Source organism: Nicotiana sylvestris, chromosome 5, assembly GCF_000393655.2.
Source record: "Nicotiana sylvestris chromosome 5, ASM39365v2, whole genome shotgun sequence".
NCBI classification, from domain to species: domain Eukaryota; kingdom Viridiplantae; phylum Streptophyta; class Magnoliopsida; order Solanales; family Solanaceae; genus Nicotiana; species Nicotiana sylvestris.
In genome coordinates this window covers 63,513,696-63,585,784 of record NC_091061.1, presented here as the reverse complement: position 1 = coordinate 63,585,784, position 72,089 = coordinate 63,513,696, and the positions used below count along the sequence as shown (strand labels likewise).

Genomic DNA, 72,089 nt, shown 5'->3' with positions numbered 1-72,089 from the left:
TCATGCAACTGTACCTATTGTTTTCTTAACAAAATAACAGGATAATAAGTACATCCACTATAGTAATAGAAATGATAAGTACAACAGTACATAAATGCTAAAAGACCCTAATATTCAGTGCCACAAGTACATGAGCAATCTTAAGAATATATAAAACTAATAAAATTATTGTCTGAAAGTGATAGACATAAATAATAAATAAGATAGAGGGAGACTCAGGTGCTGCAGATCGTAGCAAGGCAAGCAACTCACCACTAAGTCTCCGTAGATGATCGGCAACGCGCCCGCGTGGCCGCTAGTAATACCTCTCTCCTTACCTGCACATTAAGTGCAGAAGTGTAGCGTGAATATGGAAAACAATGCTTACCTAGTAAGTATCTAGTCTAACATCGAAGAAGTAGTGTTGAGGGTCGACTTGACACTTACTAGAGGTCAAATAATAATATAAATACATAAAGTGGACATGGTGAGTGTACAACAAGTAGCAACGAAGCAAATAAAAGTAACTACAGTAAATCCACACATGAGTTTATATTAAATCCCTGAACATATCATAACCGAACGTGAAGGCACTAACTCAATTATTACCAAACCAAATCCAATTCCGATTATTAAGCACGAAATTGCAGAGGCATACAACCCGATCCTATAAGAATAGTGGTACCAACCTGTCGAGGCGAATGACCCGATCCTATAAGAGTAGTGTTACCATACTGCCGAGGCAAACAACCCGATCCTATAAGAGTAATTTATTTCACTACCGAGATGAATGACCCAATCACATAAGAGTAGAGAAATTTACCTCACTCGTGAAAACACATGCGAGACGAGAAGACACAAATCTATAGTTTTTCAAATATTTCCCAATTTTTCTAAAGTAAGAGAATAAGTCGATATCCTTAACTAAAATCCTCAATCCGAGTTCTAATCAAGATAACCAATACATAGGATAGGCATAAAATAGCATAATTAGAAGCATGATGTGAATCTAAGTCTACCCGTACACATCATGAACATAGCTACGTACGGACTCTCGTTACCTTGTGCGTACATAGCTCCCCATAATAAGTAGCACACAACAATTAATACACCTAAGGGGATAAGTTCCCTCTTATAAAGTTAGACAAAAGACTTACCTCGATTTCAAGTCCTTAATCTGGCTCTTCAACCTCACTAGAACTTCTCAAACGACGTTAAGGACTCCCAAACTAACCAAAACTTGTATAAACTAATAAACATATGCTGAAAAGTTCATAATTTAGATATTAGAGTAATTACCCAACCCAATTTGGAAGATTCCAAAAATTCACCCCGGGCCCACATGCCTGGATTTCGGAAATTTTCAAGTATATATGTTGCCCATGACCTCACGAACTCAAATATATAATTTATTCCCAATTACATAATCAATTTTGTGGTCAAATCTTATCTTTACCAAACCCTAGGTTCTAACAAAATCTCACAAATTTTCCCTTAATTTAATGTTTTATCTACCCATAATCCGTGTATTTAACTTAAGAATAGGTGGAATTTACTTACCTTGTGATGTTGATGTGAATCCCCCATAAAAGTGCTCTCAAAATCGCTCAAGACCAAGTGAAAGTGTGGAAAATAGGCTAAGTCCCAAATTAAATGCACTCACTACCCAACGATTTCTGCATCTTCGGTCACTTAATCGCATCTGCATAACCATAGATGCGGTCAAAAATCTGCATCTGGATCCCCCATAACCTCCATCCTTCGAGCTTCTGAGGATATGGACACGCTTTTATGGGTCCACTTCTGCGGACTTCCTTCACTCCTGCGATCTCATCCAGTCGGCCCACTTTCACACCTGCAGAGCCTCCATCGCATCTGCGGACGCACAAATACGGAACAAACCTCCTACCTGCGGCTATCTAGCTCCAGCTAAAGTCCGTTTTTGCGTGCTCGCACCTGCAGCCATTTCCCTCGCAGGTGCGATTGCACCAGATCTGAAGCCACCAGCAGTTCCTAAATCCAAAACTAAGTCTGATTCCAATCCGATTCGCACCTAAGACCCCTCGGGACCCCATCCAATTACACCAACACATCCAACGACATGATACGAACTAAGTTGAGGCCTCAAACCTCGTCAAACAACATCAAAACTATGAATCGCCGGTCAAAACCCTTCATTCAACTTTCAAACATTCAAACTTCACTAAACGCATCCGAATTATGCTTAAACTACTCGTAATGACACCAAAATTTGCGTACAAGTCATCAATCATCATACGAACTTATTCCCAAGCTCAAAATACCAAACGAACCTTGATAACACCATGGACCCGCATATAATGTTGAATCTTTAATCAAATACTCAAAGTCAACCAAAAAGGCAACTTGGACCCGCATTTTGAAACATGATAAAACTCATAAATCTCGAACACCCACTCAAATACGAGTCCAAATATACAAGTTTCATCCAAAACTAACTCCAAATCGCGGATAAAATATCTATTTTTCACTTTAGAAAAGTTTTGCTAAACCCCTTAATTCTCTCTTAGATTCACCAATCAAATTCAAAATCAAAGGTAGAAGCATGAAAAAAAATGAAAACCGAGTCAAGAACACTTACCCAAATCCAAGTGATGAAAATCACCTAATCAACTGCTTCAATACGAGCTCCCAATCCTAAACTATGATAAAATAAGCTCAAAGTCCGAAATAAGAACATAAAATGTACTGCCCAGAAGTACCATTCGCGAACGCGAGCCCTACTCTGCATTCGTGAAGAACAAGCCATGGGACTGACAAAAAATGCCCTACGCGATCGCGGTCCCACCTTGCGATTGCGAAAGACAACAAACCAAAATAATGCAAACATGAGTCATCTACGTGACGCAAAAGCCAATGAGCCCCCTCCTAATCTGACTCTATGCGAACACGACCTCATACCGTGAACGTGAAGGTCTTTCTTCCAACAGCTTGTGAAAGCGAGACATACCATGCAAATTCAGAGCATAAAGCTCTAGTTCCCAAAACACACATCGCGAACACACCACCTGGATCACGAATGCGAAGACCAAATGCCCAGCTTGCAAAAATCCTTCTCCACAATCGTGTGTGATACGACCTGACCAGTCGTTTTGAGCTTTAGCATTCCATTCGGTGGTTGAGATGTTGATTAGCTTCATAATATATATTATGACTTGTGTGTATGGTTGGTTTTTGTTTTCAAGTGGTTCGGGACTGATTTAAAAGAATGACTCTCGATTTGGAAGCTTTATGTTGGAAGAGTTGATCAACATTTGACGTTTGGGTAAATGGACTCAAAATTGGGTTTTGATGGTTCTGATAGGTTTGCATCATGTTTTTGGACTTGTATGTATGTTCTAATTTGGTTTTGGAGGTTCCTAGAGGAATTCGGCATTATTTGTCAAAAGTTGGAAATTTTTAAGAACTTAAAAGTTCATACATTTGACCAAGAGTTGTCTTTGATGTTATTAGATTCCAATTGGTATTCTGTGACTTTTGGATAGGTATATATAGTTGGATTAAACTTATGTGCAAAGTTTGGAAGTAATATGAAGTATGTAAGTGCAAACACTCTTTTGTAAGAATGAAGATTTAACAACTTAAGAGAAATGCTATTCGGTTTGAGCCTCAATTCTTTATTATGATTTTCCTGTGGGTGTTTTGAGCCTTTGGATATGTAATGATATGACCGATCATTTTGAGTGTTATATCCTCGTTTCCCCCCATTTGATGCTTTAACCATTTGTATTTGTGGTTACGTGACTAGCAGGGATGGTTGGTTTGATTTTGGGTAGGTTTTGGATTGATTTGGGATACTTAGTCAGTTGGTTGGACTCTTAAGTTGTAAGAGTTGATCAGAATTTGAATTCTGCGTAGACGACTCCAAAATAATATTTTGATGGTTCCAGTAGTTTCGTATGGTGATTTAAGACTTAGGCGTAGGCAAGTACAATAGTTAGGATAAAGCCATAGGGAATAGCACGCGTCTTGGTGCCATAAACAACCTATGAAGGAGCTGGATCATGAATCTTGGCAAATTAATTTTTTTCCTACTATCCACACATTCGATAAGAACTATGTCCATGAAGGTAGCCACATGCCTTCTTTCCTACCTGGGAAGAACTATCTTGTTCAGAAATTCTAAAAGCACCTTGTGAGAGCACTTCATCTCACTTTTATACACAACTCTGGGTTCTTCTTCCAAGTCATTATTATCAAATTTCCTTGTGATAGCTAGTAAGGCGGGAAGATCATCTAGACTAGGCCATTTAAGCTTTGTGTAATCATTATACCCTACAGCATGTATACACAAAATCTCCCCAATCTTATTATCATCAAAGCTTATTTTCACCCCTTTGACCTCACTAGTGACCCTTCTATTCTTCACCTCATAATTAAAAAAAATCCACAACTTTAGCCCTAGCCAACCCGCCCTCTACCTGAAGGAACATGTCCTTTAAGCCTTGTAACTCCAATTTTCCAGCAGTAAAACAATTTCTTCTTCCTCCACATCACGAAGAAGCCTTCCCATTAAAATGGTTCTTTTTTGAAACTCCACCAGCTTATCTTTCTCCTCATCAGTCTCTTTTTCACTTTCTTCCTCCAAAACTTGAACTTTCTTGGATTTATAGCAGACTTGGTTCCTTTGGATAAGACTGAGTTATATGCCTCAGCGGCCTTTTCTTGAGACTTCTTCTGAGAAGTCTTTCTTTTCTTAGCACTGGTGTGTGTAATTCCACCTTCTTTATCTCATCCTCATCTCGAAGGACCAGGTCCATCTCCTCAATCTGAATAACTTCACTAATTTCCCTAACTTTCTTCTTTCCCTTGCCAGTAGGCTTTTTGGCACTCTCAGCTAAGGCCTTTTTCACATTGCCCTCACTTTATGTCTTCTGACTTCTTGTAGTTCTTTCTCTTGTAGGAGGAGTTGCTACAGGAATATAAGAGTTACACCCCATATTTTCATACGTGAGAGTACGCCGTAAGTCAACTGATGTAAGCTTAGAAATGAGATCACATGTAAAAAAACATAAAGTAAGTTAATCAGGTTAAGTTGGAGGTTACAAATATTTAAGATCATGAACTGTAAGTACCAAGAGTGTTGGAAGGCTTAGAAGCTAAACGAATCAAAAAAATAAGTTTCGTCTAAAGTCGACAAGCTGGGATGTTATAACATGTACTTTTGGGGTAATACTAGGGTGCTTAACATTATAAGGAGATTATGTTATGAGTTATTTTAGTCATATGATAGTCATGTGTTATGTTTTGAATTAAACGAGTTGTGTAACAAAAATTGAAAAAGGTCATCACAAGTTACATTCATAAATGTGTTGAAAATTAGGTTAAATATAGATGCAATTTTCTCCCAATATACTTGGAAGGGGATAATCTACCTACCAAATTGAAGATCTATGAGTCTATTTTCTAACTTATTAAACCATTTGTAAATATGACATCAGAGTAGAGAGATAAGTGTGCTTCCACGAGACTGCGCAGACTGCTAGGTGACAAGTAGGTGTGTCACCTACTTGCAAAAATGAGAGTCCAAAAAGGGGTTATTTCGGGTCAGCCAAAGAGCCCATTCAAGATATTATCTCCTGCAATATAACACTCAATTATATAACACAATAACCAGACCTAAAACCCTACAAACGTCCTCCCAAAAATTGCCCACAAACCCTAATTGATTTTCTCTCCTTTTCAAGTTCTAGTTGGAGGTAAAACCTAGAGTTTGAAGAACGAAGATAGGAGATGAGTTATTCAACAAATAAGATAATTTTAATGCTCTCGTTCATCCATTTTTTCTGCTGGAGATGTATGGAAAGTCGTTCTATAATTGTAAGAACTCACGGGACGGTGATTGGAAGTCGTGGGTTCGAGTTATTCACTTGTAGCGGACTATTTTGTAAGTTGTTTTGTGGGTTGTTTTGTGTGGCTGTTGAATTGTGTGTTTTACTACTATTTTCTGGAGTTTCAGAGGAGTAAAGGTATGGAGAAACACCACATAACTTCAGGGTGGAGGGCTGGTCGTTCGTCGTAACATATTCGGGTTGTTTGACACTACTACAGTGGTCGTTTTGTTTATAGAGAGATTGAGGTGTGTTGGGCTATTTTGTGGTATTTTGTGGTGGGTATAAGGTTGGAAAATAATGTATATATTTTGTTATTGTTGTGTTCTTGTGTTGTTGGTGTTATCTTGAATTTGGAGAAATATGGATTATAGGGGAGATGCTTCTTGTTTAATACAAAATAAGCTTGTTGTTCATTGTGCGATAGTTGTACCTTTTGTAACTTAATGATAGTATTATTGTTTTTGTAGATTAAGGTGAGAAAAGGCGAGTTCAACTTGGTGATTGGAAAGATTGTAATAAGGTATGTTAAGGCTAAACCTTTCCTTCATTTTGGTATGATCCCGAAACTACATGTGTTTGATAACGAGGCATAAAGAGAAGTTCTTATTCCTAAATTTATGTACATTATCCTAGTCTCATAAGCTACAATATTCTCCCTTATCGGGACTTCATATTCAGTTTAGTTTTTTCTTCTTTCAACCAAAAGAGTAGAGAGTATATATATATATACATACATATATATATATATATAGTATAGTATAGTATAGTATTTTCACCACCATCGAGCTATAATCAATGGACAGTCCCTTATTGGGCAACCTCTAATCAGATAGTAAGTTATATACCGAGCCTACTACGGCCGAGCGCCTATGAGCGAGCCCACAATGTCCAAGATACAGAGCCTAGTATGGCCGAGTGCCTACGATCGAGCCTACTACGGCAGAGCAGTTACACATACCGAGCCTTATAGGGTCGGACAACTATTTTACATACTATATTGAGAGAGTTGAGTCAGTATCAGCAGGTAAGCACATCTTCAGATTATCTTTAACTTCCAGTTACTTTTAGTTATTATATTATCAGTTCAGTTTTAGATTTCAGTTATTCAGTTGCCTTATATACTCGGTACATTATTTCATACTGATGTCCCTTCTACCAGGGACACTGTATTTCATGCATGCAGGTCCTGATAGACAGCTGGATAGTCCTTCCCAGTAGACAGAGTCAGACATCAGCTTGGTTAGTAATCTCCACTTCCTCGGGGTTACTAGATCTAGACTTTGAAGTCCATTTTATATATACAGGTTTGATGGGTAGGTCAAGGCCCTGTCCCGACCATGATACAGTTTAGCTATCGCTAGAGGCTTGTAGACGAGTGTGTATATTTTGTCTATCAGTATATGTTCATGGCGACCTCATCAGCCTACACAGTTATATATATATATATATGAGCTTTTGGGTATGTTTACCCCTCAGATGAGAGAGATAATATTTTAAAATGATTCAGAGTATGGTCTTATCGACCTAAGTTGAGGGTTACCCCTCCAGCATTCATAGTTGCAGAGTGGTATGCTCGGGCCAAATATAGCATTGGGTGCCGGCCACGCCTCCCCAAGTTTGGGGCGTGACAAACTAAATCCTAAACCCTAAACCCTATTTTCACTCCACATAACCATTGCCCTTATTTCTTCATCTAACCCAATACGAGTGGGTGAAATAGATTCAGCCACTTGTGCTTCTTCCCTTCCCCTAACATCTACCCCAACACCCTCGGTCTCTCTTTATTTTTTCTTTTTATTTTTTCCACCAACATCCCCTATTTCTACACTAGTGACAGGCCCAACCAACACAAATTGAGTTTCACGATTTTCTTGACTTTTAGATCCAAAAGTAGAAGATTGACACTAAAAGTTACATGTTCATTTTCAGATGAAGCTGGTTGTTTTCCCTTAGTCGCGGACAAGAAAGAATCTTCAGATTTTTGTCGTTCATCTACTTGACTGACTTGTAATTTTTTATTTAGTTTCTTTGCTTGTTCTCCGCTTGCTACTCTTTTGCGTTCAACCATTTTAGTGCAGCATTTCTTGGGGGTTTGGGTGGTTGAAGGTGTGGGTAATAATGGAGGTGATGAACCTTTTATCAGAGAAGAGGGTTTGTCAAAGTTCTGGGATTTTTCGTAGGTGTTGGCCATTTGAACAACTTAGGAGCTTCTATGAGAGTTTTAGGGTTTTGGGATTTTGATTTTTTGAATTTTGGAGAGAAAGAGGGTAATGGTCAGATCAATTTAAAAGGGAAAGAGTTTGAGTGTCCAATGGAAGCTTTTTGAACTTAGAGGTCTTCTCTTATGGGAGCGTCAGTTTGAAAAGATGTTGGACTCTTCCCAAAAATGTAGCAATCATGGCGCATTAGGATTTGGTTTGTGGGAACTAGTTCATTTGTAACTGCTGAGTTTAAAAGAGTTTGAGAAGAAGTGGGACACTTTTCAAGGTCATGATCCTTTAGCATTTATTTCAACTTATGTGGAGTGTAGAATACATACCTTATAAGCTTGATGAACCAGGTTCTTCACTGAAGTTCTCTTGTGTAAGATTGAATTTTTTAAGAAAATAGGGGTAATATCATTAGATATTAGTGAGACGTTTTAGAACATGGAACAAGATTATACTAATAAAATTATGAGATTAAGCAATATCTAATCTAATTATTTATAAAATTCACAAATTATCTAACCAATCATTGAGATAAAACTGGTTTCTTTTAGGTGATCTTAATTATGCTTAGTTCTAACATATTCCCTCCAAAGTGATCCTTACTCAAAGCTTTCGTAAATATTTCAGTAATTTGCTTATCAGTAGAACAAACTTCCATAGTGATCAAGCCCTTCTCAAAATTATCCCTTAGAAAAGGATGCCTGACATCGATATACTTAGTTCTTTTGTGATGAACATGGTCATTGGTCATACTGATTGCATTTGTATTGTCACAAAAGATAAGGATACAATCTACATCAATTCCAAAGTCCAGTAATTGTTACTTAATCTATAATAATTAAGCATAACATGAGGCAGCAACCATATACTCAGCTACAACGGTAGATAAGGCCATAAAGTTTTACTTTTTGGTGGCCCAAGTTACAAGACATGAGCCAAATAAATGTGCCATACCTAAAGAAGCTTTTCTATCCACAAGAAAACCTGCATAATCAGCATCATCATGTCCCATTAAATCAAAATTACTACCTTTTGGATACCATAGGCACGAATTTATTGTGCCTTTTAAGTATCTTAATATCCTTTTGACTACTTTCAAGTGAAACCCCTTTGGATTTGCCTGAAACCTGGCACAAGGTTCGACATTGAAAACAATGTCAGGTCTACTAGCAATTAGATATAGCAAATTGCCAATCATTCCCCTATATATTTTTTGATCAACAGATGAACCAGGTTCATCCAAATCCAGTCTTATAGCTGTTGCAATAGGAGTGTCAATTTCTTTGGAATTTTTCCATCTTAAACCTTTTGAGCAACTCTTTGATATACTTTTGATGATAGATCATAGTTCCATTTGAAGTTTGTTTAATTTGTAAGCCTAAAAAGAAATAAAGCTCACCTACCATACTCACTTCAAGTTCACTCTCCATTAGCTTAGCAAATTCTTTACTTATCCTATTATTTGTTTCTCCAAATATTATATCATCAACATATATTTGAACAACCAAAAGATCTTTACCTTTTTCTTTCAAGAACACGGTATCATCAATTTTACCTCTCTTATAGCATGCTCAAGTAAGAATTTGGACAATCTTTTATACTATGCTCTAGGAGCATGCTTAAGCCCATAAAGTGTCTTACCAAGTTTGTACATATGCTCAGGACATTTCTTGCTTTCAAAGCCAGGAGGTTGACAAAAATTTCTTCCTTTAAATAGCCATTGAGGAAGTCACTCTTGACATCCATCTTATGGAAAGTGAATTCCATGTAAGCAACAAAGGCTATAAGGAGTCCACTTGCTTCCAATCTTGCAACTGGAGCAAAAGTCATATTATAGTTTATACCATCCTCTTGACTATACAGTTGAACCACAAATCTTGCCTTGTTCCTTCTTTATAAAGTTTGCTTCTGAAGACCCATTTGGTACCAATTATTGTTCTATCTTTGGGTCTTGGTACCAAATACCAAACTTGAATTCTCTCAAATTGATTGAGTTCATCATGCATTGCATTTACCCAATCTACTTCCTGCAAAGACTCAAAATATATTTAGGTTCAATAAGTGAAAGAAAAGCATCAAAAGCACAAAGATTCTTTAAAAAGGGTCTATTTTTAATCCCAAATGTTGGAAATTATGTTCCCAATGAGAATATAGGGTTTCACAACCAACTAGTTTTATTTAGACTTTCATTCATTGCTTTGATCCCGAGGAACAAGTTCAGGGACATGATCCTTCGAGGTTTGAGGATCAGTTCCTCTCTGATTAGTTCCCTCTATCAGTTTGTCTTGGGTGGAAGGAAATGTTCCAGTGCAGCTTTTGGCTGGAATGTATCTTTACCATTGGAATTTTCTGTCAGCCCAATCTCTTTATCTTCTCGTTCCTGTCTCTCAAAGAGAATGTTAGATTCATCAAAAACAACATGCACACTCTCTTCTATACATATAATTATTTTGTTATATACTTTATAGGCTTTACTATGTGGTGAAATTTTACTGGTTCGTTGTTGTTGTTGTATCGGCTTTACTATGTGAAGAATATCCTAAGAATACTCCCTCATCATTTTGGGGATCAATTCCTAGGAAGTTCTTTCCATTTTTGTGGACAAAGAACTTACATCCAAATGCCCTAAGATGGGATATATTGGCTTTCTCCTTTTAAGTAACTCTTAGGTTATTTTCTCAATAAGAAGTCTAGCCAGTACCTATTTATGATGTAGCATGCAATGTTTAAAGCTTCCGCCCAAAAGTTATGATGCAACTTACTAAAATTTAACATAGTTCTTGCCATTTTCTCTAGAGTTCTATTCTTCCTTTCAACCACTCTATTTTGTTGTGGAGTTTTAGGGAAAGAAAAGTTATGATCTATACCATGATCATCATAAAATTCAGCAAATTTAGCATTTTCAAATTCAGTACCATAATCAGACCTAATGGATGCAAGTTTATTACCTAGTTCGTTTTGAGTTTTCTAACAAATGAAGTGAACATGTAAAATGCTTCATCTTTGGATGTTAATAATAGAGTCCAAGTAAATATACAGTAATCATAAGCAAGCACCATAACCTATCTATTACCACCTCTACCCATTGTCCTCATTGTGTCTACACAAATTTATATGGACCAGTTTTATCAACCTGGTAGTATTGGCCACTTTATTACTTTTGAATGGAGATTTTTACCAGCTTCCCTCTAGCACATGCCTCACAATGTTATCTTCCTTGAACTTAATATTAGGTAGCCCTATCACCAAGTCGTTTGAGGCTAGTTTGTTGAGTTTACTTAGGCTAGCACACCCAAGTCTCTTATGCCAAAAGAAGGGATCACTATCTATAACACTTAAGCAAGTGAGTTTATTTTCTGAAAGTATGGATTGATCAACCACATATATATCGTTCACTCTCTTTTTTGCAAAACTTTCCAACTCAATTTATCTCACCTTTCTTTACATTTTCAAATGATACATTACCTCTTTTAAAGACCACAAGTGAAAGAAACTGGTTCTTGTTTCCTGTCATGTACTTTGAGCAACCATTATCCATCTACCTTATTTGGCTAATATCATTCACTTGGACCTGTAAAAAGGAATTCTATGGACAAATAGATAAATTAATTTTTTCTTTGAGCAACTTGACAGCCTTTTCTTTTTAAGAACAATTTTTTTGTTCCTTAGACTTTCTCTTTCCTTTTGCTATACATTCAGTTTTATAGTGCCTAGTGTTACCTCAGTGAGTAAAAATTTTGTTCTCATGAAGTGTTAGGTACTTGTTTTTGGATCCTATTTAGGTGTAGAGTTTCGAAAGCCAAGTCCTTTTCTGTTGCTACTATGGTGCTCCTGTAGACAAGAAAGTGCATCGAAGGAGGAAAAATTCCACTTTTATATTCTATCAAGTTCGATCTTGACCTTTATTAAGTCCTCTTTCAAAACTCTTACTTTTTTTTTCTTTTTTGTATAGCTCAAATTTAACCTTCCTTAAGTCATCCTCTAATTTGAGTTATTTATCACTGTCTATTCCTTTACTTGTTCCTAACTTTAATTTTAGATTTTCAGATCTAAGTTTTAAAACAGCTATATCAAGTGCATTAACCTGGTTCTTTAAAATATTATTTTCCTTTTTCAGTTTTACAGATTTTTATTTCCAGGTTTATGCATTCTTCTTTTAAAATATTGTACTCTTTACAGCTGTTTTTTTCCAGAACTTATATTCTTAGATTCATCAATTAAAGTTAGCAGTTCTGATAGTCTATCTGTTGAAATGAATTTAATTTTATCTTTTAGGTCCAAAAAACTTATCTTAATTTCTTCATCAAATTCATCTTCAGATTCTCCAATTGCTATAAGACCTCGTTCATCATCAACATCATCAATGTCCTCATCTGAATTGTCTTTACAAGTAATAATAATTGCTTTGGATGGCCCTTGTTGTAGTTCTTCTTATCATGAACTGGTTCTTTCTTCATGTTCCTTCTTTTAAATCTCTCCTTTTTCCACTCGACTTTCCACATAGGATAATTTTTTATAATGTAGTCCTATTTACCACATTTGAAGTATCCATCAGTAACCTGTAAGTGATCTCTTATCCTCTCTTTCCACCATGAATAATATTGGCTATTGAATAGTGGTGGTCTAGTTATGGACTACCCTTCATAGTTTTCAGGTGGTGCTCTCATATTGATCTTCTTCCTAAGGTGTTAGCCTCTTCGAGGATAATATGCTCTGATACCAATTAATATTTTATACTTCAATATCACACAAGAGGGGAGAGTGATTTGTATGGTGTCCGATTTTCGCGTGCATTGGATTATCAAAGGACCTGGTTCTTTGATGAGTTCCTTAAACTACAATTGTAGATTAAATAATGTAGAAAGTAAAGAACACAAGTATTTTTCACGTGGAAAATACCTGGCTCAAAAGGTGAAAAAACCTCGACCTACATAGGATTTTCTCCAAACACTTCACTAAACTCAAAGCCAAAACAAAGTTTACAAACTCTTGCAAACTTAAAGATTAAACTCTAACCCTTGTAGCAACACGTCACGGGCTGTTGCGACTACTTCAAGTTAACTCTAACTTGAATTAGACAACTCAAGTACTTAGTACAATTTGCTTCTAAAGAAAGCTGAAAGGTACAACTCAAAAGCTCCTACTATACTTGAACAAGAACTAAAGAAAGACACATGGAACTAGTTCTTCAATCTGGTTCATGTGGTTTCAGGTTAGCACCCTTGAATCTCACAGGAATTTCTCACTATAAATGCCTTGTTATTTTGCTCTCAATTTTTGCTTTACTTTAGTGTGTATGCGATTACCTGTAAAAGAGAATAACACTGATATTTATAGAGTTAGTAGAATAAGGAGTAACTAGAAGTATGATGTTTTACTCTTCTTTGGTGGAAGAGTTCTAGTTAACTTCAATTTATAACTCTTTCCTTATCTTGGATAGAGTTCTCTTCAAGTAAGGAGTCATGCTCCTTATCAAATATACAATTTTTTCGTTTAGGAATTATCAGAAATAACCACTTATACTTACATGCATGCCTCTTGCTTGTTTCTGATTTTAACCTGCGTACAATATCCATAGATCTTGTTCATGCATGTGTTCCTTTGTCAAATCATCAAAACCTATATCGCTTAGGTTAACAAAAGGAGAAAAAAGACAAATGGAATCAAAATATGGAGAGAGAAAAATAAATATATAATTTGAAAAAAAATGAATGGAGTATGAAAAGGAGGGGAAAAAAACAAAAAAGGACGAAAAAATAATTGGTTTGATCTGGCGTAATGGGTACTAAAAATAAATGGGGCTGCATGGTATGGTCGGGTAAATAGTTTCAAATGCATAGATATTCTGTTTAAGACTCCTTTAATGATATTCAAAGATGAAACTTAGGGATCATTTGGTAGGATGCATTAGATAAAATAATGCTTGCATTAGCTTTGTGTATTAATAATATCTTGTTTGGTAGATATTTTGAACCTATGCATTAGTTATACATCCTATTTGGTATTATCCTATACATAACTAATGCATAGAAAACCATGGTATTAGCAATGCAATGGGTTTTAATGCATGTATTAGCTTAGTTAAAGACAAAATTGTCCTTCAAAATTTATGCTTGATTAAAATATGCTAGTTATTATATTAATGCAAGTTTAAAATAATTCAAATAGTGAGAAATAAAATTATATCTCTAGTAAATAAATAAATACTTAGCATATTTCCTTTTTTATAATAAATATTTAGTTCTATTTTACAATATAGGTAGACAAATCAAATAATTTTTTAAAATTTTTTCATATAAAAATATTTCTCAACATATGTTTCTTTTAAAAAGTTTGAGTAATGGACTAGTTTTAAGGATATTTTTGTAAACAAGCAATTCTTTTAGAAATTGTGCAATGCTTTAATACATCAAACCAAACAATAGATAAGAAATATGTCAGCATAACTAATATCAGCATAACTAATGCAAGCATAACTAATACCAGCATTACCAATACATTATATTCAGCATTATTCTTATGCATCCTAACAAACGACCCCTTATGGGTCATTTGGCTCGAGAAAAGATATGCAGGAATAATAATGCAAAAATTTATTTTTTGTTAAATGCTTTTAAGAATTTTCCCTTTTTAATGTGTGATGGCATTTATGTCATTTTATTATCTTAATCCATGTAATAGAATAAATTGTTACACAGGCAAAAGATGTGGATTACGTGTGATGGATTCTTCAACAATACTTTTATGTCATACTTGATTCTTCTCAACAGCCTTTGACAGTGTTACTAAGCAAGTGTAAAAATCCAAACTCTCGTATAAAGTTTTTGACAGATTAAATGAGGTGCGTATAAGAGATAACCACCAAATGACCTAAATGACACCTATACTCACTTTATCATATCGGTCCCTAAACTTTACTTGTTTTCATCTAGACAATTTAACTTGATCAAAACTTATTATTTAAACCCCTCTGACTATTGATCAAGCACATGTGGCAAAATAATGGTTGAGCTGGATAAAGTGAATGTAATTCACGCGGATAATGAGCGTGAGTTTGAGCATTTTGAACCAAAATTAATTAAAATAAGAAGAAAAAATCAGTCAAATAAGTAAAAAAAAAAAAAAAAAAGGAAACGGGTCGATCCAAATAACTGAAGCAACGGGTGGATCTGTTCTTCCCCATGCCCACCTTTCTCTTTCTCCTTATTTTGATTTAATACCCAAGCATATTTTCCCCTCCGACCAAGAAGTTGCAGGATATTCTTTCTCAATATTCACTAGTTGGGCCCTGATAATTTGGAGAATTTGAAGAAGCTAGCAGAGCAGTTCCACAAGCAAGCACCTATTGCTGCCCCAGCTACCGGGGCGCCTGAAGGTGTTGCTGCAGATGATGAGGTGCCGGAACTCGTGGCTGGCCAAACCTTTGAAGCAGCCGATGCAGAGGAGGGTCACACTTCCTAAAATTTTAATTGAATTTTGTATCAACCCCTTCTCCATCTCAACGTTTTGAGATCCGTTTAATTTAGATGAGTGTTCTATTTGATTTTGATTGTGACAACTAAAAAATTCATCAAAATGGTTTTTGTAGTAAACCCCCACCCCCACCCCCACCCCCCTTTTCAGTTCCCCGTGTAAGCTTCTTCTTCTTCTCCCTACTGCGCCCCCCCCCCCCTACAATACCCTATTCTGTAACGGCTCACTACAATACCCTATCATGGCTACGGAACTGTCGCCGATAACCTCCGCCGCCGACCCAAGTCGCCGCCTTCATCAGGGACCAAACCTAAGCGAATAAGTGTAAAATGAGGGGAAAATTTGGGTGGGGGTTAATAATCATTTCCCATTTTAATTATTTTCCGGTGTGGCCATAATAAATGATCTGTAGCCTATGTGGTTTAATTTCTTGACATGGCATTCTATGTGTAGGAGATTGTATTACACGCATTAATAGTGTCGTGTCATAAGCGTTTATTATACATAAAATATAAGTGTTCAATTAACAAATTGTTAAATTTGGAAACCGGCATAATAAAAGTAGGACAAGCATAGATGACATTTACACCATTCAGCCCTAGCAATATTTAAGACTCCAGTTCAGTGAGGTCCAATAAGGCAATATTAACAAACCAGATACGAAAAGAAAGGAAGAAAATAATTATAATAACAAAATGGCAACTTGGCACGGACCTTTGTTACCAATTAACGATGAATCTGTGTTGGCATCTTTAACGTATCCAATGGCATTATGCACCCTTGGAACTTTTTGGGTATGCTGACACTCGACTTACATTTCTATGTCAATACAGTCATCACTCAAAGAAAAAAGAGGACTAATATAGTGACCACATGAAAGACATTTAATTTCTGAAGTCACCAACCCCATTGTAGTGCAAGGGCTTTCTTTTCCTTTTTTTTATTGTAAATATAATTCTATGGGCTCATGTGCAATACTTTTATAAACTTTATGCTATCACATTTTAGAAAGTGGGTGTCATTTAAAGAAAATGGTTATGAAAAACATGTTAGAACTATGAACTTTCTTGAGAAGTTATATGCACGCCCGATAATATTACTTGAAAATGCATGTAAATAACTTTTCCAGATACGCAGCTATTTTATTCACAGCTCAAAAACGTCACTACCTACAATAAACATATTAGGAAACTGAAATAGAAATTTAGAGCTCAAGTAGTACAACTATTAATTCAGGCGTCACGTCCTTAGTTGTTAACTAAGTACACGTGCGGCACTTGACAACTCGCTCACGATCTTGCACAAATTACTCACGTTCTTGCTATGCCAAGTCAGCCTTACTACATTTAGGACCGCTAAGAGAATGGTGGAAAGAACACAAGAGAATTGTTCAAGGAAGCTTTGTATTAGAGAGAACTTGAATTGTTTGCTTGATGAATTACAAATGAATGACCCCCTTTATATACTAGTCTCCTAGGGGCTAGTGTGTAAATATTAATTATTACACAAGTCCTTGATATTTACAAGATAAGGGCTTTTTCTAGAATTCTCTACAAGCCTAGAAGATTCCAAGGACTTTCCTAGCAAATCCATAAGGATCTAGGTTCTTCCTAAGGAAATGTCCATACCTCTCTAGAATCTTCTCACAAATGCTAGCCTTATTCTTATGTAAGCTTCCACATGACATTAATATATGCCAAATGGCGCCTATGTGGCATGATGACATGGCGGGTCATCACACTCTCCCCCACCCAATATTGCGACGACCGCGGCGCAATGCTGCTGCATAAACTCTCGGATCTTATCTTTGAATTGCCACAAGTCTTCATATCGTTCCCACGTGGCCTCCTCCGGTGATTGCCCTTTCCAATGGACGAGGAACATAGCAGTGGCTTTTTGCCCTTGTTTTCGCTTGGCCTGGTAATCTATGATAGCCTCAATCTCCCGATCATGCGAGGCGGTGATAGTCATTGGCGTCCGACTTGATTGGCCCCTACTCGGATCATCCTTATCTTCATGATATGGTTTAAGCATGCTGGCATGGAAGACAGGGTAGATCTTAAGATACGATGGCATGTCAAGCTTGTATGAGATCTTGCCTACCTTGGCGATGATCTTAAATGGCCCCTCATACTTGCGAATCAAATTCTGATGCATGCCCCGTAGTGCCTTGAACTGTCTTGGGTTAAACTTCACCATGACCATGTCCCCAACTCCATAGTATGTGGGACGCCGCTTACGGTCCGCAAACTTCTTCATCTTCTTAGCTGCCTTATCCAAGTAGGACTTAGCAATGTCGAGCTCCTCCTCCCATCCTTTAGCCATATGATAAGCTCCCAAACTCTTTCCCTCGAATGCGGCTGGTAATGAATGTGGAGTTTGTGGTTGTTGGCCTGTTGCTAGCTCAAATGGTGTCCGCCCAGTGGACTCACTCCGCTGCAAGTTATAAGAGAATTGGGCGATGTCTAGGAGCTTTGCCCAATCTTTCTGATGTGCGCTTACATAATGCCTCAAGTAGCATTCTAGTAAGGCATTGACTCGTTCCGTTTGTCCATCCGTCTGTGGGTGGAAGCTAGTACAAAAGTGCAGTTCCGTGCCAAGTATGTCGAACAACTCTCTCCAAAAGTTCCCAGTGAAGCGGGGGTCTCGATCACTGATGATATGCCTTGGTAAGCCCCAATACTTTACCACGTTCTTAAAGAATAGCTTGGCGGTTTCCTTAGCTGTGCAACCCGGTGAGGCGGGCATGAAGGTGGCATATTTGGAAAATCTATCCACGACCACCATAATAGTACCATAACTATCAGACTTCGGTAGGCAAGTGATAAAGTCCATAGTCACGCTCTCACATGGACGCTCTGCAACTGGTAGTGGCTCCAAAAGTCCTCCGGGTTGTTGTTGTTCAATCTTGTCCTATTGACAGACAAGACAAGTCTGCACATAGCACTCTATGTCATTTTGCATACGTGGCCAATAGTAGACTGACTCAACCAAGGCCCTAGTGCGACGTTGACTTGGATGACCAGCCCACATTGTGTCATGACTCTCCCTTATGATCCGTCGTCTAATGTCTCCAAACTTAGGAAAGTAGACCCGCCGACCTGTGGTAAGTAGTAGGCCGTCTTCTATCCAAAACCGTCTCGTCTTGACTTTGTTAGCTAACTCGATAAGTTGTCTGGCTGCTGGATCATGCTGCATGCCTTCTTTTATAGCCTCCCGAATGTCCCATCTCGCTGAAGTGATTGCAGCAAGCTCGGCTTTTCGGCTTAAGGCATCGGCTACAGCATTACCTTTTCCCGGCTTATACTCCAGCGCATAATCAAACTCGGCTAAGAAATCCTGCCACCTAGCCTGCTTTGGTGTGAGCTTCTTCTGTGTTTGAAAGTAGCTAGTAGCCACATTATCAGTCTTGACCACGAACCTCGACCCGGGCAGATAATGTCTCCATGTACGAAGGCAATGCACAATGGCAGTCATTTCCTTCTCTTGTACCGTGTAACGCCGCTCCGTCTCATTTAACTTGCGGCTCTCAAATGCTATGGGATGCTTATCCTGCATCAGGACACCTCCAATGGCAAAGTCTGAGGCATCTGTGTGCACCTCAAAAGTCTTGGCAAAGTCAGGTAACGCCAAGACTGGCTCCTCTGTTACAGCTGTCTTAAGGCCTTCAAATGCCTTTTGACAATGCTCCGTCCAAACCCATGGCTTGTTCTTTTTTAGCAACTCAGTCAATGGTGCGGCCTTTGCTGAGTATCCACTGATGAACCGGCGATAGTAGTTAACAAGGCCAAGGAAGGATCTCAACTCAGTTACCTTTATGGGTGCCTCCCACTCCTGGATAGCACGTACCTTAGCATCGTCCATGCGTAGCTCACCATTGCTAATGACATGGCCCAAGAAGTGCACCTTTGATTGCGCGAACTCACATTTCTCCCTCTTGATGTATAGCTCGTTCTCTCGCAAGACTTGGAAAACCTTCCTTAAGTGCTCCATGTGCTCCCCCAAGGTGTTGTTGTAGATGACTATGTCGTCTAGGTAGACTACCATGAATTGATCAAGGTAGGGATGGAAGATCTTGTTCATAAGGGTGCAAAATGTAGCCGGTGCATTGGTTAAGCCGAAGGGCATCACCAACCACTCAAAGGCTCCATATCTCGTCACACATGCTGTCTTTGGCTCATCCCCTTCGGCAATGTGAACCTGGTAGTAGCCCTTTCGAAGATCCACCTTGGTAAAGTACTTGGCTTGCCAAGTCTATCGAACAAGTCAGCAATGAGCGGGATTGGGTACTTATTCTTCGCGGTGACCTTATTAAGTGCTCGGTAGTCTATGCACAAACGCAACGATCCATCCTTCTTCTTCTGGAACAATACTGGTGCGTCGAAAGGTGCCTTTGATGGGCGAATGTGACCAGCATCCAACAACTCTTTCAATTGTTTCTTGAGCTCCTCCAGCTCGGGCGGTGCCATACGATATGGGGAAAATGCGGGTGGTTTAGCCCCTGGCTCCAACTCAATCTTGTGATCCACCTCTAGCCTAGGCGGCAAGTGCTTAGGAAACTTCTCGGGCATGACATCCTTGTTCTCCTCAAGCAACTTCTCTATGCAAGGCGACACTGTCTCTTGAAAATTCTTGTCTTCCTCTAGACTTGCAATGGTTGCCACGAATGTGGGCTCCCCCTTCTTGATCCCCTTGACAACCTGCATAGCTGAGAGTTGTGCTTGGATCTATCCGTGTGGCATAGTCATTGTAGGTACCATGCAAGCTCCTTCTCGCTCCATAACCAAAAGACGTTGGAGGTAGGGGTTGATTAAAGTATGACAATGTCTAAAGAACTCTTGCCTCAGTATGATGTCAAATATATCCATAGCGGTTACGGTAAAGTTTGTCATACCTTTCTAAGTTCCCAATTTGACACCAACTCCATTAGCTACCCCATGAGCATTCTGTATCTCGGCATTCACGGTCTTGACGCGAGAGTTGGTTGGAGCAAGCTTCAATTTCAGTCTCTTTGCGGCAGCCTCAGTCACGAAATTATGAGTTGCTCCTATGTCCACCATTGCACGAGCGGGCTTGTTGTTGATGGTGAGATCCACGTACTGATTGCCATTCTTGGTAGGTTGGATAGCTTGCTTCGTGACAGCACCACATAATCCGATCATACCCAACTGTGCGGTTCCCGGACTCTCTCCTTGTGGCTGCTCCTTCCGCTCACGTACCATGGCACTGAGGCTCTTGAGGTCAGGACAATTCCTTAAGCCATGTGGCCCTCCACATATATAGCATCCCTTCTTCTGGACCTGTGCCTTCTTCTCGGCGTAGCCCTGGAGGCCACTCGACTTTTTGAAATCTTGAGTCTTGGAGTATTGTTGTTGTATCTCCTTGCCTTTGCCACGGTATCCCCCACCTTTGACATTGTTAACCTTTGACTCCTTTCCATTACCTTTGTCATGCTTGTCATGCCTGAAGTCCATCAATGATTCAGCCTCCACTATGGCTTGGTCTATATCAGTGACTTGTCGGCATTGCAACTCCTGCTTAGCCCAATTTTGCAACCCGTCCATGAAGTGGAACAACAAGTCATCATTGGTCAGGTTGGGGATTTGAAGCATAAGGGTAGTGAACTCCTTGACATGGTTACGTATGCTCCCTGTTTGCTTCAATTCCCTAAGCTTGCGCCTTGCCTCGTACAAGACATTGTTTGGAAAGAACTGTCGCTTGAACTCTGCTTTGAACTGATCCCATGTGCTAATAGTACCTAGACCTTTATCCATGTTGTCCATCTTCCTTCTCCACCATAGCATGGCAGTATCTGAGAGGTACAATACCGTAGTATTGATCTTGGCCTCGTCGTCCCTCACTTTGCCGTGCTTGAAGTAGTTCTCCAAGTGCCAAAGGAAGTTTTCCACTTCTTGTGCATCACGAACACCTTTGAACACCGGGGGTTTAGGAGCCTCGATTTTGGCCTCCCTCGTCACCACAACATTGCTGGCTACCTCGGTCATTCCAGCATTGACATGCTCCTCGAGTGACTCTATCTTTGCCTTCATAGCATCGATAGTACTCAAAGCCTCTATGAGTCTGCACTCTAAGGCAGTGATGGTTTGTCTTAGTTCCATCTCAGTCTGTGTACGTCCCTCCAAGTCATTTCGGATACTCTCAATCTCTTCAAGAGTGTGCCCCTCAAGAACATTAAGGGTGCCTTCCACCTTCCCCAAGCGTTGGCCAAATACCTCCACGGCATCCATCCCCACGTTCATCTTCATCACCCACTCTTTACCGAGCGAGACGTCCTCTGGAAGGACCTCCACTTCATCCTCGCTCGCCTCAGTGGCAGATGGTTCTTGGGATGTAAGCCCTTCGTTTAAGACAACCTCAGGTGGCACCTCCTGGCTCTTGTTGGTGGCATTCCTCTTTTTTCTACGGCCGCTCTTGCCAGCAGCATCCTGGATGACGTTGGCTTGGGTGTTAGCAACGTTAATTTCTCTGTCGTTCTCCATTCCCTTAGTTGAAACCTTCGCTCTGATACCACGTTGTCACGTCCTTAGTTGTTAACTAAGTACACGTGCGGCACTTGACAACTCGCTCACGATCTTGCACAAATTACTCACGTTCTTGCTATGCCAAGTCAGCCTTACTACCTTTAGGACCGCTAAGAGAATGGTAGAAAGAACACAAGAGAATTGTTCAAGGAAGCTTTGTATTAGAGAGAACTCGAATTGTTTGCTTGATGAATTACAAATGAATGACCCCCTTTATATACTAGTCTCCTAGGGGCTAGTGTGTAAATATTAATTATTACACAAGTCCTTGATATTTACAAGATAAGGGCTTTTTCTAGAATTCTCTACAAGCCTAGAAGATTCCAAGGACTTTCCTAGCAAATCCATAAGGATCTAGGTTTTTCCTAAGGAAATGTCCATACTTCTCTACAATCTTCTCATAAATGCTAGCCTTATTCTTATGTAAGCTTCCACATGACATTAATATATGTCAAATGGCGCCTATGTGGCATGATGACATGGCGGGTCATCACACTTGGAACTTTTTGGGTATGCTGACACTCGACTTACATTTCTATGTCAATACAGTCATCACTCAAAGAAAAAAGAGGACTAATATAGTGACCACATGAAAGACATTTAATTTCTGAAGTCACCAACCCCATTGTAGTGCAAGGGCTTTCTTTTCCTTTTTTTTTTTATTGTAAATATAATTCTATGGGCTCATGTGCAATGCTTTTATAAACTTTATGCTATCACATTTTAGAAAGTGGGTGTCATTTAAAGAAAATGGTTATGAAAAACATGTTAGTGTTATGAAATAAAAACAATTTAGTAAAGCATGAACAAGAAATAAAAGCAACTTGGTAAAACATGAACAAGAATAGAGATAGAGAGAAGGAAGAGATTTTCTTCTTCAATTGTGTGTATTTTCCTATCTATTACAAGACCTTTATATAGGCATGAAAAGTGAAGAAAATATGTCATGGAATATGTCAATGAACATAGAAAATATGTCATTGAATATGTCATTAACCATTTGAGAGAAAAATCATGGAGGAAGAGTAGACATCCACCATATTTTGATTTTTATCATAACACTCCCCCTTGGATGTCCATAAATAATGTGCCTCGTTAAAACCTTATTAGGAAAAAACCCTATGGGAAAAAAATCCTAATGAAGGAAAAAGAGTACACATATTTAGAAATACGTCTTTTGGTTGCCTCGTTAAAAACTTTGCAAGGAAAACCCAATGGGACAAAACCTTGTAAGGGAAAAAGAGTACAACACATATTAACTCCCCCTGATGAGATCATCAGTTCACATCGTTGAGCCTTCGTATCCTAATCTTGTACACTAGTTTCTTGAAGGTTGACGTCGGTAGATATTTGATGAACAAATCAGTCATATTATCACTTGAACGGATCCGTTGCACATTAATATCACCATTCTTTTGAAGATCATGTGTGAACAATAATTTAGGTGAAATGTGCTTTGTCCTAACTCCTTTATGAATCCTCCCTTTAATTGGGTTATGCATGTTGTATTTTCTTCATACAAAACTGTGGGTAGTTTATCACACTTCAAACCACATTTGTCTCGAATAAGATGTATAGTAGACCTCAACCATACACATTCTCGACTTGCTTCATGAATAGCAATTATCTCAGCATGATTAGAAGAAGTAGCCACGATTGATTGCTTAGTCGATCGCCAAGATATGACAGTGCCACACATGTAAACACATAACATGTTTGAGATCAAGTCTTGTGTGTGTCAGATAATTACTCCACATCGACATAACCAACAAGATCGGTATTGCAATCATTGCCATAAAATAAGCTCACATCGGTAATCTCCATTAGATAAAGCAATATGTGCTTGATTTTATTCCAATTTCTCCTTGAGCGGAGCTATATCTTGTTAAGACATTAACTGAAAAAGTTATGTCATGCCTTGTAGTGTTAGCAAGATATATTAGCGCACCAATTGCATTAAAATATGGTACTTTAGGACCAAGAAACTCTTCATTATTTTCATGAGGTCGGAGTGAATCTTTATTTATATCGAGTAATCTCACAACCATCCGGGTACTTAATGGATGTGCTTTATCCACATAGAAGCTCTTTAAAATCTTTTTAGTGTATGTTGATTGAAGGACAAAATTCTATCTTTCATATATTCAATTTGTAGACCAAGACAAAATTTTGTCTTTCCAAGATCTTTCATTTCCAGATTCTTTCTTTAAATAGTCTACTGCTTTAGGAAGCTCTCCGGGAGTTCTAATGATATTTGAATCATCAACATACATGGCGATTAAATTCAAATCCATATCCTTTTATAAGGACACAAGGACAAATTGAATTATTCTTATACCCTTCTTTCAATAAGTACTCTCTCGGGCGATTATACCACATGCGCCCTGATTTTTTCAATCCGTATAAGTATTTTTGAAGCTTTATTTAATAAATTTCTTGGAAACCTTAATATGCTCCAAGACAATTTAAATCTTTCAATGATATCCACTATACACATATCAAGTTTTTCATATATTGCCAGATTAAAACCTGAAGTGACTATATCCACTATAAGAGAACATGTCTCCATATAATTAATGTGAGGATATTTACTAATTTTCTTGTGCCACAAGTCGTCTTTATGTCTATCGACTTGAACCTTTCGCACAAGAACACATTTATACCTCAATTGACTTTATACTTTTAGATGTTGGACTATCCGTCCAACTTCACATTTTTCAAGTGAAGTAAATTTCATTGCATATTTTTTATTTGGCCAATCTTTTATCCGTCCAAATTTCATGACAGATTTGATCTCAAGATCCTCGTCAATATTAATCATATTGAGCGCTACATTATATTAACAATATCGTCGACAATCATTTTATGTCGGTTTCATTATTACCCAATAAAGACATAACTTATTGAGATCTCTTTATTTCATTATTTTCAGGTACCTGAGCCTCTCCCATGAGGTCTTATGAAGTGTTATGTCGTGGTGCTCTTCTAGGGCACTTGCCTCCTTATTATGACCATTTTGAATATTTGCCCCTCTCCTTCTTCAAGGAGTTTTATCTTTGGAACCGATTGGTCTGTTACACTTCATGCGTGCCATAGACTCTGTCCCTCATGGACTTTATTCTATTTGGAGCATTAGCAGCTGAACTATGACATTTAGCTTTGGGTCAGCAAATACGTCTGACAATAATTTGTAAATGAATTATCACTTGAACTTCAAGTTTATATTTTCTTGTAGGAGGATCTATATGTATTCATAATAATTCATTTCATGTATCACTTTCTCAGCTGCCCATTTTCTCCCCCTAATGTTGGAATCACCAACACATTTCCCAACCATCTTTGGGAACTCATCTTTGTGCATTTTGGTGGCATAATTAAATCATATAACACATCCATATTTCTATATAGAAATTATTTGGTTCCTGACCCTGAACCGATTGTGATAGGGAAATTTTTTTTATAACTTGGCTAGATGCGTACAAGTGCTGCTGTATATTAAATAATAAATCTCATACCAAATTTCGTTTTTGGGAGTTTTGTTCTCATAACCAATGATTTAGCTATAATTGGAGGCATACAATTTCTGCTAAACCAACTTGGATTTAAACCAGTATTATTAAGATAAATCATCATAATTTATATTCTGGAATTGTGCTCTAATAATTTGAGCAAGCAATCTTGCAAAAACCAAACTGCAAGTTGATAACAAATGCACATGTGACCATAAAATAGATGCATCTATTAAAATCATATTATAGTAAACAGTCCACATGGCAGGTGACTGGGCCCATATATATATATATATATCACCTTTTATTCCTTCCAGAAATCAAAGGATTCAATCCCAACCTTTAACTGGTATATCATGAGAATAAGCAGCACAAGAGAATTCTTGAAGAATCTTCTATTCTTCAATATGTGTCAATGTAATTCTTAATTAATTTTTCGCATCATAATTGAACCGATATGGTCAACCGGTCATGCCAATTAATATTTATTTTAGTAAATCTCTAGTTTACTTGTGGCATATGATTCCAGCATCATGCTTATATTTGTGTAGTACAAATAGAAAGAAGATCGGGTAACCTTTCATATTTACCCGGTATGATTATAGAAATATGAAGATATTCAATCTTCCTTTCATTTATAGTCTCAATATGCCAATCACTTTGACTTATATATTTGAAACTCAAAAAGTTTCTTTTGAGACTTTACAATATCAATGTCATGAATAAGTTTATTCATCGGGGTAGTAACAAATTAGTTTTTCCGGAGTTCTTAACAACTTTTGTACTACAAAATCTTTTATCATACCATTCATATGGTAAATATTTCATTCACGGAGAAAATTATATCATAATAAATTATCATGGTCAAAATCATCATAAGCAAAATCATTTCTTGCTTTAATTTTGCCTTTAATAACTTTTATAAGGCATGACAAAATAATATTTGGCATATCACATGTACGCGACCAATGACATATTTATGTAACCACACAATAATATTTATTCTCTTTATTTTACTCAAACCCCCCTTAGAGGTGAGTTGTGTGGTATTCATATAATCATGAATTGCATGTCTTTATTCATTGTTTTTATCACATATTGCCACATTCAACTTTAGGAATAGGTTTGCATTCTCAATGCTTATCATAAGTCACATTCTCTTCAAGGAATGGATCATAATCAGCGACGTGTTTTATTATTTTCATACCAATTTGATGGTAAGCATTGCTTTCACATTTTGAAGGACTATTTTGAGAACCCTTATTGTTCTCCTTTTATAATCATAGTGATGATTATTATTATTTTGATATTTGGAACGCTCACGTTCATTGTTTAACCACTTGTCTTCATTGAAACTTATTATGCATTGTTATCACATTCACTTCAAGAATGGAGCAAATCAAGTGGGACAATTTTCATGCCTTTTCATGAAAAATATATTATTTTTCTTTAGTCATCATTATATCATCAATATGGTACATTGGGACTCAAACCCAATGTCTTACCAATATAAAGGCATGTTAGATCATAATAAATTGGGACTCAAACCCAACTCTTATCATTATGGAGCATCAGGACTTGATCCCGATGTCTATTCCTCAATTAATGGCATAATAGGCTAAACAATATTGAGATTCATTCTCAAGCCTTAATTTCAATCACATGCCAAAAAAAGTTATACACAACTAATTTGCAACTTAGCAAATCAAATTTGCTTTCTTAAATAAGTGTACAAATCTCAAATCAGCGTAAAGCTTTATTAATTATTTGTAGCATCTATATGAAATACAACCGTTTGTAGTCAGAATATTTCTTCTAAATTCTATTAGAGTTTAAAAGGATCATAAAATCATTGTCATAATATTTATTGAGTCTCTCTCAAAAATATTGTTGTTTTCAGGGTATATCCTACCTATTGGATTTGATTTAACGCCATGACTTTCCTTCACTCAATTCAACCAAGCAATTAGTGAATAAATTTATCAAAAGTACATCATATAGGTAACAACACACATATAATACTAATACATAAATTTAGTATTTATATTACCTGAAAAGCGACATTATAGGTAACAACTTACCAGTTGTAGCTTGTGCATCATTCATATAAAATACTTAAAAATGGTATGTCAGTAGCAAGCATCAAGTAAGTCATGGATACTCAAAAATACCTCTTCTAGTAGTCATACTAATCATTGTTTGCTTTCAAATGATACGACCATAAATTATGAAGTATACTTTCTCAATAGCCGGTTTGTTTTTCAAATTTCAAAGAAGTAATTAATCAACCTAAATAAAGATGTGAAGTATTTTTTGTTTTCTTCAAGGTGATTTATGCTTTTAATCAGTATGACCATTTTTTTTGTACTATATGCAAGTGTAAAAATCCAAAAGGAAAAAAAATATTCATCCAAGTAAAAGAAAATGTTAAAAGCGGCAGGACAAATTGAAGATAGTTAACATACAAATATGCATAAGACAATTTATATTAAATATCCTTGGTTACCATGACATGCATCATATCAACAATTAACTGCTACTATGATTTTCACATATAGAACTTTGAAAATTTTATTCCATTCATGCGATATAAAAGATGTAATATTAATATGTGCTTATGTAATATAGGTGTAGTACGAAGTTGTGTGCATATGAGATTTAAGAGGAATGACAAGTATAAGATAATCATACCTTCTTACATTTCATTACTTACCATATGTAGTTTCTCTTTACATTTAACCATATGATGATATGTATAGCTTCTAATTGTAATCTTTCCGGATGTAGGAAAATTTTTGTAGATATATATGCAATTGGTTAGAGACTCGTGCTGATAACGTGTTATGAAATAAAAATAATTTAGTAAAGCATGAACAAGAAATAAAAGCAACTTAGTAAAACATGAACAAGAATAGAGATAGAGAGAAGGAAGAGATTTTCTTCTTCAATTGTGTGTATTTTCCTATCTATTACAAGACCTTTATATATGCATGAAAAGTGAAGAAAATATGTCATGGAATATGTCAATGAACATAGAAAATATGTCATTGAATATGTCATTAACCATTTGAGAGAAAAATTATGGAGGAAGAGTAGACATCCACCATATTTTGATTTTTATCATAACAGTTAGAACTATAAACTTTCTTGAGAAGTTATATGCACGCCCGATAATATTACTTGAAAATGCATGTAAATAACTTTTCCAGATACGCAGCTATTTTATTCACAGCTCAAAAACATCACTACCTACAATAAACATATTAGGAAACTGAAATAGAAATTTAGAGCTCAAGTAGTACAACTATTAATCCAGGCCATACTAGCTACACTATTATTAGTTATGTTCTTTTTTCTCTATCTTGTCATTTCTTTGGCTCCTTCTTCGAACCATGTTACTGCCAACATGTGACTCTGAGCGCACAGCGTCACACGCATGTTCTTTACTACTCGATAGATATTGGCGAAAATTCCCATAACCATAGATTGATCAATCATTTAATAAGTAATGGCGTCTCAACTTCAAATTAGTCTTCCGCTTCAATTTTGACGACACACTCTATTTGTTAGCCTATTTCAAAAAGAATAATATATTTCTATAATTATAAATAATTTAAATTTAAACTTTTTATTTTACGTGTTTTACCCTTCATGATAAGCTTTTATAACCACACAAATGTCATGGCTCCACAAATTTTTTATCTCTTAACCTTTTAAGTCCACAAGTTTCAAAAATCTCCCTCTTTTCTCTTAAATTTCATGTCGAATTAAACTAGCTCGTGTAAATTGAAACGGAGGAAATATATATGAGTCATCCTACATGCATTTTGCTTTATTGGAGCTTATTTAATTTTAATACTAAATTAGTTCGTCTGCTAAAGGAAATTAGAGGTGTTTTAGATCTTATATATATTCAACCTTATACTAACAAATAAATTTCTAATTAGACCGAAACAAATCTTGGCATTATATTGGTAATGCATATGGAGTATCTATTTCTGTTGCGCAGGGGTGTACAAAGAAAACTGATAAACCGCATCAAATTGATAATCCGAATCAAATCGGAAAAAAAAAAAATCGATGTGGTTTGGTTTGGTATTGGAAAATAAAATCCGGCCATAATTGGTTTGGTTTGGTTTTAACTAAAGAAAGTCAAACCGAAACCAAACCAACCTGATAGCACTTTTACATAATTTTTAAAAATATTTTATACATATAAATATTTATTGTAATGTAGCTTATAAGTATTTCTTGAACTTTTTCATAGCTTTATCTTTTAACATATTATTTCAAGTTTAGACTCAACATTCTTGAATGGTAAATAAATTTTAAAGCCCGTAAATGTAGTAACTCAAGCAAAGTCAAATCAATATTAATGCTAACAAAATAAATTCAATTCAATACTAGGAATAACGATAGTGTTGGATAATTATTTTAGTTTTACATTAGTTTATAATAAAAATGCACAATTTATTTTGTCTTTTTCTTTAGTACTTAGTTATATAATTAATACTAGTACTTATTAGCTATACTTATTTTAGCATGATCTATATAGTATTTTTAGATTATGTTAATTTTCATTCTGGCTTATTAATTAGCAATATTTGTTTTATGTAATTTTATTATTTTATATTTATTATTGATTATTTTATTATAATGCTATGACTTATCTCATATTATTGTGTTAGTTTCTTGAAAAATACATTATATAGTTTACTACTAGGACTTAAGACATATTTGGAGCACAAGTTACATATTTTATGCTATGAAGATTTTACCGTGAAAAAATCCGAAAAATCCGACTTTGTTGGTTTGGTTTGGTTTATAATTTAAAATTCCGACATCATTGGTTTGGTTTGATAATTGAAAAATCCGAACCAACTCGATCTATGTACACAATGTTGCGTCTCCTTCTTTGTCAAATTTTCAGTTTCTAAAATAAATAAAAATTTATAGGTCTTTGGAGATAACTTCTCTCCATTTAATTTTTTCTCTAACTCATGATCCTTTTCAGAAGTTTTAATCATCATATTATCCCGAATACCAGCAGTTACATTTAGAAGTCTGAACATGGTTAATAGTCTTAGGCGACTGTTTCTTAATTTAATCACCTTATTTATTAATGTACTTGCACTCTATGTCAGAGTTAATCATTCCTAATCTTGTTAAATTTTGTATGATTGTGCCATTGTGAATGTGCTCAGCCTTAGAGGCCAATACTACATTCCAATGTCCTAAATTATATCGGTGTAGTACATAGTTCAATTTCTATGACATCTTTGTCCAAATAGTCGGTCAGACGTACTGTTTACTTTTTTTAATCGATATGCATAAATTATATAGTAATTATATATAAATTTATATAAATTATACATGTATTATTATATATCCACCAGTTATATTTAATTTAAGTGATTTGATGAGCGACTATTTAGATTAATTCTTCATTACAATATTTGTTCAGAAAGATGTGTCACACATAATTTCATAATTTGTAGTACTATTTTTGCACCTACGTACATAACTTGCATTTGTTTTATCACCTGCATAAATTGTATTTTATTGTTTTATATGAAACTCATTCCGTGGAAATATTAAGCATTAAAGACCCCACATTGCATAGTTCTAATTGATACTCCTAGTCCAGTACTTAATCAGTCATTCAACTATACGAAATTAAATAATACAGTCACGTTTTTTTGGTAACAGAAAAGTCACTTAATTATGCATAAACATTCAGAAGGTCACTCAACGAGATTTCGTAAACTTTTCGGCAGCCAAATACCTATTATACCTGCTAAATCATCAAGTTTTATTATTTATCACTTTTTTAATGTTATGATATTATTTTCTCTTTTTAATCTATATTATGACCTTACATATAGAAGAAATAAATCTTATTTATAAAGTAAAAGACAAAAATTATTTTCAAGCATTTATAATATTGGAATAAAAAAAATTAAGCATATATAATATATGTTATAAAATAGACCTATGTTTTAAATAATTATTTTCTTGCATGCATGAAATATATATTTTAAAAGCTTTGGTTTCATTAATTCTCACTTTTGTAAATAAATTTTGAGCTTTTGCTGTTTTTTTTTTTTGGAAATAGGGATAGATTCATTCATAAAAGGTTAGGGAGGCATTACATCGCTGTTAGTAATAGCAGGGATAATGCTGTTAGTAATAGCAGGGATAATGCTAAAGTTCCCAAGTACTGCTAGTATATTACATATAGAGCTTGATACTAGTCTAGTAGTTAAAACTTTATTTTTGTCATCTTGGATTGCCTTCTTTGTTGCGTCCGGAGGTGAGTGTAAAATAGTAGTTGTAGAGCTTAGGTGATGCTTGGAACCCCATTTACACAACAAGTGTGCCACTTTGTTGCCTTCGCGAAAACTATGCCGGATCACTGGATTCCCCAGTTTCTTCAACAAGTACCTGCCTGGAGTGCTTGCTCAATTATTTTATTATTCCGACCTTATGTATGCTTAAAAATTATTTTCACTTTATAAATAAAATTTATTTATAAAAATTATTGATACAAACGAATTATTTTAATTAAATTTCTTAGTTTGCTCAATTATTTTATTATTCTGACCTTATGTATGCTTAAAAATTATTTTCACTTTATAAATAAAATTTATTTCTTTTATAGGTAAGTTCATTATAGATTAAAAAGAGGAAAAGAATATTATAATATTATAATATAAAAAAAATTTAAAAAAAGAAGAAGATAAAGATTGATAGTTTAGAGGGTAAAATAAGTATTTGATCACTAAAAATTTGAAATTATGGTTGAATGATATTCTTATTGCTATAGACATGATTAAATGATTTTTTTGTTATAACTAAAAAATATGGCTTTATTAAATAATTTTGAATAATTAAGGGACCAATTTTAGTGATGAACTCTCGATGCTCCTATATCGGTGTAGATTAGGATTCTACTTTTACAAGTACTTTCATTTTGTTTAGAGAAGAACACGTACCGGCCCTCACCAAAGAGCAAACCAAAGAGTTGTCCTATTAGGAAATAAAACATGGATAAGTTACCTCCTGTAGCAAAGGATGATATCTTATTTATTTTAAATAAATATCTTTTAAAAAAATTATATTTTATAGCTACCTTTTGATTTTTTATAGCCAAATATCTATTTATGGTCGCCTCCTACCCTTAAGCCATAAAATAAGTTTATATTATTTTTCTCTCTATACTCAAATTTCTCTTATCCCCTCAAATTTCTCGTATCCCCTACCCCATATCTATTCTCCCTCTCTCTCTCTCATCTTCCACCTTCATCTTACTTTTACAGAGCATCTCAAAGATATTTTTTTATATTAATGTTTGTACAGTTTCGACAAAACAAGAAGGGCTACAATTTGTATACTTGAAAATCTTCTCTAAATAATTCTGAATTGAGATATTTGGCCTTGTGAGGCCATGAAAAAACTGAGATCTTTTGGGGTTGAAATCTGCCATTAATATCGTTAGCTTCAGCCATACTTTGGAGTAAAGAAGATAAGTAATCTATTAGTTTTGCCATCAGGCTTTGATTTTGAGTGATTTCTAGCTCTGCCATTGTTGTATTGGTACAAGAAAGAAAGGAAAAAGAGGAGAGAAAAGGGATGTGTTGCTTAGGAAAATCGTTGGTGGTGAGGACGATGTGGTAGATAAGAAGAAAGTGAAAATTGAGGTTTCTATTCCGAGGGAATTGTTATTTCCATTCGCTGAGACGACATTAGGATTGTTCCTGAACAAAGATGACGGAGTTTGGGGCTGAGCAACTTGAATTTTTTGTTAACATATTTCAATGTATCTCGCTGTATTTTCATGTATTTCATTGTATTCATTGTCTTTTTTTTCATTGTATTTCAAGGTCTCTCGCTGTATTCCATGTATTTCATTGTATTCACTGTCTCGTTGTATCCCATGAATGTATTCATATATATTTTTATTAATATAATTTATGTATTCAGATGTATATATGTATTCAAATTGCTCCGTTTTTGTTGTATTTATCGGTTGGGAAAAATATTCAGCATATTTTTTCTGAAGATTGTTATGTTTTTGGGGTGTTTTTCGGTTGAGAATCTTTTTTATAACTGGAAATACAAATTTTGTGTGTTATAATTGAGTTTGTTGAGTTATATTAAGAGTCTATTATATTAATTGATTCACTTTCCGTTTAAAAACAGATGAATAGACAATGAATTGTGCTATTTACGTTACTGTATTCACAAATACATATCGTGAATACAGTCAAATACAATAAATCTGTCTAGCTATAATCCCTGTTTTACGCCATGAATACAATCGAATACAGTCGAATACAAAAATCTGTCTAGCTGTAATCCTCTATTTCACACCTAGAAATGTTATTGTATTCATGAATACACTAACTTAAATACATCGAATACACTCTAAAAACCCTGAAAACATAGCTATAAAAAATAATATAATAAATAATAGCTACAACTAGCTAATAACCGCTAAAACATAATGGTTTCTAAAAGTTTCTCATAAAACATCGACCTCAATGAAACTGTTTTTTCCTTTTCTGAAATCCTTCTCGCGAATCCAAACAAAGCAATAATTAACAACCTCTCTTTTCCACCACACAACAAAATCTGTACAATCCACATGGGTTTCAATAAAAATCTTTGGAAGAAAATTAAGCATAAACTTCAAGGGTCTCAACAATTTTATTCATTTTAAGTCGCCAAGAATTAAAACAATTATTGGTAAAGAGATTATACGTAAGAACAATAATCCAGGATTAACGAATAATATATGTAAAATAATAATTGTCATAAACATCCGTGTAGTTCTATATCAATATTTCGAGCTTCACACTTTCTCTACTACAATTTCCACCATCTCAAATGAATCTTGAGCAGAAATATAGAGAAAAAGTTAAAGAGACCAAAATATTCAAGGGTATTTGTGTCCCAAAAGTACACCTCTCTCACTTCCCAACTCCTCTGTTCAACATTTCCTTGTACCTAATAATAGAATCAAGCCTCTGTAACTTCAACTGCTGCCTAAACATGTTAATAAAATCATCAGCTTTTTCATCAACTGCTTCGTCTTCTCCAAACGACGCTGTTTCCCTCGTCGTCGCCGGTCGCCGCCAATCCACCTGGTCCGCCTCTTCCTCCTTCTCCGCCACCGCCATCTTCTCACTTGCCGACTTCATCATCGTCCTCGTCGGAATCTTAACCGGCGTTTCAACGCACGTGGCAGACTTAGTCCTTGTCACGTGACTCTCAATCTGCGGTTCAATATTATCAACCTTTTGAACTTCTTCTTCATATGGGTCGGCGTGTTGGGCCACAGAAGGAATTGGACCGGGCTTTTCCAACCGGGAGAAAGACAAGTTGATGGAGCGGACCCGTTGTAATAAAGATGGACTACGGTCGAGTTGTGGTGAGTTAACGGAAAAGTCATGAGTGACGGAGGAAAATGGGTCAGGGAAAGAGAAGTTAAAGGACCTGACTCGTTGTAACAAAGATGGACTTCGAGTGAGTTGGGGTATTGAGTTTTCTGTACTTTGTTGGTGTTGTTTCTTAGTATCAGTTTTGCGACTTGAAGTGATGAAAATAGTTCCAATCATGAGGTTCAGAAAGCAGAAGAGAACTGCGGGAGTGAACCAGCTAGCTACAGATTCAATCATGGTGTTTTTATTTTTTATATGTTGGACTTGGAGAAGAACTGCTGAAGGGAAGAAGAAAGAAGATGAAAAACTAAAGAATGAGGAGTTATGGTTGGAGATGCGAGGAAGTTTCTATTTATAGAGTGTTAAGGCTAGTCGGTAGAAATTAAGGCTATTTATAGAGTTTCTATTTTGACCAATATTGTTCCTTGTCTTTGCGTAGGTCTATTTTGGTCCCTCAAAATATAATTTTAAGCATATTTAATTCCTTAAGTATGCAAAAGTGGAGCACCTTTAGTCCACTGGCACAATATATTAAAAAACTAACGGTGTTACCCAACTCTGATTCATGAATCAAATCTTCTGCCCAGAAGCAAAACACTTCCTCTCCTTTTACTGGATAACGCAAATTATCACTTTAATTCCTCATTTTTAGATAATGTCTTCTAAAATTTTGACCTTGAAAATATCTCCTTCTGTGCCAATGTTCAATGAGAAAATGACACTGTATAACCGCTGAAAATAATATATATATATATATATATATATATATATACATTTTTAAAATTTTAGTCGATTTTTCCCAAAAGAAAAGTTAAAATTTGAAAAAAAAACATAGCTGCTAGGATCATTTCTAAGCATATTATTGAAGCAAACGAATAACCGGGTTGTATTATCACTTTTAACCCATGTCAAAAATTATTTACATCTGATAGAGGAAAAAGTATTTAAAATTTGTATGATTTTTGTATATTAACATACAAAAAATGTGTGTGTATGTGTGTGTGTATATATATATGGATATTTTTTTAAAACGACTATACAATGTTATTTTCTCATTGAAAACTGGCACAGAAGGAGATATTTTCAAGGTCAAAATTTTAGAAGACATTTTCTAAAACTGAGGAATTAAAGTGACGATTTACGTTATCCAATAAAAGGAGAGAAAACGTTTTGCTTCAGAGCAAAAGATTCGTTTCACGAATCAGAGTTGGGTAATACCGTTAGTTTTTTAATACACTATGTCAATGAGACTAAAGGTGCTCTACTTTAGCATACTTAATGGACTAAATATGCTCAGGATTATATTTTAGTGACCAAAATAGACCTACTCTCAAAGATAAGGGACAATATTAACCAAAAACTCGTAAAAATGGCAACAAAGTCAAGTTGATTCTCTTTTTTATAATCCACCGTTGTTCCCTCCTGTATGAAATATTAGTGTATTTTTCAGATTTTATTTACTTTCAAATATCTTATTTTTTTAAAATAAGTGTCATTTATTACGTTCTTCAAATCTACGGGACATTTGTATCTATACCCGTTTTTTGTGTCACATTTTAACTTGTGCCTGCTTTGCAAAAAAAATTGCAAGCGTACCCGTTTTTTCGCATAACTTCAGCACACGGGGCTGAAGTAGCAAATGCAATCACGCAAAACTTCAGCATTCTAGTAGCCGGACCTGAAGTTCAGCTCTAGAGCTGAAGTTTTTGTGTTGTAACTGGAAACTTCAGCTCTAGAGCTGAAGTTTTTGTGTTGTAACTGGAAAACTTCAGCTCTAAAGCTGAAGTTTTTGTCTTTATAATTGGAGAATCCCACTATCAAGATGTTCTAGTTTTTGATAACTCACCCAAATTTTATGTAATTGGATCCAATTCAGAATGTTAAAAGGAAGGTGGTAATTGATGCATTTCGATTGATCAATCCGCAAAACCATGATGCCAAGGCAGACAACGTCGAATCTGGGACGTCTGAACAAGCCAGTAAAATTATTTATTTTTTAAGTTTTTTGCAGAAGATATTATTTTTTTTCTGAATATATGACATCCTAAAGAAAAGATAAAAGAAAAAGAAGAACAAACTCCATGTGCATGGGAAAAAATGAATTTGAAACTTACTGTTAAAGGATGGAGCAGAAACATTCACGGTATCAAGTAAATTTCCAGCAATGGAAGGCGGAGTTGTGTTTCCAGACAATGAGGAAACTGATTTTTAATGTTATAATAATCCAAATGGAAGTCCTCAGTATATTTGCTTTAGCTTCATTAATCAAAGAGAGTAATGTTGAAGTCATCGTTGTAGAAGAAGAAAAAAGAAAATGAAGAAGGAGAAGGAGGAGGAGAAAGGGAGCTGAAGTTGTTTAAAAAGTGGGTACAAGTTAAAAGTTTTAAAAAAAATGGGTATAAATTAAATGTGAGCGACCAAATAAGGCGCCTCGTGCAATTTTTACCAATCTACACTTACAATCTTACTGATCCAATTTGTTTGAACATTAATCGAGTAAACGATTAAGAGAAAAATATCCTTATAATTAAGGATATTAAATATTATTATTAAGAAATTTGCAAACAATTTAAAGACTTATTAATATGGAGTGAAGGTAGTATCCCAAAAATAGATCTGAAAACTATGAAAGCCTCTCAACAATACGAATCCTTCACTTCAATACCTCCAAAACCCCCAGATAGTCTACTAAACTCCTTTCCGACATCATCACCACCTAGTTCTTTACCCAATCACAATATCAACATGCCAAGTAATATGAATATTTACATGCACGAACCAATTTCCAATTCATCTCCCCTACACAAGTCCTACCTACAAATTTAAAGTATAATAATATTTCTTCCCCACTACCTATCTCTCCAGAACCAATAAACTTTAATTTGGAGCTTACTGATAAGGTTGAGGCATCAAATGATCCTTCCATTTTTATACCATTATCTTTGGAAGAAAAAAAATAGGATTTACCAACCATGGCAACATGTAGTGATTGTTAAGGTTTTTGGTCGCAAAATTGGACATCGAATACTTAGACAAAAAATATATGCGTTATGGAAACTAACTGGAAACCTCCCTCTAATTGACTTAGGGTCAGATTTTTTTCCTACTTAAATTTCAAAAGGAGGAAAATAAAAATCATTCTTTACAGGGTGGTCTTTGGTTTGTTCTAAATTATTTTCTATCAGTTCGTCAATGGGAGCCTAAATTTATGGCTACTGAGACAAAATTAACTACCTCTGCTATTTGGCTACGATTACCGGAATTACCTACATAATTCTATGATTACCAAATTCTTCAAAAACTAGGTCAAAAAATTGGTAAGTTGTTAACAGTAGACACTTGCACCTCTTCAACAACAAGAGGACAATATGCTAGGTTATGCGTGGAAGTACCCTTGGACCAGCCATTAAAGACACACCTATACATTGGCAATCATAGACAAATTATCCTTTATGAAAGATTAAACTTTCTTTGTATTAAGTGTGGTCAAATGGGTCATAATCAAATTTTTTACCAGTTGATCCTCATGCAGAAACCTTAAACAAGGAACACCTACTAAATACAAATACTTCCAATTCAAATACATCTACAACAGTTACTGAAGCATGAAAACTTGTTCAATTTCCGAAAAAATCAACCCTCAAAAGAAATACTTACACAGGAAATCATTTGCATTCACCACATGCAGTGGGGACACATTCCGCAAGTCAATCAGGTAAATCTGGGGTAATTATACCTAATACTCTTCCATTCACTAATCTAACTATAAATCATATTAACACTACTAGCTCTAAGCTAACCACATCCCATGCTCCTATTTTAATTAATAATAAATTTGCTAATTTTTTTGATAATGAGTCTGATAATGGTAATCCATTATCAAATAAAACGACAAAGAACCAATTACATAACACCACTCAAGTACCAAACCACTCGGTCCAATCAGAAAATCCTCCAAAACTAAATCCTATCCATCATACAATACCAAACCCTATTACTATCCATGCAAATGGACACGAAATCCCACCCCACATGCAAGACATGCCCCAATACCCAAACACACCATCTTCACCTACACACAAAAATCACCTACTTAACCTAGCAAATCATCCACCTCCTCCTTCGAATATCGGAATACCACCATCAATTACACCTACTGTTGCCATGCAAATAGGTAATGATGAGTCCTCCACTTCTCAAAACCATTCCAATACACCATCTAAAAATCAATCTTTTCAACCATCCACCACTACCATTGATATAGTTCCGCCTATACGTATACAATCAAATCTAGCTCATAACATTTTGACTAATCCACTACCACATCCTCTCATTTTAGAAGATGTTTCCCTTCAACTTCATCAGTCATTTACGAAGACCACAAACCCAAACATGACAGAACACCCAGCATCTTCAACACAATCCAAATCCATTCTCCCACCCTCCACCACACCTGATAATGGAGCCCAATACAATCATATACACGGCTCAAACCCCACATGCACCAACACTCCTATCATCTTGGCTAGAGGCGGGACTTCATAACCATGAATTAACATTCACCATGGAGGTAAATCATCAAGAGGTGACAATACTAATCAACCATCCGAGGGACTTAGCACAAATAATGGCGGAAGGAATGCAATTGGGAACAGACCTTTATGCTCGTTACCATTAGTCCATGATGCAAGCACCTCATCTTGCACCCTACCATCCTCTCCCTCTACCAACACCATTTTGGGATCCAACATACCTTCATCCAAATCTACTACAAATGCAGTTTTATCCTACTTCCACTCCAAACACCCCTTGGATTTAACCTTACTGGGATCCACAACCACTCACACCACTCTTGGAACCAGTAACACCCCCCTCTCCAATACCACAACCACCCCTCCATCACCACAACATCCCAATCCACTCGATCAATAAGTGCATTTTCAGGTAGAACTAGACGCAACAATCGTCTACAATAGAAAAACACGTCCAGTCCATGCATGTTTGGAAGGAATCAAGGTCTTTGTCCAGAAGGAGAAGTATGAAAGAAAAATCTTCATAAGGTGCCCCCAAATCTACTTGCAACATCATTTCGCTTAAGGCCAACAACAAATCCAGCGGTGAAGAAGTATGCAATGTTATTCCTCCCAACTTTGAAGCTTCGTCCAGGAGAGTCCAGTAGTCAAAATGAATCCATACTAAAGTCATATGAACTTCATAATTTGGAATTGTTGAGGTGCTCAATCAGTCGAGTTCCAAAGAAATTTTAGATCTTTACTAGTCTACAATAGGCCTTCAACGGTGGTTCTGCTGGAAACACACTGTCAATCTCATCAAATTTTAAAGGATGATTTTGAGTTCATAGGTATGATTGAGGTTTCTGCTGTAGGAAAATCCGGAGGGATTGTTATACTATGGAATTCAGCTATACTAAATGTGGAGCAGGTGGCCACTACTATACAAGAGATCCATTGCCATGTTCAAGTTCTTCCTTTACCTTTTAAATTTTTATTTAGTACTATTTATGCAAGTACTGACTTAGCAACTAGACTAGCATTATGGGAGAATATAATGTGTATCTTTGATAATTATAAGGGACCTTGATTGTTAGGGGGGGAATTTTAATGAGATACTACATGCAACAGATAAATTTGGAGGATTACCTATAAATAATTCAAGAGCTAATAAGTTATTAGATTGTTTTAATTATTCTCACTTAACAGACTTTGGATACAAGGGTAGTCGTTACACTTGGACGAATGGTAGGCATAATAGTGTTAACATACTAGAACGTATTGATCATGTTTTGGCTAATTATGGTTGGATCTCTAATTATCCTAATGCTTTAGTCACACACCTTCCCCGAACTCACTCCGATCATTACCCTATTAAAATTGAGCTCCAACACTGTTCAATGCCTAGGAAAAGATTTTTAGACTAGAAACTATATGGACTACCCACCCCTCTTTCTCGACAGTAATCGAACAAGTTTGGCTTGAAAAATTGCACTTACTCCCTGCTATTAATCAATTTACGAAAACAATCCAAGTTTGGAATAAAGCTACTTTTGATAATATTTTTAAGCGTAAACAGAAATTATTGGCACGGTTAGGTGGTATTCAAGCTTCTTTCCACTATCCAACGAGTACCTTTTTACAAAATTTGGAAAACACTTTAACTTTGGAATTTAATAATATTCTACAGCTTGAGGAAGAATTTTGGAAGTTAAAATTCCGAATTAATTGGTTAAATAATGGTGATGCTAACACCAAATTTTTCCACCTTACTACTTTAAATAGAAGACGACATAATCGTATTACTGCTCTTCAAGACTTCGGGGGTAATTAGACTACTGACCCTCATCGGATTAAAAATGATATTACACAATACTATCATCATCTTTTTACAACTCAAAAAATTCTTTCTACTAAAAGAACTTTTTTACAACCTTTTAATATCTTAACACCAAATGAGCAGTCTTGTTTAACAACTCCTTTACAAGATTATGAAATTCTCACTGCAATCCATTTCTTTCAACCTCTAAAGGCTCCTGGGCCAGATGACTTACATCCATTATTTTATCAAAAATATTGGCATATCATAGGGAACTCTGTCAAATATTTTTGTCATAAGGTTTTCTTGGACCATCAAATTGATCCTTCTATTAATACAACCTTCATTTGTTTAATTTCAAAAATAAGAATACATCCACTATATCACAATTCCGACCTATTAGTCTTTGCAATACAATCTATAAGATTATTACGAAAATAATTGTTAACAGACTAAAGCTAGTCCTGGAACACATTATTCATCCAACTCAATCTAGTTTCCAGAAAAATAGACGAGCAGCTAACAATGCTATTATGTTTAAGAAATCATCACTAGATTCCAAAAAATGAAGGGTAACAATTCAAATATGCTTCTCAAATTGGATCTTGAAAAGGCTTTTGATAAATTGGAATGGTCTTTTATTACAACACATTACACACTTTAAATTTTCCACAAACGTTTATAAAATTAATAATGTCTTGTATAACAACTACTACTACTGATATTTTGATTAATGGTACACCTACTAATTATTTTACACCTACACGGGGCATTAGACAAGGGGATCCTCTATCACCTTATCTATTTATTTTATGCTTAGAAATGCTATCAAGGAAAATCAATACTGAAGTTGACTATAACATTTGGCATCCAATTTCAATAAGTAAAAAGGGACCTCAATTATCATATCTATTTTTCGCAGATGATATTATTTTGACATCCAAAATTACACCTACCTCATGCCAATTCATAATTAACACTGTCAATCAATTTAGTCATCAATCTGGGCAAACTATTAACTTCGAGAAATCTAAAATTTTCTTTCCAAAAATTGTGGTGCTAATATAAGAGCTTCAATACTACAAAATTTTCACATGAGTGAGGGAAAATTTTTTGGAAAATATTTAGGGTTCCTTATTTTTAATTCAAGGCCTACTAAACGAGATTACCAATATTTACTTGACAATTTCAAATCTAAATTGGCAGGTTGGAAAACCCATTTTTTAACTAAAGCAGAAAGGACGACCTTTATATGTTCAACTCTAAACAACCTTCCTAATCATCTGATGCAATATATCACACTACCTTCTTATATTATTTCCTCACTTAATAGATACCAACAAAATTTTCTATGGGGCACCACTCCTCAAAAGAAAAAATTACATCTTATTAAGTGGTCTATGGTTACACAACCTTTAGAGCAAGGGGGGGTTAGGCATACAAAATTTTAGTACCAAAAACCTAGCTTTGCATGTGAGTCTTGCATGGAGGCTTTTTCAAAACCCTAATCACCTGTGGTCTCAAGTATTGCTGCATAGTTATCTAAGGCCACCCACTTTAATCAAAAATAAAGTTTCATCAACTTGGCTTAACATTCTTAAAGGTTGGTCCAAATGTGGATTAGGATATAAATAGAACCTAACTACTGGACAACACGTTAAATTCTGGAATGATCCTTGGCTAACTTACAATTCTTTGATTCGTAATTATATATCAGGACCCCTCCCCCAAGCTGAGGACAGAAAATTAGTGTCGATTATTACTTTAATCACAAATGGCACCTAGATAAATTACCATTCGTATTACCTCCTTCTTTAGAACATGCAATCACTGATATCTATATACCAATGGTGCCCATCACTTATGATAAATTATATTGGGCAATTACACCAAATGAGTTATTCTCTGTGAAATCTATGTACAATACTCTCATAAGCGGACTTAATCAACCAATAAATAATGAGGTTATTAACTATAAGTGGATTTGGAAACTTTATATACCACCCAAACTTTCATTCTTCTTATGGTTAATCTGTCATGAAAGACTCCCTACAACTTCTTATTTACATAAATTAGGCATTATTAATTCATCTTTGTGCACACAATGTCATATGGTCCCTGAAACTATAAATCATATTTTCTTTGAGTGTCATAATGCTATTGCACTTTGGGCTGCTATTAATATATCCACTACACAAATCAATACTCCACCTCAAATTACTCGTACATCTTGGTTACACAACTTTATACATAAACAACCTTTATCCTCCTATTGTCACATTCAATCTTCCATAATCTTGCCTTTTGCTTTGTGACAGTTATGGTCTATAAGAAATAAAAACTATTTTGATCGTCAAAAACTTAAGTCGAGTGTTTCTTTAATATACAAACAGGCTGCTGAATTTTATTATCTTACAAATCCTACAAAAAGAAATACCTCATTACTACCTCTATAAATCAAATGGCATCCACCAAACCGACATTTTTTTAAGTTAAACATTGATGGATCTTCATCCTACACCCACAATAAATGTAGCATTGGTGGGTTGTTTCGCAATCAACATTGCAAATGGATTATAGAATTTGCAGGAAGAGCACAACATGGCTCCAGTGTTCAGACATAACTGCTGGCACTTCTCATGGGGCTAAAAATTGCTGTCCAGCATCAACTCACACCACTGATCATCGAAACAGATGCAACTGCAATACTTGGTATGTTAAATACACCTACAATGCAATACACTAATTTAAACAATGATTGCAGATTATTAGTCCTACAACTGGATAATCCAAAGATCCAAAGCATCTACAGAGAGCAAAACTTTGTTGCAGACTGTCTAGCTAAATATGGAGCAATGCATGCGGAGGATAGTTGTATACTTTTTGGAAGTCCTCCACCTTTTGTCACGCCCTTTTACCAGCAAGATCAAGATGGAATGCTTAGAAGTAGACTGCTCAAATCAACAAATATGCTATGTAATAGTAGTTCCCTAACTAGTACTGTGTCTAGCAGTAGTGTTGTAGTAACAAATCCAGTTTTTGTGTATGACAATCGTTCCCATAAGGGAGACATAATATCTAACTCTAGTACTCTTCAACTGATGCAACTTCTGCATCCTACAAACTCTTGTGTACGTTTTTAAGTATCTATAATATGTTTATCTTTTAAACCATAAAAAAAGAAGAAGTGAAGGTAGTATCCATTTAGAAGAATTACTGTCTTTGAAATTATCATTATAATATTTGTTACACAATTTTGAAAATCAATTAATACTTATAGTCAGCTAACTTGAACCGTTTAAGAAGTCAAGTTGCTTCTCTTTTTTTTATATTTAGTTGGGAGGGTAAATTAAACAAATGATTATATAATTACTATAATTTTTTCTCACCAAAGACATACAATTATGTTCTCCAGCACAAAAGTCACAGCACTTTTATTAACTCATATAAAAATCACAATAACCGTAAAACACAACTTTCTGATGCAATATATTTTAATTAATATTTTTATTTTTTATTTTCAATAGAAACAAATATTGACCCAATTAAAATAGCCTGAACTGTTTTTTTAAAAACTCCTCTCTATATGGTATAAATTTTTATACTGGTGAAAACACCTATGAGCAAGCTTGAAATTGATTTATGGGGATGAGAAGATTCCCTTCATTATTTATAACAAATAAATTGGCTGGAGCTTAGTTAAAATAATTTATTTATATCCATGGTCATTTGGATATGTTTCTTGAATTGGTAATTCGAACGGAAAAAAGAAAAAAATAACTAAAGTTGGAGATATACAAACACACTTTAAATATATAGAGTAACAAAAATCATGCAACTATTAATTATTATTTTTGCGCAAGATGTTAGCATAATTTTTCCTTTTTATTGGGTTTGAGATATATTATAATTTGCAACTCACATACTTAAATTCTTCTTTAAGTAATAAAAATTTATAAGCAAAAATTTAGATAAACAAAGGTGAAGCAACCAATAATATAACTTTATTAAACATATGTTAGAGGGACATGCATCTTCCTGTGGGGCCATGCTCGTGTTGTCCAGCCAAACGACCACTGGCCTAATTCTATTCTCTTTTGATTTTTATTCTTATGATCGAAATTAGATTCGATTTTTATTTCTATTTGGAGTTGGTTTTGGCTTTAAGAGAAAACACCACTCATTATCTATAAATAGAGCAACTTTGAAGAATTGCTTTATGCTCATTGGTATAAGTCTTTGAAAGACTTTAGCATATAAGAGTGATTTTTTAGAGAGCTTTCATCAAGAGACAAGAGAGAAGAAAAAATATTTGTTTTGCTGCATATTTTTGTTCCGACCAGCCTACTTCAAATCATGTTTTCTGATTCGTTCACTGTTGGATCGGGTTTGACTGAGTGTTCTTAACATCTTGGTCTTTGATTTGAACGGCGGAGATCTAATTTGGAGGCCCGTAGCATCCGATTTTGAGCTCAGAACAACAACTTCATTTTGTGACTTCTCCTATTTCTTCTATTGATTTGTTGTTGCTCTTGTTGCTATTATTGCTCCGTATTTGGCATTTGTTATGTAGTCAATTTGGAGAATTTTTATAACCCTCTTATTGTTATCATGGAGATTTTTGAATCTTTGTGATCTCGTTATTTTTACCTTTGATTTGAAGGATTTTCATTTTAAAATTTGGTGTTCTTTATCTTCTTTATATTCGGGTTTGCCTTTTCCTCGTTATAATAGTGATATCAGAGCCTTGGTTATTTATCTTGGGTGTTTTACGGAATGAAGGCGAATATGAGCAAGATGGTATGTTTAAGTGGGAGCAATTATAATATTTGGAGAAGCAAGATAAAAGATTTATTGTTCGTGAAGAATATATATCTCCTATTTTTGCAGCTCATAAACTCGAGAGTATATTTGATGAAGATTGGAGTTTCGAGCACCAACAGATATGTGGATATATATGACAATGCATTGAAGACAATGTTCGCAACCATATTGTGAATGACACACATGCGAGATCATTGTGGGAAAAGCTAGAGACTCTTTATGCTTCAAAAACTAGGAGCAACAAGTTGTTCCTAGTAAAACAATTGATGACCTTTGAATACAAGGTAAGCAGTTCGATCCTTGATCATATAAATGATTTTCAAGGTGTCTTTGATCAGTCGTCTGGAATGAGAGTTAATTTTGATTATGAGATACAAAGACTTTGACTTCTTAATACTCTGCTAGACTCTTGAAAAAGTATTCATATTTCGTTGACAAATTTAGCTCCTGGTGGTAAGATGACCATGGAATAGTCCAAGACTGGTGTGTTGAATGAGGAAGTAAGGAGAAAATCTCAGGGTTTGACCTCACAAGCAGATATCTTGATTACAGAAGACTGGGGGAGAGATAGAACAAAAGGTTCGAGGAATAGATGTAAAAATAGAAGTACGTCAATGTCCAAATACCATAATTTCACGTGAAACCACTATGTCAAGAGAGGACATATCAAAAAAGGTTCTGCTACAAGTTGAGCAAGACACTAGGGAAGGGAAGAAAGTTGAAAATAATGAGAATAACATTGCTTCTATTATTCGACATGACCTTATTTTTGCTTATGATAAAAACATCATCAATTTGATATCCCATGAGACGAGCTAGATAGTAGATTCTGGAGCTACCTCACATGTCACACCGAGAAATAATTTTTTCTCATCTTATACACATGTTGATTCTAGAGTGTTAAAGATGGGTAATGCCAATGAAGTTAAGGTGTTTGGTGTTGGCACTATTTGTTTGAAAACAACTAATGGTTCAAAGTTAATTCTTCGAAATGTCAAGCATGCTCCAGACTTTCCTTTCAATTTGATCTCCGCTGGAAGATTAGACGATGAAGGTTACAATAATGCCCTCTTTAATAATCAGTAGAAGCTCACCAAGGGCTCATTAGTAGTGGCTCGAGGAGTCAAGTCTTCTCATCTATATGTGACACAAGGCTCTATTCGTAATGACTTTATAAATCTGGTGAAAAGTGACACTTTATCAGAATTGTAGCACAGAAGATTGAGTCATATAGGAGGGGGATTACATGTTTGGATAAGAAAAGCTTACTTTCTGGAGTGAAACAAGCAACAATGTAAAGGTATATCCATTGTTCATCTGGCAAACAGAAAAGGGTTTTCTTTCATAGTTATCCTCCTTCAAGAAATCCCGAATTATTGGAGCTAGTACACTCTAATTTGTATGGTCCTTTTAAAGTAAAGTCAAAAGGCGGTGCACTTTACTTTGACCTTCATTGATGATCATTCTCTCAAGCTTTGAGTGTATCCTTTAAAATCCAAAGATCAAGCACTTGGCGTGTTTAAGGAATTTCAATTCTTAGCTGAGGGACAGACAGGAAAAAAATTAAAATGTATTTGTACTGACAATGATGGTTAATATTGCGGTCCCTTTGATAACTATTGCAAAGAACAAGGAATTAGTCATCAGAAAACTCCACCCAAGACGCCTCAATTGAATGGTTTGGCAGAGAAGATGAATAGAAATCTAGTTGAGAGAGTTAGATGCTTGCTTTCAGAGGCTAAACTTCTAAATATATTTTGGGGGAAGCACTTAATACTGTTGCTTATGTTATCAATTTGTCTCCTGATGTTGCTTTGGATGGTGATGTCCCAAACAGAGTTTAGTTTGTCAAAGATGTTTCTTATGATCAACTGATAGTTTTGGTTGTAATGCTTGTGTGCATGCTCCTAAAGATGAGAGATCGAAGCTGGATGTCAAAACTAAACATTGCATCTTTATTGATTGTGTTCAAGATGAGTTTGAGTATTATTTTTATGATCCAATTTACAATAAACTTATTAGAAGTCGTGATGCAATACTCTTTGAAAAACAGATAATTAAAGATATTGAAAAAGCTGAGAAGATAGATTCTTAGAGTAATGAGAGCTTAATTGATATTAATCCATTTTCTATTGCTAAGGCACCTATTGCACATGAAGGAACCCAAGACAATAATGAAGATAGTGATCATGATCAAATATGATCATCATGGTGTAGATGTTATGGATGCTCCAATTGATGAAGTTGTGGTTGATCAGTAACCAATTCATACTCAAGTAACTACTTAGAATTCTCCTGAAACATCTCTTAGAAGATCTACAAGGGAGAAGCAAAAATCCATAGGCTATCCTCGTGATGAGTATGTACTTTTACCTTATTGGGGGAACCTGAGAGTTATGATGAAACCATGTAAGATACTCACAAAGATTAGTGGATTGAAGCCATGGAAGATGAGATGAAGTCACTCCATGAGAATGGTACATATGAGTTAGTGAAATTGCAAAAGGTAAGAGAACTTTATCTAATAAATGGATATTTAGATTAAAGCAAGATCAACATACCTCTGTGACTAGGTACAAGGCGAGGTTAGTTGTTAAGGGTTTTGGCCAGAAGAAGGAAGTTGACTTTGATAAAAAAAATTTCCCTGTTGTGAAGATGTCTTCTATTCATGTGGTTCTAGGCTTAGACGCGAGTCTAGATTTAGAGGTTAAGCAGATGGATGTAAAGGTTGCTTTTCTTCATGGTGATTTAGATGAGGAGATTTATATGGAGCAACTTGAGAGTTTTGTAGCTAAGGAAAAAGGAAACTATGTTTGCAAATTGAAAAAGAGCCTGTATGGATTGAAACAAGCTCCAAGGTAATGATATTTGAAGTTTGAATCTGTCATAGAAAAATAAGGGTACAAGAAAACTTCTTCAGATCACTGTGTATTCTTCCAGAATTTCTCTGCCTATGATTTTATTACCTTATTGCTTTATGTGGATTATATGCTTATTGTTGGCAAGAATAAATCTAGAATTGCAGTCCTTAAGAAGCAGTTGAATAAATCATTTGTGATGAAGGACTTGAGGCCAACAAAGAAAATTCTGGGCATTCAAATCCACCAATACAAAGACATAAAGGATTTATTTTTATCCCAATATTAATTTATTGAGAAGGTACTTAGAGGTTCAATATGACATATGCAAAAATGATTAGTACTCCTCTTGCTAAATACTTTAGACTGAGTATTAGTCATAACCCATCTACTGATTAAGAGAAAAAAAAAGATGTCTCATATTTCTTACTCTTCTGCTATCAGTAGTTTGATGTATGCTATGGTTTGCACCAGACCAAATATTGCACATGTCGTTGGTACTATTAGTAGATTCCTTTCTAATCCTAAAAATGAACATTGGGATGTAGTGAAATGGTATTAAGGTCTCAAAGGTACTGTAGATTTGAAGCTGTGCTTTGGCAGTGACAAGCGTGAACTTGTTTGTTACACAGACCCTGATTTAGGAGGCAATATTGATAATTCAAGATCCACTTCCCGTTATTTGATCACCTTTGCAGGGGGCTATTTCTTGACAATTTAGACTACAGAAGTACATAGCTCTATCCACCACAAAAGTCGAATAAATTGATGTAATCGAAAAAACCAAAGAATTATTATAGATGAAAGAGTATATATTTTGCGATGATTAGAGTGTTATCTATCTCACCAAGCACTCCACTTTTCATTCTAAGACCAAACATATAAATAGAAAGTATCATTGGATAATAATGGTCGTGGAAGAGTGTGATGACCTGGCCTGTCGTCTCATGAGTTACCGCTCTATTTTCTCTATTTCTGCTTTATTATGCTTCATTATCCGTATTTTATATGATCGAGTTGAGTAGGTTGCGTTCGGAGTGAATTTGGTAAGAAATGAGACATTTAGTCTCTTTTGAAAAGGTTCAAGTTGGAAAAGTCAACTGGATGTTGACTTGTGTATTAGAGGGCTCGGATGAGAGTTCTGATGGTTCGGTTAGCTTCGATAGGTGATTTATGACTTAGGAGTGTGATCGGAATTGGTTTTGGAGGTCCGGTGTAGAATTAGGCTTGAATTGGCGAAGTTAGTATTTTGGCGATTTCCGATGGGTAGGTGAGATTTTGGTTCGAGGGTCAGAATGAGATTCCGAGAGTTGAAGCAAATTCGTTATGTCATTTGGGATGTGTGTGCAACATTTCAGGTCATTCGGACGTGTTTTGGTTGAGTTTTGGATCGAAAGCGTATTTCGGAAGTTTTTAGAAAACTTAGGCTTTAATTCGATGCGTTTTTGGGCAATTTGATGTTTTTTGAGGTGTTTTGATGATTGGAGCAAGTTTTAATGAGGTTTTAGGATGTGTTGGTTTTTTTGGTTGAGGTCCCGGGGGCCTCGGGTGAGTTTCGGGTGGTCAATCGGACCACTTTTGAGTTTGGAAAGTTGCAGAAAATTGATCTCAGCAGTTGCAACAATTTATCTCTTCGCTTTCATGTAAGGGTCCTCGCGTTCGCGAAGAGTAAGAGGAGGAAGGTGTGAAATTGGCCTACGCATTCGCGAGGCAGGCCACGCGTTCGCGAAGGGGAGTGAGCTTGGTGCATCGCGTTCGCGAGGGGTACTGTCGCGTTCGCATAGAAGGATTTGAGTCGGTGGATTAGAAGTGAAATTGTGCTTCGTGTTCGCAGGTGTGTTGTCGCGTTCGTGAAGGGTTGACTAGGAAAAGCATCGCATTCGCGAGTCCTATGTCGCGATCGCGTAGAAGGAAAATCTAGTCAAGATAAGTTATGCATCGCGAATGCGAGAGTTTGACCGCGTTCGCGAAGAAGGAATATCAGAATTGGGAAGAAAGTTTATAAGTTATTTCATCCGCGATTTTGAGTCATTTTTCCTCCATAGTTGAGCATTTTGAGAGCTTTTTGAGGGTGATTAAAGAAGGATTCAAGGAGAATTGATTGGAGGTAAGATTTTTGAACCCAAAACGTGATTCTAATGTGAAATCAACCTAGAAATTCATGGAACTTAAGCTAAAAATGGAAGAACTAGGGCTTGGGATTTTGAACTTTTAAATTGGGATTCGAAGGACCATTTGAGGCCGGATTTGAGAACTTTTGATATGTATGAACTCGTGGGGTGATAAGGAATCTAATGATGTGAAAATTTCTGAGTTTCGAGAAGTGGGCTCGGGGCTCGAGTTTTGCTAATTTCGGGATTTTTGATATTTTTCGATTGTTTTCGCTTGGGCTTTGTTCCCTTGGAATATTGTGACGTATTCGTTTTGATTTGGATAGATTCAACACGCGTGGAGGCCGATTCGAGGGGCAAAGGCATCGCAAGGTAGAGTTGTAGCCGGTTCGAGGTGAGTAATGATTGTAAATGATGTCCCAAGGGTTTGAAACCCCGAATTGCACATCGTAGTGCTATATTGAGGTGAGACACACGCTTGATGATGAGCGTAGAGTCGTTTACTATTGGGGATTGTGACTTGGTCCATCCCGACTGATGATTTTACCGCGTATTTGACTGAAACTTGTTTGTTATCATCATGGTTTGGGCTGATTGCCATATTTGGGCTTCGTGCCAACTATTTGAACCCTCCGGGAATTTTTATCACTATTTACTCACCGTATTGATTTATCACTTGAACTCAGTCCTGTTGATATTTACTATTTTACAAACTCAGCCGCTTTTACTCATATTTGAAACTTAAATGATATTTCTAAAAGATGTTTTGGGCTGAGAACTCCTGTTTTATAATGCCCGAAGGGCATGTGATGATTTTTGGACTGAGTGAGGCCGAGGGCCATATGTGAGTATATGTTGAGCAATATGAGGCCGAGGGCATGAGATACTTTTATATGCCATGAGGTGGCTTGAGTGACGTGAGGCTGAGTGCCGAGTGATGTGAGGCCGAGTGCCGAGAGATGATGTCACGAGGTGGCTTGATATAGCGTTTGGGCCGTAAGGGGCCTCTTCGGAGTCTGCACACCCACAGTGAGCGCGGGTACCCATCATGATCTGAGAGTGAGCCCGAGGGGCTGATATTGTTCTGAGCGATTGTTACTGTGCCCGAGGGGCATATTTCTACTTGTTATTTACCTGCTAAATTACCTATTTTACTTGGTTTAAAGGAATTTCATTTGACTTCCTCACTGATTTACTGCTTTAAGTGATTTTTACTGTTTGATATAGAATTGCTTTGTGCCTTTACGTGTTTTCTTGCTTTCAGCCATTATTTATAATTATTACTCACTGAGTCGGAGTACTCACATTACTCCCTACACCGTGTATGTAGATTCAGGCATCGCAGAGTCCACTTTTGAGTGCTGATCCTCCCAATCCAAGCAATGTTTTCGGAGACTACGAGGTAGCTGTTGGCGTCAGCAGCCCCCATACCTCCCTTATCTTACTATTTTCATGTCCTTGAACTTCTGTATCGGATTTCATATCTAGTAGACTGGTATCCGAATTTATTAGTTGCTCATGACTTTGTGACACCCCGGTTTGGGCTGTGTCGGGATGGTTTCTATTGTTGTTATCATTATTTCCGCAAATTATGGTATTATATCATGTTTTAGAACTATTTATGGTATTTAACTATTTAAATGAGGTGTTCTGTTTTGGTCTGGCTAGCCTTGTATTCACGAGAGGCGCTATCACGACCAGGTTCGGGGTTAAGGTCATGACAAGTTAGTATCAAAGCCTGGGTTACTTAGGTCTCACGAGTCATAAGCAAGTTTAGTAGAGTCTCGCGGATCGGTACATAGACGTCTGTATTTATCCTCGAGAGGCTGCATAACCTTTAGGAAAAACTTCATATTCTTGAAATCCTTGTCGTGCGAACTTGTTATTCCGAGTACTGAACTTTTGTTATTCTATTCTCTTATATATAGTGAGGACACGAGCTACCGGGCGAGGTGGACGACCCCCAGTACCACCAGCTGAGACCACCAGAGGCCGTGGACGCGGTCGTGGTCGTGGCAGAGGCAGAGCAGCGAGGGCAGCACCTGCAGATCCACCAGCTGCCCTAGCTCCGGATCAGGCTCCAGCTATGGATGCTCCAGCAGCACCAGTTCAGGCACTAGCTGTGCCCATCGTGATTTTGGGTCTTTAGGAGGCCTTGGCACAGATCTTATCAGTTTGCACTGGCTTGGCTCAGGCAGTTTCAGCCAGTATAGTAGCAGCTACTTCACAGGTAGGGGAAGGCAATCAAACCCCCGCTGCTCGCATACCTGAGCAGGTAGTGTAGGGACTTCAGATGCCAGGGGCACCTCTAGCCCAGCCAGTTGCACCAGCTTAGGAGTTCATGGTACCAGTTAAGCCTGATGATGAGCAGCGCCTTCTTGAGAGGTTTAGTAGACTCTAGTCTCCGTCATTCAGTGGTGCTGAGGGAGAGGATGCCAGGGTTTTCTAGATAAGTGTCAGCGGATGCTCCCTACAGCCGGGATTCTTGAGACTAGCGGTGTGGAATTTACCATCTTTCAGTTTACTAGGGTTGCCTTCACTTGGTGGGAGGCATATGAGAGGCGTAGGCCGGTTGGTGCGGCGCCCCTTACTTGGCAGCAGTTCTCCATTTTCTTCTTGGAGAAGTATGTACTGCAGTCCCGCGAGAGGAGCTGCATAGACAGTTTGAGTGGTTGCGGCAGGGGGGATATGATTGTGTCGTAGTATGAGTCAAGGTTTTCTGAGTTGGCTCGTCATGCTGTTTGGATGATTCTGACAGAACGTGAGAGGATCAGGAGATTTGTTGATGACCTTAACTATCATCTCTGTATTCTTATGACCCGAGAGAGGGTGTTGGGTGCTACGTTCGAGGAGGTGGTTGATATCGCTCGCGAGATTGAGATGGTTTGCCGTCAGGATTGAGAGGAGAGGGAGGCCAAGAGGCCTCGAGGATCTGGCAGTTACAGTGGTGCTCCTTCGAGGGGCCAGTTCCAGCATGGTAGAGGTCGTTCTTTTAGGCCTGCTCAGTCAGCCCGTCCAGAGTATCGCGGGGCATCTTCAGGTCGTGGTTATCATGGGTCTCAGTGGGGCCAGCCTTCACTTAGCGCCCTACCTGCTTAGAGTTCATGTCGTGCCCCGTCGACTTAGGGTTCTTCTATGCCGAGTGCATCAGCTAGCCACTCCGATGCGAGGGGTTCCCTTCAGTCCCCTTCTCCAGCACCTGGGAGTTGTTTTGAGTGTGGAGAGTTTGGGCATGTGTGGAGGCAATATCCTCATTGTGTTGCTAGTTCGTCCCAGCAGAGGGGTCAACCCTCAACTTCTGCTCCAGTTACTTCACCACCCGCCCAGCCAGCTAGGGGTGGAGGTCATGCACCTAGGGGTCGCCCTAGAGGGGGATGTCGATCAGGGGGCGGTCAGGCCTGTTTCTATGCACTTCGAGGCAGGCTAGATGCTATTGCTTCAGATGCTGTCATTACATGTATTGTTTTAGTCTGCCACATAGATGCCTCTGTATTATTTGATCCCGGTTCCACCTTTTTCTATGTGTCATCATACTTTGCTCGTTATTTGGGTATGCCCCGTGAGTTTCTTGCTTTACCTGTTCATGTATCTATCCCGGTGGGCAATACTATTATTGTAGACGGTATGTACTGGTCATGTGTGGTGACTATTGGGGGTCTGGAGACCCGAGTAGATCTATTGCTATTGAGCATGGTGGATTTTGATGTCATTTTGGGCATGGATTGGCTATCTCCATGTCGTGCTATTCTAGACTGTCATGCTAAGATAGTCACTTTGGCTATGCCGAGTGTACCGCGGATCGAGTGGCGTGGTGTGACTGATTATGTTCCTAGTAGAGTGATATCTTTCTTGAAGGCCCAACGTATGGTTGGAAAGGGTTGTCTTTCATATCTAGCGTTTGTGAGGGATGTCGGAGCTGAGACTCCCAGTATTAATTCTATTCCAGTTGTGAGGGATTTTCCCGATGTGTTTCCTACAGACCTGTCGGGCATGCCACCGGATAGGGATATTGATTTTGGTATTGACCTGGTGCCAGGCACTCAGCCCATTTCTATTCCGCCATATCGTATGGCACCAGCGGAGTTGAAGGAATTAAAAGAACAGCTTCAGGAACTCCTAGATAAGTGGTTCATTCGGCCTAGTGTGTCACCTTGGGGTGCGCCAGTCCTGTTTGTGAAGAAGAAGGATGGCACCATGAGAATGTGCATTGATTATAGGCAATTGAACAAGGTAACAATTAAGAACTAGTATCTTTTGCCTCGAATTGATGATTTGTTTGACCAGCTTCAGGGAGCGAGAGTGTTCTCCAAGATTGATCTTCGTTCGGGCTATCACCAGTTGAAGATCAGGGATTCAGATATTCTTAAAATGATTTCAGGACCAGATATGGTCATTATGAGTTCCTTGTGATGTCTTTCGGGCTAACCAATGCCCAACAACGTTCATGCATTTGATGAACAGCGTGTTCCGGCCTTATCTTGATTCATTCGTTATAGTTTTCATTGATGATATTCTGGTGTACTCTCATAGCCAGGAGGAGCACGTGAGACATTTAAGAGTTGTATTGTAGAGATTGAGGGAGGAGAAGCTTTATGCAAAATTCTCCAAGTGTGAGTTTTGGCTCAGTTCAGTGGCTTTCTTGGGGCATGTGGTGTCCAACAAGGGTAGTCAGGTTGATCCAAAGAAGATAGAGGCGGTTCAGAGTTGGCCCAAACCATCCTCAGCTATAGAGATTCGTAGCTTTCTTGGTTTGGCAGGCTATTATCGCCGGTTTGTTCAGGGATTCTCATCTATCGCATCGCCCTTGACTAAGTTTACTCAGAAGGGTGTTTCATTTGTATGGTCGGACGAGTGTGAAGAGAGCTTTTAGAAGCTCAAGACATCTTTGACCACAACTCTAGTATTAGTTTTGCCATCAGCTTCAGGTTCATATACTGTGTATTGTGATGATTCGAGAGTTGGGATTGGTTGTGTATTGATGCAGGAGGGTAGGGTTATTGCTTAATGCAGGAGGGTAGGGTTATTGCTTATGCTTCTCATCATTTGAATCCCCATGATAAGAACTACCCCGTTCATGATTTGGAGTTGGTTGCCATTGTTCATGCATTGAAGATTCAGAGGCATTATTTGTGTAGTGTATCTTGTGAGGTATTCACCGATCATCGCAGTCTTCAGCATTTGTTCAAGAAAAAGGATCTTAATTTGAGGCTGCGGAGATGGTTAGAGTTGCTTAAGGATTATGATATCACCATATTGTACCATCCAGAAAAGGCCAACGTGGTGGCCGATGCTTTGAGCCGAAAGGCAGTGAGTATGGGGAGTTTGGCATACATCCCAGTTGGGGAGAGACCTCTTGCAGTTGATGTTTAGGCCTTGGCCAATCGGTTCGTGAGGTTGGATATTTTGGAGCCTAGTCGGGTGTTGGCATGTGTGGTTTCTCGGTCTTCCTTATATGATCGCATCAGAGAGCGCCAGTATGATGATCCGCATTTGCTTGTCCTTAAGGACAGAGTTTAGCATGATGATGCTAGAGATGTGACCATTGGTGATGATGGGGTGTTGAGGATGCAGGGCCGGATTTGTGTGCCCAATGTGGATGGGCTTCGGGAATTGATTCTGGAGGAGGCCCATAGCTCGCGGTATTCTATTCATCCGGGTGCCGCGAAGATATATCATGATTTGAGGTATCACTGTTGGTGGAGAAGGATGAAGAAAGATATTGTGGGATTTGTAGTTCGGTGTCTCAATTGTCATCAGGTGAAATAAAAGCATCAGAGACCGGGTGGCTTACTTCAGCAGATGGTTATTCCTGAGTGGAAGTGGGAAAGGATCACTATGGACTTTGTTGTTGGACTTCCACGAACTTTGAAGAAGTTTGATGCTATTTGGGTGATTATGGATCGGCTGACCAAGTCCGCGTACTTCATTCCTGTGTGTACTACCTATTCTTCAGAGCGGTTAGCAGAGTTATACATTCGGGAGATTGTTCGGCTGCATGGTGTTCTAGTTTCTATTATTTCAGATTTGGGTACTCAGTTTACTTCCCAGTTTTGGAGAGCTGTGCAGAGAGAGTTGGGTACGAAGGTGGAGTTGAGCACAACTTTTCATCCTTAGACGGACGTGCAGTCTGAGCGTACTATTCAGATATTGGAGGACATATTGCGTGCTTGTGTTATTGATTTCGAAGGTTCATGGGATAAGTTTCTACCGCTTGCAGAGTTTGCTTACAACAATAGCTACCAGTCGAGTATTCAGATGGCTCCATATAAGGCTTTGTATGGGAGGCGGTGCAGATCTCCAGTGGGTTGGTTCGAACCCGGCGAGGCTAGGCTATTGGGGACAGATTTGGTTTAGGATGCCTTAGAAAAGGTGAAGGTGATTCAGGAGAGGATTCGTACAACACAGTCGCGTCAGAAGAGTTATGCGGACTGGAAGGTTCGAGATGTGTCCTACATGGTTGGTGAGAAGGTCTTGCTGAAGGTTTTGCCCATGAAGGATGTTATGAGATTTGGGAAGAAAGGGAAGTTGAGTCCGCGGTTCATTGGGCCTTTTGAGGTGCTTCGGAGGATCGGGGAGGTGGCTTATGAGCTTGCTTTGCCACCCAGATTGTCTAGCGTGCATCCGATATTTCATGTTTCTATGCTTCAGTAGTATATTGGGGACCCGTCTCATGTTTTGGACTTCAGCACGGTTCAGTTGGATGATGATTTGACCTTTGATGTGGAGCCAGTAGCTATTTTGGGACGTCAGATTTGAAAGTTGAGGTCAAATGATATAGCTTCAGTGAAAGTGCAGTAGAGAGGTCGGCCCGTGGAGGAGGATACCTAGGAGACTGAGCGGGAGATGCGGAGCAGATATCCTCACCTATTTGAGGCTTCAGGTATGTTTCTTGACTCATTCGAGGACGAACGTTTGTTTAAGTTGGGGAGGATATGACGACCCGACCAATCGTTTCATGAGTTACCGCTCTGTTTCCCCCATTTCTTCTTTATTATGCTTCATTATCCGTGTTTTATATGATCGAGTTGAGTAGGTTGCGTTCGGAGTAGATTTGGTAAGAAATGAGACACTTAGTCTCTTTTGAGAAGGTTCAATTTGGAAAAGTCAACCGGATGTTGACTTGTGTGTTAGAGGGCTCAGATGAGAGTTTTGATGGTTCGGTTAGCTTCGGAAGGTGATTTATGACTTAGGAGTGTGATCGGAATTGGTTTTGGAGGTCCGATGTAGAATTAAGCTTGAATTGGCGAAGTTAGTATTTTAGCGATTTCCGGTGGGTAGGTGAGATTTTGATTCAAGGGTCAGAATGAGATTCCTAGAGTTGCAGTAGCTTCGTTATTTCATTTGGGATGTGTGCGCAAAATTTCAGGTTATTCGGACGTGTTTTGGTTGGGTTTTTGATCGAAAGCGTATTTCGGAAGTTTTTAGAAAACTTAGGCTTGAATTTGATGCGTTTTGGGTAATTTGATGTTGTTTGAGGTGTGTTGATGATTGGAGTAAGTTTGAATGAGGTTTTAGGAAGTGTTGGTGCTTTTGGTTGAGGTCCCGGGGGCCTCGAGTGAGTTTCGGGTGGTCAATCGGACCACTTTTGAGTTTGGAAAGTTGCAGAAAATTGATCTCAGCAGTTGCAACAATTTATCTCTTCGCGTTCGGATAAGGATCCTCGCGTTCACGAAGTGTTAGAGGAGGAAGGTGTGAAATTGGCCTTCGCGTTCGCGAGGCAGGCTACGCGTTCGCGAGGCAGGCCACGCGTTCACGAGGCAGGCCACGCGTTCGCGAAGGGGAGTGAGCTTGGTGCATCGCGTTCGCGAGGGGTACTGTCGCGTTCGCATAGAAGGATTTGAGTCAGTGGATTAGAAGTGAAATTGTGCTTCACGTTCGTAGGTGTGTTGTCGCATTTGCGAAGGGTCGACTAGGCAAAGCATTGCGTTCGCGAGTCCTATGTCGCGATCGCGTAGAAGGAAAATCTGGTCAAGATAAGTTGTGCATCGCGAACACGAGAGTTTGACCGCGTTCGTGAAGAAGGAATATCAGAACTGGGCAGAAAGTTTATAAGTTATTTCATCCGCGATTTTGAGTCAATTTTCCGCCATAGTTGAGCATTTTGAGAACTTTTTGAGGGTGATTAAAGAAGGATTCAAGGAGAATTGATTGGAGGTAAGATTTTTGAACCTAAAACGTGATTCTATTATGAAATCAACCTAGAAATTCATGGAACTTAAGCTAAAAATGGAAGAACTAGGGTTTGAGATTTTGAACTTTTAAATTGGGATTCGAAGGACCATTTGAGGTCGGATTTGAGAACTTTTGATATGTATGAACTCGCGGGGTGATAAGGAATCTATGATGTAAAAATTTCTGAGTTTCGAGAAGTGGGCCCGGGGCTCGGGTTTTGCTAATTTCGGGATTTTTGATATTTTTCGATTGTTTTCGCTTGGGCTTTGTTCCCTTGGCATATTGTGACATATTCGTTCTGATTTTGGATAGATTCGACGCGTGTGGAGGCCGATTCGAGGGGCAAAAGCGTCGCGAGCTAGAGTTGTAGCTGGTTCGAGGTGAGTAATGATTGTAAATGATGTCCTGAGGGTTTGAAACCCCGGATTGCACATCGTAGTGCTATATTGAGGTGAGACACGCGCTAGATGATGAGCGTGGAGTCGTTTACTATTGGGGATTGTGACTTGGTCCATCCCGACTGATGATTTTACCGCGTATTTGACTGAAACTTGTTTGTTATCATCATGGTTTGGGCTGATTGCCATATTTGGGCTTCGTGCCAACTATTGAACCCTCCAGGGATTTTGATCAATATTTCCTTACTGTATTGATTTATCACTTGAACTCAGTCCTGTTGATATTTACTGTTTTACAAACTCAGCCACTTTTACTCATATTTGAAACTTAAATGATATTTCTAAAAGATGTTTTGGGCTGAGAACTATTGTTTTACTAATGCCCGAGGGGCTTGTGATGATTTTTGGACTGAGTGAGGCCGAGGTTCATATGTGAGAATATGCTGAGCGATATGAGGCCGAAGGCCTGAGATACTTTTATACTCCACGAGGTGGCTTGAGTGCCGTGAGGCCGAGTGCCGAGTGATGTGAGGCCGATTGCCGAGAGATGATGCCACGAGGTGGCTTGATATAGCGCTTGGGCCGTAAGGGGCCCATCTGGAGTCTGCACACCCATTGTGAGCGCAGGTACCCATCATGATCTGAGAGTGAACTCGAGGGGCTGATACTGTACTGAGAGTGAGCCCGAGGGGCTGATACTGTTCTGAGCAATTGTTACTGTGCCCGAGGAGCGTATTTCTACTTGTTATTTACCTGCTAAATTACCTGTTTTTCTTGGTTTAAAGGAATTTCATTTGACTTCCTCACTGATTTACTACTTTAAATGATTTTTACTGCTTGATATAGAATTGCTTTGTGCCTTTACGTGTTTTCTTGCTTTCAGCCATTATTTATGATTATTATTCACTGAGTCGGAGTACTCACATTACTCCCTGCACCGTGTGTGCAGATTTAGGCATCGTAGAGTTTACTCTTGAGTGCTGATCCTCCCAGTCCAGACAGTGTTTTCGGAGACTACGAGGTAGCTGTTGGCGTCCGCAGTCCCAGTGCCTCCCTTATCATACTATTTTCATGTCCTTGAACTTCTGTATCAGATTTCGTATCTAGTAGACTGGTATCCGGATTTATTAGTTGCTCATAACTTGTGACACCCCGGTTTGGGCTGTGTCGGGATGGTTTCTACTGTTGTTATTGTTATTTCCGCAAATTATGGTTATTATATCATATTTTAGAACTATTTATGGTATTTAACTATTTAAATGAGGTCTTCTGTTTTGGTCTGGATGACCTTGTCTTCACGAGAGGCGCCATCACGACCGGGTTCAGGGTTAGGGTCGTGACAAAGAGAAATTACTTGAGGTTGAGAAGATACACACTGATGACAGTCCTTCGGATATGCTGACAAAGACAGTGGTTGCAGATAAGCATGCATCTTGCAGAAAATTGGCAGGCATGAAGCATGTTAATAGTACCTCTACTTGAAGACATATTTGGCCCCTTGGCTGGAGGGGGAGTTTGTTGGGTCATGCCCATCTTTTCAAGCCAAAGGCCCAATAGCCTAATTCTATTCTTTTTTTGTTTTCCATTCTTTCGTAATTGGATTTGATTTTATTCCTCTTTGGAGTTAGTTTTGGCTTTAAGAGAAAACACCCCTCATTATCTATAAATAGAGCAATCTTACATAATCGCTCTATGCTCATTGGTATAAGTTTTCGAAAGACTTTAGCATATAAGAGTGATTTTTTAGAGAGCTTTAATTAAGAGAGAAGAAAAAGTGTTTGTTTTGCTACACATTATTTTTCCGACCAACTAGCTTCAAATCACTTTTTCCAATTCGTTCACCATTGAATCGAGCTAAAATTTGACTGAGTGTTCTTAATATCTGGGTCTTTGATAGGAACAGTGGAGATCAAATTTGGGGGCCTACAGAATCCGATTTCGAGCTCCGAATAGATCTCCGTTTTGTGACTTCTTTTCTTTCTTCAATTGATTTGTTGTTGTTCTTGTTGCTCTGTGTTTGACACTTGTTATGTAGCCAGTTTGGGGAACTTTTGTAACACTCTTATTGTTATAGTGGAACTTTTCGAATCTTTGTGATCACGTGGTTTTTACCTTCGATTTGAAGTATTTTCCACAAAAATTTAATTTTTTTTATCTTCTTTATATTCGGGTTTGTCTCTTCCTCATCATAACATTTCTTTTCCTAAAATGACTATTATTTAGAATTATAAACGAAAATACCTATTAGCAAGCTTAAATTTGGTTTACAGAGATGAGAAAATGGAGTATGCAAAGTTGTTATCATATAGAGAGCAGTTATTAAAAAGTAATCTAGGCTCTTTTAGCTGAGTCAATAATGTAGATCTAAAATAAAAAATATGGAATAAAAAAATGTTTCATTGGAAAGTTATGTCTTCCGGCAATTGTAATTTTGTATGAATTGGTGAAAATCTTGTGAGTTTTGTATTAGAAAATATATTTAAATGAGGTTGATGAAAAAAAAATATAATAGTATGTCATTTATGAAATTTACCCATTATTACCGCGTGAAATTCAAAAATAGCCAGATTTACAAGTGATAAATGAAAAATAGCTACAGTTTCAAAAGTAATCGAAATTTAGCCACTTTTCATATAAAGATAAATCTGAACAAAAATACTGTTCAAAATCCGAAAAATATTCCAGCATAATATGCTGGAGTTTGAATTTTTTACATGTGAACTTCCCGTATAACATGCTGGAATTTCATAATGTGCTAGAGTTCTAACATAATATGTTGGAAGTTCATATATAGGTGTTCTAATCTCCAATATATTATTCTGGAACTTTCCGTGTGCTGGAGTTCCAGAATAATCGCAGGTGCTCCAATCTCCGATATATTATGTTGGAACTTTCCCTGTTGCAGCAAAATAATGGTTATTTTTCAATGAATTTGCAAGTGCCAGTTATTTTTCAATTACTAGTCCGAAACTGACTAACCCGTGCTATTTTAACATTATTGACATGGCATTTAACATTATAAAATTTCCAAAATTTCATAAATACTTACTACTATAAAATATTATCTAGCGTCACTTGACAAGGCCAATGATAGTATCTGTTTTGGATGATTGGTGATTTGTTACACAAGTTTCAAAATCATAAAGAATCAAATTGGGGTAGTAGTAACTCATACTATGTCCATTCATTTTTCAATTTTTGTTTTCTTTACTTTTTGCAGGGATACTGATGATGGAGTTTAAAAAACTACATAAAAACTTATTTTACTTGGTACTGCAATAGGCAAAGATTCTAGCTTTGGGTTAATTGTTATACATTAACAAAATTATTTTACAACCCTTGTAGGATGCATAGGATTTTTCTTTCTTTAATCAGAGATTTTGGGTTCGAGTTATGATTTTTTTTTGGTAGGATCGATGCATTTCTTCTTTTAATAGGTCTTACACATATGAATTCAAATTAGTCGAAGCTTTGATGCGGTTACCGAACATCAAATGACAAACCAAAAAGAAAACTATTTTTAAATTCAAAGAATAGAATCAAACTTGCAAGTTAAGAGCTTGTAATAAACAATGAGTGTCACGTCTTTGAAGGTTTAAGTTTTTAAAGAGCTGTTCACACTTCAACTATACTAAAATTATACTAATATGCTAAGATTTCTCTTTATAATCTTCTTTTCTTAATCTTGTGATTCTCCTAATGTTGATCATTATATATTTTCAAAAGGACAGATCAATTTCAGTATTCAGGGGCAAAATCCTAGACAGAGACATACAGGCCAAATTCCAAAAGGACAGAAAGAAGTCATCTAAATCACAGCTGTTGGTGACTACCACACGCATTTCCTACAACACTCAAAAAAACTCGCTATCATATTTTATTCCTTACTCTTCACTAATCTTTTGAACCATGTTAAATTGTTGATCGAATTATGACGTCATTTTTCAGCCCCTGCAAATCTTTGTTCCAATTGTATGTGACTAAACCACTTTAAGTAAACACTAATTATTTGACTAAAATATTTTTCATGAAACTTAAATAACTTGCCTATCCAAAAATCATAAGTGTAAACTTTGAAGATAAAAAAAAAAAAACAAACAAAAAAGCACAGCCGTGGAGAGATTATCCATAAGATCAGACTTTCTTGGATCTCCATAAGATGTACTACTGTTGACGCAAACTATATATATTTAACTAAAAGCAAAACAAAAGAGAAGGTCCCATAGGTTAGTAAACCAACCATTTTAAGCTGACTCTTTGCTACGCGTGCAACATTATTATTTTTTTCCATTTTACGTATGCACCATATATAACTAGTGTACTTGCCCAGTTTGTCGCCATCAAACACCCTAATAGAAACCATAATTAAAAAAATACTATCTCGTCATAAATACACAAGAATTAACTAATAAGAACCTTCATATATAATACTTATTTTCATCTTTTGTACTCTACATTTTCTTTCTTTCAAAATTAATCATAGTAATTCGTGTTGATTGAACGGCGTCATTTTACAACCCCTTCTAATACACAAAATACTTGGGGTCACATGTTTGTTAGAATTATGCACCATTTATTTACCAGAGGGGTGAATAGTGAATTGATCAATTAAAATTTTCTACCAAAATTTTACGTTTTCCTCCGAACCTGATTCTTGAATTGGTTCTTGCAATTCTTGTAACTAATGCGAAAATTTTTTTGACATGGAAATTCTACCTTTATTATGATGACAAATAAATGAACATGAATCCCCTTCATCAGAATATTCTACCAATTTCATTTTTTACACTTTCGTACACAAACGTTCTCCTTTTGGCATTATTGAAAAGATAAAATAAGGTTAGTGTTAAATCCCGCATTTTCATACGTCAAGTACGTCGTAAGTCAATTGACGTAAGCTCGGAAATGAGATCAACCTTGAGATTATACAAAGTAAGTTAATCATGTTACCTTGAAGCTAGGTTACAAAGGTTTAAGATCATGATCAACAAGTATCAAGAGGGTTAGAAGTTGAATGAATCGACGAAAATAAGTTTCGTCGAAAGACGACAAAAGTTATCGCAAGTTACGTTCATAATTACTACTGAAAATTTGGGTCTAATATCATTGAGATTTTATCTCATGTTCTTGGTTTTACGGGGTAATCCACCCACCAAATGGAAGATCTACGAGTCTAGTTTTCAACATATTAAATAGTTTATTGATACGACGTTGGAGTAGAGAGATAGTCGTACTTTTGCGAGACTGCGCAAATAGCTTTCTTTGGGACCCACAAAGTCGGTGGAGGCTTATATTGTTATATAAAGTAGTGGCCTTCGTCTCTAAGTCTCATTTTCGACAAAACAAACCTCCAAGCACCCCTAAGCTCTCTCTATGCATATCCTAAAGGTTCATATGCATATCCAAGGACAAACCACCTAAGTTCTTCATTAAAAGTATTGTAGAAGTGGTGGAAATCACTTATATGATGTTGTTGATAAGTTTTGAGTTCTTTCAAGTGAAAGGACATTTGTTCTTGGAGTTTTTCGTGTTGTTTAAAGGTAAGCTCTTCTTTCCTACATGGGTTTGATCATATCTAAGCCCTAGCTAGGTTGTTTGGTTGAGATGTTGCAAGATAACACTCTAAAGTTGTTTGTGATATTCTTGAGATGTGTTGGGCTATCTAGTGTTGTTTATATATATAAGGCTGTAAATTATATGAATGTGGTTGTTTGTGTGCTAGACATTTTGGATGATTTAATCATGTTAGTTGTTATAAGTTGTAAGTTGAAGACTAGATGATGAAAGCAACTTGTTGAGTATATTGTATAACATGTTGACATCGTTCTTGGTACAAAGTAGTTGTGAAGGTGTTGCTGAGTTATAATTATGAATATATGAAGGTATTACAAGGTAAAACCCCTATTTCTCTCTATGTATATAGACATGTTGATGTTTTAGCTATACTTAGTCGCTTTAAGATGGAAGTAATGGACGGATGGTGTATTTGAGTTGTTTGTTGTATTATGTGAATTTGTTGAGGTGGTTTAATTGTTTAAAGTGGCTGGAAATTATTAGAGTAACTTGAGTATATTCTTGTTGTTGTCATTGATATGTGTTTTGAAGAAAGAAAATATTGGATAATTGCGTTGATAATCGTAACCAAGCTTGCCGCTCGTTGTATCGTTGTTTGGGTTGTAAAATTTGTTATAGGAGTATTTGTTGTGTTGTTGTGTTACCTTGATTATGGTAGGCTTGAGGTATGATAAAAATAGGGGAAATGTTGTTCGTTTTGTTATAGGATGGGTTAAGACCAGGTATGTTAAGGCTAAATCTTTTATTCTTTTGGCATAATTTAAGATAAAGAAAAATATAAACGAATGTTATTCTAAAATAACTCCACTCTTAGTAAGCATTGACACCCAAGTCATTCACTTCCTCATGATGTTGTTCAAGTATATTATGTATTGTTCGAAGTCTTGTTGATTCTTATGGTGATGATGTTAGTATTCATAAGGGAAGCGAAGATATAACGACCTTACGTCACTCCAAAGGAAGTCCTAAAGATCTTAAAAGGTTCTCTAAAACTTTTACACTTTCATTAGAATAAGAATTAATGTTAGGCATACATATATAGCACATATAAAGATTTGGCTATTGTACTCCTATATTACCACCAAAGTACGACCGGCTGGGCAGTTATACATATTTATTTACCATCATGCTACAATCGGTTGGGTAGTTACGCATTTACCACCGAGCTATGGTTGGTCGGATATTTACCAATAATCAGTTGGGCAGTTAATGTCACGATAATGATGTAGTAAAAAATATGGTATTGTATATATACATACACACACACACATGAGAGATTGAACTTATTAAACATGTTGTGGCCCTCAGGGGCAAGTCCGAGGTTACATGTTGACTTTTATCCCTCTCAGTGATAGTATCTTATTGTCATATTTCATTTCTGCCTTACATAATACGTACATTCTTTATACTGACGTCCCTTTACTGTTAGACGGTGCATTCATGCCTGTAGGTGTAAGTAATTAGTTTGATGATCCCTCACAGTAGACGTGGTTGGCATTTAGTGAAGGATCGATAAGACTCCACTTTATCCGGAGTGCAACCGGTTCTATAAGTCATGGTATTAAAGTTTTACTACAGACTTATGGGTAGGCTGGGGCCCTATCCCGACCATGTTTCGATATCAGATACTCTTATAGGCTTTATATATACAGGTTCATAATGTACAATATGTCAGTGGCCTGGTCGGCCCTCATTTATGTTTCCTTCTGGGTTGTTAGGTGTCGATACTCATAGTGGCCTCCTCAACCCATACATATAGATATGTTTTGAGTATAACGGCTTGCTAACACGATGCTTGCCCACTTACAGTATGTGTGTGTGTGTGTGTATATATCACAAGTTGTGGCCATGTTAGGCCGTTATAGTTTACAAAATGAATAAGTTCAACCAATTCTGCCTATGTATGTTCTAGTTTACGTCGAATGATTATAAATTGCAAAGTGGTTTGCTCGGGCCAGTACCACGCCTTACCTAGGTTGGGGTGTGATAGTTAGCTATCAGTATTAGAGAATATCTTTCTTATGGTCACTAGGGCTACACAATATATAATCAAGTGAAAGATATTCAGCACAATCAATCTAAGGATGCTAGCAATCAAAAAGCAGAAATATCAATGCAAGACAAGAATCACCAGGCAAAAACAGTCAATTAGTTAAGGCAGTGTAACGATTTGACTATTAGAACCATTCCCCTAAGTTGATATTTTTCATATGTTTGTTTGATATTTTATGACTTACGGTATGAGTGGTTTGGTTTTCATGGGTTTGGGGAGTGATTTAGAATACTTAGTTTCATCTTGGAATTCTTAAATTGTAAGAATTGATCAAGGTTTGGATTTTGTGTAAATGACTAGAATTGGTGATTTGAAGGTTCCAATAGGTTTGCATGGTGATTTTTGACTTGGGCGTATGCTCGAATATGGTTTTGGATGCTCTTAGGAAATTTTGACTCTATTTACAGAACGTTGACAATTTGAAGAATTAGAGAGCTCATAAGTTTGATCGCTAGTTGATTTTGGGGTTATCACATTTCAATTATTGTTTTGGGACTTTGGAAAGGTTAATTTCATTGAATAGAACTTCTATGTAAAGTTTGGTTGTAACCCGAAGTGCCTAGGTATGAATCTGACGCTTGGTTGGATGTTTAGAAGTTTGTGAACATAAGAAAGTTAAATGTGTGGTTTGGCCTTTGATTTTTAAATGTGATGATTACTTATGTGTTTTGAGACTTTGGATAGGTTTGAATAGTATTTATGGACTTGTTAGAATGTTTGAACGGGGTTCCGAGGGGCTCGTGTGAGTTTCGTACCATCTGGAGCATGTTTGAGATTCCTGATATTAATGTGTTTGGTGTGCTTTGTTATCACAGTTCTTGACTCACATTCGTGAATAAGAAGTGTGGCATGGGGATTTTGAATTCATGTTCGCAAAGGTGGAGTCGCATTCGTGGAAGGAGCTCAGCCATTGGCCTTCGCGTTCGCGAAGAGGTAATGCAGATGGCCTTCGCATGCACGTGACTCCTATCGCTTTAACAATGAAGGATTTCAGTGAAAGCAGAATGTGCTTCGTGAAAGCGAGTCTATTTTCATGTTCGTGAAGGTATCGCTGGCAGGGGTATTTTGAGTCCTAATTTCAGGACTTAGCTCATTTTTTATCATTTTGAGTTTTGGAGAACGAGAGGAGGAAATTTTAAGAGAGGTTTTACTAAAATATTGGAGGTAAGTAATTTTCATTTAGATTTGAACATATATCTTGATTCCTCATGGATTTATAGAAAGTTGGGGTTTTTGTGTACAACTTAAGAGAGTGTAAATTGAGGTTTTGAGGAACGATTTGGACTTGATTTTTGAAAACTAAATATATACTTGGACTCGTGGGGTTATGGATAAACGAGATCTACCTCTAGACTCAGATTTTGACCACATGAGCCCTGGTTGGCTTTTAAAAATTGATTAAAGATTGAATATTTGTTGTTTGGAATTGATTCCTATGATGTTATTTGACCTTATTAAGTATTATTTGGATAGATTTGAGCCGATTGGAGGTGGTTTCTAAAGGCAAGGCGATTTTGAAGGGTTGATTTGGCTTGCTAAAATAAGTATCTTGCCTAATCTTGATTTGAGAGAATAACCCTTAGGATATGACCTTATTTGCCGAATTTAAATGTGTGGGAAGCAACATATGCATATGCGGGTGCTATGGGTTATTCATGAATAGGTTAGATATTAGGCTTTTATTATGCCTTATTTGGTTGTGTGTCTTTCATGATTTGTATATTAATCAATTGTATGACTACATGATCTTATTCTTTCATGCTAATAACCATATTTAGGACTACTACCTCTTAACTGACCAATATGGGCTATTCGTGAAATTATTGATATATTTGATTTAGCCGTAGTCATGATTTATATCTTGAGCACACATCCACACCTTTATTTATTATGTACTTGTGCACCTTCTTGATTGTTTGGAAGCATATGCATTCTTAGAGATGAAATATTATTTCGGATTGCTATTATGATACATTTGGACATGTTGACTGGATTGATTTGATAGGGCACGAGGTTTCTGCCATGCGGTTATGGTGATATTGATATTGTGATGGCACGAGGTCTTTTCCGTGCAGCATGTGGATATAGATCCATCCCTCTAGGGTCGCCATCTCATCTTTCTCTCTTGATGGCGTACACACATGTTGTAAGAAATTGATAGATTTCTAAACGATTTTGATTAGGAATTTGATGTGGTGAATTCTGAGCATATGGGTTGAAGCTTTGACCATCCAAGTGAATCCTTTATGGCATATCATGCATACTATATGCTCTCTGTGTTATCTTCTAATATGATACCTGATGCCTCTATTGTGTGCTTTGGCCTTGATATACGAGATAGAACTATCTATGTTGAGTTGATATCTCATGATATATTCTTTTACAATATCGCATCTCTTTTTATTATCTTGCTGTGTGTAGATATGGATTTAACAAGTTTATGTTTTAGTAGGCTTCACATGACTTGAATCTTGTTACTACTTCATCGAGGTTAATTTTGATACTTTCTGAGTACACATTGTTTCACACTCATACAACACTTCTGCACATTTTTATGCAGATTTTGGCATTGGCTCGAGTGGACCTCAAGACGGTGCTAGTGGCCGATATAAGAGACATGAGGTAGTGTTGCATTGTCGTCTGAGACTCTTAGAGTCCACTTACATCTTTTTCATACTGTTACTTATATTTTAGACATTATTTGTATTAGTGAGAGATTTTGCCCTATCTCATTCTAGAGCTCATGACCCTGCACTATCATGTTCTAAGGGATCTGTTGCCATAGTATTTATGCATGTACTATTGTTGAAAGACTTATTTCGCTTATTTGCGCTATCTCAGTTATATTATATATTGTTGTGTTCAGTTTGATCTATGTTTGGATGTTGGCTTACCTAGCATTGGGGGTTAAGTGCAATCACGATCGTTGGTGGTATTTTAGTTCGGTAAACAGTTGGTATCAAAGCTCTAGGTTTATGGGTTCTACAGGTTATGAGCATGTTTAGTAGAGTCTTGCGGATCGGTATGGAGATGTCTATACTTACCTTCGGGAGTCTATAGGACAAATAGGAAACTTCACTTTCTTCATTTCTCTATCATACGACTTTACTTCATCCTAAAGGTTGAACCTTTACTCTTCTATTCTCTTATATATGGCGAGTATGCGTTCTTCTGCAGTAGCTAAGCAAGAGCCAATACCCTAGGCCAGAGTTGGAAGGGGTAAGGGTGTCGCACCTCCTTTTTCCCTCCACGGAGAGGAGTCCGGGTTTCGACGTTCATGGGGTGTAATGACTCATTTTCTTTTTAGGAAATGGGTATTTGAAGAGTCGCCACCTAACGATTTTAAGGTGCGTTAGGGCACCTATAAGGTCTAACTACAACTATGTGTGATAACTAGAGATAAGGTAAGGGCTTGAAATTATCCTAAGGGGAAGGTGTTAGGCACCCCTCAGGATCCACTAGTGTGGTTCCCGGCCAGATAATTTTTGTGAATTTTTGCAATTAGCAAACAAATAAAGGCTCAAATAATAGGGGATTATGAGTTTAAATACACAAGTGTTTGAAAAACAACAAAAGCAAGGTTTTGAAAAGAGTTATAGTCTAAGCATACTTATAAAAAAATAAAGGGGTGAGCTAGGTTTGTTTGTAATATGAACCACATCAATGCAATGCCCGATATGACACTCCTCAGAAGAGGGGATACACGTGGTATTAGCGCACCGGTTATCATATCCACATCTACCCTTTCCCGCCCCTTGAAGGTAATTAAAGCGCGGGTTGATCTCAACCTCTATTGCATGCTGTTACCCATCCTATTCCTATAAGTCTCGGAGGAATTTAATACTCCTATTCCTATAAAAAGGAGGTTCTAGGCTGGCCCTTAGGTTCAAAGGTAAAATGCTAAGGCGACATACAAAACATATAAAACCGCAATTAGGGGAAACATATAAGCAAATAGAAGGTTCAGTTATACCTCCGCAAACAATGCACATAGACAACACGACTCATACACAGTTAAAGTCTGAATTTTAAAAATCCTAAAGCAGGGTATTTAAGTCAGAAACAAATTCATTATATAACTCAGAAAAGAAGTTAGAATCAGGCCTGCCTACTGGTTGTAGTAGTTGATAATTAAACAAATGCAACTCTAGTTTTATTTAGGTAATTACCTAAGGGTTGCCTAGATGTAAGCAATATTCAGTAGTTATTTAGGATTGCTAAGACAGTTTGGAGATTATTATATTACCTACAACATACTATTCTAGGTGTTCAGCATACAGAACTATGGCCAGTTACTTGTAAAAACTGAGTAAAGTTGCTTTATTCCTTTTATGCATTCATAGTTAGCCTAAGCGTGTTTAAGCGAATATAAATGAAATCCTAAAGATATTGCATCTAATGTACAAAGATGCAGAATAATGCAGAATCCTAGGCAAGATTTCTATATGCACAAATATTACAGCGTTTGAACACGATTTCTAGAATATGCAGAGATGATATGTTTATTAGTTTAGCCTAAAACATGATCTCTAAGTGTGCATGACAGTAAGAACATGTTCATAGAAACACCGATTATTAACATATTTAACGTAGGATTTTCTAAGTGATGTGATTGTGAAATGGACATGCTGAAAGTGTAAGTCCTTGGAACATGATCTCTAATGTATGAAATGAGTCCTAAGCATGGTTTCTATTGCGCAAATAGGAATATAAACCTAATAACATGTTTTCTACCCTTTT

The 72,089-nt window shown here is 36.9% G+C and overlaps 1 protein-coding gene and 1 long non-coding RNA gene across 3 annotated transcripts; both read right to left on the bottom strand.

Annotated features, from left to right (window-relative positions):
* Positions 1-13,002: 13,002 nt before the first annotated feature.
* Positions 13,003-16,392, bottom strand: LOC104243876 (uncharacterized). 2 transcript variants are annotated; one of them, XR_715324.2, is made up of 3 exons: positions 16,250-16,392; positions 13,590-13,689; positions 13,003-13,386 (listed from the first exon to the last, which is right to left on the bottom strand). It is a non-coding gene; the product is annotated as an uncharacterized lncRNA (long non-coding RNA). The 2 variants fall into 2 exon arrangements; XR_715325.2 differs by having other exon boundaries at positions 13,003-13,368.
* Positions 16,393-34,397: 18,005 nt separating this feature from the next.
* Positions 34,398-35,385, bottom strand: LOC104247231 (pathogen-associated molecular patterns-induced protein A70-like). The gene has a single exon (XM_009803191.2). It carries the CDS (start codon positions 35,264-35,266, stop codon positions 34,559-34,561), a length of 708 nt encoding a protein of 235 aa, XP_009801493.1. The 5' UTR covers positions 35,267-35,385; the 3' UTR covers positions 34,398-34,558.
* Between the last annotated feature and the right edge of the window lie 36,704 nt (positions 35,386-72,089).

Excerpts from the sequence above, each read along its gene's own strand:
- LOC104247231 (XM_009803191.2), bottom strand. The coding sequence starts at position 35,266 with ATGATTGAATCTGTAGCTAGCTGGTTCACTCCCGCAGTTCTCTTCTGC.